The sequence below is a fragment of the Euphorbia lathyris genome, chromosome 3 (assembly GCF_963576675.1).
Source record: "Euphorbia lathyris chromosome 3, ddEupLath1.1, whole genome shotgun sequence".
In the NCBI taxonomy this organism is placed as follows: domain Eukaryota; kingdom Viridiplantae; phylum Streptophyta; class Magnoliopsida; order Malpighiales; family Euphorbiaceae; genus Euphorbia; species Euphorbia lathyris.
Genome location: NC_088912.1, coordinates 63,210,823 through 63,271,798, shown reverse-complemented (window position 1 = coordinate 63,271,798; position 60,976 = coordinate 63,210,823). Strand labels below are relative to the sequence as shown.

General features: G+C 36.8%; 6 protein-coding genes across 7 annotated transcripts; 3 read left to right on the top strand and 3 right to left on the bottom strand.

The window, feature by feature from the left end:
- Positions 1–541: 541 nt before the first annotated feature.
- On the bottom strand, positions 542–4,276 carry LOC136223407 (receptor-like protein kinase). 2 transcript variants are annotated; one of them, XM_066011373.1, is made up of 3 exons: positions 4,115–4,276; positions 1,091–3,956; positions 542–984 (listed from the first exon to the last, which is right to left on the bottom strand). In XM_066011373.1, exons 1-3 carry the CDS (start codon positions 4,205–4,207, stop codon positions 650–652), a joined length of 3,294 nt encoding a protein of 1,097 aa, XP_065867445.1. In that variant the 5' UTR covers positions 4,208–4,276; the 3' UTR covers positions 542–649. The 2 variants fall into 2 exon arrangements, with proteins under 2 accessions (XP_065867445.1, XP_065867443.1); XM_066011371.1 differs by having other exon boundaries at positions 1,091–4,248.
- Positions 4,277–18,008: 13,732 nt separating this feature from the next.
- Positions 18,009–29,718, top strand: LOC136222700 (wall-associated receptor kinase-like 8). The gene is made up of 6 exons (XM_066010431.1): positions 18,009–18,837; positions 18,920–19,030; positions 19,104–20,133; positions 26,375–26,609; positions 26,699–27,012; positions 29,637–29,718. Exons 1-6 carry the CDS (start codon positions 18,009–18,011, stop codon positions 29,716–29,718), a joined length of 2,601 nt encoding a protein of 866 aa, XP_065866503.1.
- LOC136223419 (uncharacterized) lies at positions 20,630–23,266 on the bottom strand. Its single transcript, XM_066011385.1, has 2 exons — positions 22,906–23,266; positions 20,630–21,163 (listed from the first exon to the last, which is right to left on the bottom strand). The coding sequence occupies exon 2, from the start codon at positions 21,133–21,135 to the stop codon at positions 20,863–20,865; it is 273 nt and encodes a 90-aa protein (XP_065867457.1). The 5' UTR covers positions 21,136–21,163; positions 22,906–23,266; the 3' UTR covers positions 20,630–20,862.
- On the top strand, positions 29,434–33,391 carry LOC136222238 (uncharacterized). The gene is made up of 7 exons (XM_066009790.1): positions 29,434–29,636; positions 29,911–30,127; positions 30,359–30,598; positions 30,735–30,846; positions 30,979–31,153; positions 32,397–32,637; positions 32,934–33,391. The coding sequence occupies exons 2-7, from the start codon at positions 29,944–29,946 to the stop codon at positions 33,218–33,220; spliced, it is 1,239 nt and encodes a 412-aa protein (XP_065865862.1). The 5' UTR covers positions 29,434–29,636; positions 29,911–29,943; the 3' UTR covers positions 33,221–33,391.
- Positions 33,392–33,708: 317 nt separating this feature from the next.
- LOC136221990 (pentatricopeptide repeat-containing protein At1g20230-like) lies at positions 33,709–36,088 on the bottom strand. The gene has a single exon (XM_066009464.1). The coding sequence runs from the start codon at positions 36,006–36,008 to the stop codon at positions 33,942–33,944; it is 2,067 nt and encodes a 688-aa protein (XP_065865536.1). The 5' UTR covers positions 36,009–36,088; the 3' UTR covers positions 33,709–33,941.
- Positions 36,089–41,977: 5,889 nt separating this feature from the next.
- LOC136222699 (uncharacterized) lies at positions 41,978–56,942 on the top strand. Its single transcript, XM_066010430.1, has 4 exons — positions 41,978–42,036; positions 55,497–55,633; positions 56,009–56,093; positions 56,709–56,942. Exons 2-4 carry the CDS (start codon positions 55,566–55,568, stop codon positions 56,940–56,942), a joined length of 387 nt encoding a protein of 128 aa, XP_065866502.1. The 5' UTR covers positions 41,978–42,036; positions 55,497–55,565.
- Positions 56,943–60,976: the final 4,034 nt, after the last annotated feature.

Here is a 60,976-nt window from a genome sequence, read left to right as displayed (position 1 = left end):
ATACAGAGTAAAGTTTTAAAATACAGGACTACTTTTTGCAAATGGATCAAATCACATTATATCTTTTTTTTACCTTACATTTTTCTAGACAAAGTGGATTTTCAATCCAGACAAAAAAAAAAATGATACTCTCTATCTCAATCCAATTATTTAGTTAATATTTTAACTAAATGATTTTATTACTCTCATATTAATTGTATCACTGATTATGAATCACTTAAATAATAATATATTTAGTAAAAATTAATAAATGTGTATGAAATAAATCAAAACGGCATGCATTAAAAAAACAATTCTCTAAAAAGTAATTTGTTTTGAAAGGAAGGGAGTAACATCCATGCCAAGAAAAATATAAAAGCCTCAAGACTAGGAAACTCGACATATGAATATGATGATGCTAATTTATTCCCAAGGGTGATTCCTAGTGGTAGCTAAAGGTTGATGTGAGTTATTTATATTTTTATGTTGATGTGAGTAGTAATAAGAAAGGATTTCAATGCATCCAATTTATATATATCTATAAATAAAGACACTCCACAGAGGCAATAAGAGAGAAAATTACTATACATAAAAAAAATTGGAAAACAGTAATTAAAGTGTGTATCCCAAAAAGATTGATTATAAAGAAGACCTATAGGAGGAGCAATAATCATATTGATGGCCTCAAGTCTATCAATTGGTTGACAACATCTCTCATTGTAGGTCTATTGTTTGGCTTCTTATCACTACATTTCAATGCAATTTGGAGCATCCCAATTACCTCTTCTGCAATTTCTGAAGCTACACTTTCATCCATTAAGCTTGAATCTATAATCGACCCGATTTCTTGACTCCTACCCCAAACAGACCTACTCCATCCAACAATATCCATGTCCTCCATCAATGTTATATCCAGCGGATTCTTTCTGCTAATTAGTTCCAGCAAAACTACCCCATAACTATATACATCTGATTCTTTTCCTCTCGTTGTCATAAACGCGTGTTCTGTCAAGGCCACAGTAGTACACTTCATATTAGAAAAACATAACCATGTATACTATATACAATAAATAAGAAACTAAACATTGTTAAATTCAGGAAAGCCAATCACCTGGTGCGATATATCCCACTGTACCAGCAAGTGAAACAGATGCTGTTGAACCATATGACTGATCAAGAAGCCTGGCAATACCAAAGTCTGAAATGTGAGGCTCCATGTCCATGTCCAATAGTATATTTTGCGGTTTGATGTCTCTGTGCACTATAGGAGGATCACAATCATAGTGGAGATAGGCCAATCCGTGTGCAATTCCAACTGCTATCTTATATCGAACATCCCATTCCAGATTATATGGCGGATTTGTTGCTCGAAGAACATCATGAAGACTCCCATTTTCCATGTACTTGTATAAGATTAGTCCATAATCATTTCTGAACCAGAATTTTTCCACCTTGATTAGATTCCGATGCCTGACCTTCTCCACGGTCTGAATTTCTCTTACCATACTTCTATGTCCATCTTTCTCCTCTGCAAATACAAGTTTCTTCACTGCAAAAACATTTGCTGGACCCAATTCAGCCTTGAAAACAACTCCATGGGCTCCTCTTCCTACAATATACCTGTCGTTTAGATTCTCAGTGGCCTCTAATATTCGGTTAAGTAGGGGATCATCCTCCTCTTGAGTAGAATTATCCACTTCCTGCTGTTTTCCTTTTCTGCAAAGTATAAAAAAGCAAGCCAATCCCGAAAGCAGACAGACACCTAAAGAGGATCCAAGTGCAATCAATGCAATTTCCGTCTTGCTAAGCACTTCACCACAGTTGGAAGTAAGGTCGCAGGCTCTGAAATTTCTGTATGCAGTGCAATTCAAGCCACTTGACATAGGACAATTAACACAGAGTCCAGGATTGCCCAAGAACGATGATGGAGATTCATTCAACAATTTCATTAGTTTTTCCGGTATTTCTCCAGTGAATAGGTTGTACGAAATGTTAACTTCCAACAGTGACTGCATATCATCAAGAGCATCAAGTCTTCCAGTCAGATTATTGCTAGAGATATCTAGACTTTGTAGCATGGTCAATCGCGCAAGTTGAGAAATAGAACCGGTCAAGCCATTATTTCTGAGGCTTAACCCATATTGCAGATGACTCAGCTCACCCAATGAAGATGGAATCTCTCCTTCCAGCATGTTTCCACCCATTTGTAAAAGAGTAAGCTGTTTGAGTTCTGGCAAAAATGATGGAATGCCGCCTGTAAAATGGTTGTCTTCTAAAATTAAAGTAGTTAAACTAGTCCAATTCGCAAAAGTTGATGGAATTGAACAGTTTAACGAATTGGACCCAACATCAAAGGTGCTCAATTTCTTCCAGGTGGATAACTGGGGTGGCAAACAACCTTGCAAACGGTTATGTGCTAGAATCATTACGGTAAGATTTTGAAGATTTCCAAGCTCTGGAGGTATAGAACCTGTAAGCTTATTAATGGACAAATCGATGGAAGTGATATTGGTGCAGTTCCCCAAGCTCAAAGGAATGCTTCCAGTGATGTTATTTTCAGTGATATTTATGTATGAAAGATTCGGATTCGCTGGAATTTCTGGAAGAACTCCAGATATATTATTTTTCCTAAGGATCAGTCTCCATAAAGTTGGACAGTTGCCTACGTCAGATGGTATGCTACCTTGCAAGTTGTTTTCACCCAAATTCAGAACCCTTAACCGTTTCCTAAAACATAGATTCGGGGGAATTCGGCCAATAAACTTGTTATTCATCAATTCCACTATCTCCAAGCTGCTGTTAATTCCTAAACTTTGAGGTATGCCTCCAACAAACTGGTTGTTATACAACATGATGCTCTCCGATTTCTGGAGGTGTGTCAACTCTAAAGGTAATTCACCTGAAAGATTATTACTATACAAAAAAACATGTTGAAGACTCGGAAGTTTCCAAATACTCATTGGAACTTCACCATTCAAGTTATTCTCAAATAGTTGAAGATTCTGCAGTTCCGTCAGCATTCCCAATTCCTTGGGAATTTCCCCCTCAAGTTGGTTTCTGTACAACAACAATTCCAGCAATGACTTACAATTCCCAAGTTCAGGGGGAATTCTTCCAGATAAACTATTTTCAGTTAGGTAAAGATATTGGAGGTTTGCTAACAAACCAAAGGAAGAAGGGATAGTGCCTGTTAGTTCGGTATGCACAATGGTTAACTCGGTCAAGCTACTACAGTTTCCGAGACCTGGTGGAAGGCCTCCAGTAAAGTTATTGTATGAGAAAACTACATTTTCTAAATTCTTGCAATTTCCCAAACCAAAACGAACATTACCCACAAGATTGTTTCTGCTGACATCTAACACGATAAGATTATCAAGAATATTTAGATTCGGAGGCAAAGAACCAGCTAATTGGTTGTCATTCAAAGCCAGTTCTTCCAATTTACTGCAATTTCCAATAGAATCAGGAATTGTTCCTGATAATTGGTTGCTATCCAGCCATAAAACCAAAAGGTCGCTCGAGTTCCCAACATTAGTAGGAATTGGACCAGTGAATTCGTTATGGTCCAAGTATATTGTCTCTAAGTGAGGAATATGGAAAAGCCAGTCAGGAATTTGTCCATTCAGAGAATTCTGATAAAGACTAAACAGCTTTAAATGTTGCAGGTTTTTGAGGGTAGAAGGTATTTCTCCAGTGAAGCTGTTTTGAGAAAGATCTAAGTGTATTAGGCGTGTGCAATTACCAAGCTCTGATGGAATGGGACCTGAGAAGTTATTATTGAACAAAAAAAGAGTGCGCAAATAAGGCAATTTAGCAAATTGTGGTCCCAATTGACCAGAAATGGCATAACCAGTGAGATTCAAAGAGATGACATTTAGGGTGGTGGAGTTGCATTGAATTCCAAGCCATGAACAAGGAGTGGAATCAGAAGCATTCCAGGTGGAAGATATGGAAGAAGGGACAGAATTCCATTTCATCTGAAGTGACAACAAAGCCAAGCCATCAGGGTTCAAAGAATTAACAAAGAAAAGCATGGAAAAAGGTAGGAAGAAAAGGAATATGAAAATAAGATTGATCTCCATCCAATACTCTAGAAACAAGAAAGTGAAAAAGGCAGAGGAAAGTAGGTACTTACCTGGTGAAAGTGAATAAAAATGGAAGAGAGGTCATCTATGGAGTCTGGTATGGTAGAGAGCATAAAAAGGAAAGCGTTGAGGAAGAAGAGCATCCATATTCAATTGCCAACTTGAAGTTTAACTTTATTGACTCAACTCAGGGCTGACTACTCCATCTAACTTTGGATGTTGGAAGAGTACCTACCATTACCACTACCAATACCATTTTACAAAATCAAAGTTTTCCATTTTTCTTTCTAAATAAAATAAAGGAAAAAAACAAATTTGCTTAATATATGTATATATGAGTTCGTTCCGCATGTGAAATTTCCAATTATGTTTTTTTTAGGTAATTAATTTATGGGAAAAGTACAAAAATAAACCTTGTGGTTTTGGTCATTTTTAATTATATACTACGTGGTTTAAAAGTTTACAAACTGGTACCTTGAGGTTGATTCCGTTAGCAAACATGGTCTAAAATGACCAACGGTGTTAAAAAAGATGAGGTGGCAGTCAAAGTCAAAAAATCTAAAGGGTATTTTTGTCCATTCATTTATTTTATATTTTATAATTTCTTATATTTTTAAAATTTTAAAGCTCACCCAATACACAATACATCTCACATCTCTTCTTTCTCTCCCATCTCTCACCTCGTCTCTCCCAAACCTCTCCTTTTTCTGGTCACATGCTGCTACTTCCGGCGGTTAAGATCGATCTCGCTAATACTGCTGGTGGATTGGTAACTCGTGCTGCTGTTACTCACCGTTGAATCTGCTCGTTTGATTGGATGTTGGACATCGTCATCGGCTACTTGATCGTCTTCTTCGTATTCATTTCTAATTGAGGAGTGGACTGGTGTCGGGATCGGGGCGACGAGTGAGTCTAACTCGACGGAGTTGTGTGGTTGAGAAATATATTGCGAAACTCATCTTCGAGTCTAGCCATGACGATCTCGATGGTGGAGGAGTTGACTTTGTCTTGATTGTCGGCGATGGAAGTGGAAGACATGGTCTTTTGAAGTTCATCTACTGCTTTTAAGTACCGATCCACTTCATCTCTGTCGCCTTCAAAGATCATCCTCTCTCTAGCTTCTTCCGACACCGGTGACCAGAGAATTATCTTTGGTGCATCTACGAGAACCACCGCAACATCGCTGCAGTCGTAGTTCTCCGTTGGTTCCATGATTGGATACAACTGTTAACTTTACAATTAAAAAGAAAACAACTTTCTGATGATGAGCGAATTAAAAACAACATAAGCGAATTTTTGTTTCAAATTTCAACTAATTCAAGAGGAAAATCTTAAAATTTTGTTTCAGATGATGAGAAAAATTTTCCTTTTCTTTTTTAAAAGGGAAAAGGAATAGTAGAGGTGAAAAAATGGAGAATCTAGGAAAAGTGGTGGTGGTGGTCGGGGGTGGCGGCGGAGGAGGATGTGGTGGTGTTGAAGTGGAGAGATTTGGAAATGGAGTCACCGTTAATGTAGAAGACGATAAAGACGTAGGAGAGAGAGAGGAGTGGTGAGGTGTCAGTTGGTTAGTGGGTAAAGTTTAGAATTTTAAAAATATAATAAATTATAAATTATAAAATAAATGAATTGATAAAAATACCCTTTAGATTTTTTGACTTTGACTGTCAGCTCATCTTTTTTAACACCGTTAGTCATTTTAGACCTTGTTTGCTAACGGAATCAACCTCAAGGTACCAGTTTGTAAACTTTTAAACCACGTAGTATATGATTGAAAATGGCCAAAACCACAAGGTTTATTTTTGTACTTTTCCCTTAATTTATTAGTCCCTATATTTTGACAAAACATAATGTTTAGTCCCTATGTTTTTAAAAACACACGGTAAGGTCTCTACTCTTTTTCTTGGTGAACTATTTAGTCCTTCCGTCCGTTTGTTAGATTTTTTACCGTTTATGAATTCGGAAATGACTAAATTACCCTTTACTATTTATCAGTCAAAAGCAATTCACACCTCAATGTCTTTCTCTAACAACTCGCGCTCACAAAAAATAGAGAAAAGATTGAATTCCTAACCCATAATCGAATCACTCATGCTCACTCTTCCTGTTTGAATTGAAGGTAGAAATCGACTCAAATCTCTCTCGCGTACTCTTCTTGTTCGAATTGAAAGTGGAAATCCTCTTACTCTCAATGGTGAGTTTAATTTCCTCCATATTCTCAACTCATGTTAGGGACTAAACAGTTCACCGAAAAAAATATTAGGGACTAAACAGTTCATCAAGAAAAATATTAGGGACCTTATCGTGTGTTTTTGAAAATACAGGGACTAAACAGTATGTTTTGTCAAAATATAGGGACTAATAAATTAATTACCCTTTTTATTTTAAATGACCTAATATATCCCGCTTCTTAAGTTGTCCAAAAACTACCACTGATACTAAATTGTAAAGCGTTGTAATTAATTTTTAAATAAAAAAATATTCAACATAATATTAGATCAGAAATAAAAGATTTCTAAAATACTAGTTGCTACATCTAACTAATCTACTGATACATTAACAAAATGATAAAAATAACTTCTCCAAATCATAAATATTAATCTATTTGAGGGATTATTTGTTCCAAATAAACAAGTTGAGGGGTTAGTTGTAATATTTTAAAGTTGAGGGATTATTAATCTACTTGAACTTAACTTATATTAGGCATAAAGACTTATTTCACTCTTGTTCGTATTCAAAATTTTGTTATTTGTCTCTTGTATTATCATTTGCAAGGTTGTAAAAAATGTTAGACGCTAGTCGGGTGACAGAGACTCCGAAAATTAACCGGGGATGGATCAGATTTATACTTTTGTATTTTTTACTTGTTAATCAATTAATTGTTATATAAATTTAATTAAAATATGTATTATACTATCTAAAATTAATAATATAAATTATTTAATATAGAAAAACACGTAAACATTTCAATAACAATGAAACAATTCAAAAGTGAATTATAATCAAACAAAAATAAATTCACAATAAAAAAAAAAAATTTGTTCATCGTCACTTAGACGGTGTCTAGACGGAGCCCAAACAACTAAAAATCGTCTAGGGGCCAAAAAACGCCTAGAGGAATTAATCGGAGAAAATCGGGACAGATTCTCGATTTCGAGCGCCTAGACAATCTTGGTTTTGAACATGATCATTCCGTAACATTTCCTCCCAGTGATATCCCCATAAGTGACTTTTAACCAATTTTAGATGAAAATTTTATCTGATTTGTTAATTCTTCTTACATAATACAATTTTTTACACGTAACACGTACACATAACAATTGTTTTTTTTTATATAAATTTTATAAGTGGATAAATAAATAAAAAACAATCCCTTATTTATCCGCATATCACGTGTTAAAAATTCATACAAAAAATTTAACAAATCATATAATTTTTCATTCTAAATATTGCATGTGAAACTTAGAAGACAGATGTTACTAATACCATATGGACAAATCACAAAATTTTGGAACATTATATTATTAAAAGGTTAAAGCCATATTATTAAGCAGAAATTATCACGTGGTTATCAATCTTTCCAGTTCCACAATTTTTATTTCAGCATATTAGGTTATTTTATATAACTTTTTATCATTTATTTCTTTTAGGTCTAATACACAAATAACCCTTTGAACTTATCCAAATATTGCAACTACCCCCGAACTTTCAATTGTAACAACTTACCCTCAAACTTGTCCAATTGTAAAACAAAACCCAAAATTGCTGACATGGACTGCAATTGAAGAAACACGTGAAATACAAAAGCTACAACGCTCGTGGAGTGTGATAATCAGATCTTTGGCGTGATACGAATCTGGAGAAACGTTTTTACGGTTGCTTCAAGTACGGGGTAAAAAATTTCCAATTTGGGGTTATGTTTTACAATTGGACAAGTTTAAGGGGTGAGTTGTTACAATTGGACAAGTTTAAGGGGTGAGTTGTTACAATTGAAAGTTGGAGAGGACAACTGCAACATTTGGACAAGTTCAGGAGGTTATTTGTGTATTAGGCCTTTCTTTTATTGTATTTAGCAACTTTATCATATTGGAATCGGATCAGGAACTGTTTCGGTCTCCAGTTTGAATCATATTGAATTTATTAATTTTGAAAAATCGGTGTCAACCCAAGACCCGACGATCTAACCGCAATTCGGAGTGAGCCGGTTTTTACCTTTTGAAAAAATTCATAAAAACAAAAGGTAAAAAAACTCGTTATTTTTTAATCTTAAGAATCTTATTACTTTCATAATTGATAAACTTTTTTCTTTCTACCTAAATACTAGGATATCCCCGTCTCCTCTACTGCCAGTGTTAGGATGTTGAGGGTGTAATATGGTGGCCTTATAAGTAATAAAAGCCCACGTGCATTATTCATATACTGTGTTCCTTTCTGTATGTTGTTGCTTACTGTTATATGTGACTGGTCTGGATTGTTTGTGTGTTGTTACTGTGATGCTTGTCCCTTTTATCTAATTGATATATGGTGCGTTTCTAACCCGTACCCGTGCCCATTGCAGATATTGTAAGGTGTGACTCTTGGTTGGCTTAGCTTTCGAGGAAGAAGCAAGCGCCACACGGTGTCAAGTAGTTGACCTCGTGACGCTTTGAAATACTAATAGTTTAATGCGGAAATTGTTATAATCAGATTGAAACATGGTGACGATGAATCCATAGAGCTTATTAGGTTACAGTTTAAATAATAATAATTTCACTTTCTAACTGGTTTATAATTTTAAATAACTATATATTATTTATTTATTACATTATCCGGTCCAACTAACTCGAGTCATTTGATTGAATCAAATGATTATATCCAACTACAAATCCAGTTTGATGTCTGATCTGATTCTTACAACATTATATTCAGCTTAACTTTAAGGGAGTCAAGACAGCGTCATAGAACTACAAGAGGGGCCATATTTATTAGTTATATTAAAAAAAATTAGATATTAATATATTTGTCGGAATTGGATATTATGAAAAAATATATCAAATTGTTAGAATATGTTCGTAGTATTACTAATTTCAACTTTGTCATATGTGGATTGGATGTGCCATATCAGAGAAATTAATTCCCAATTGATTTTGACGGTTAAAGTTATGAGTTACGATTTTAATCATTTTATGAATTTTTTTTTTGACACTCATCCATTCATGTTAGGACATGCATCTAAACAGTAAATGTTTGTGTCAACGGGTTATATTTTAAAAAATAGAGCCACAAATGCCAAAAACATTTAGAAAGATTCGAAATAAATTGTAAATGTTTATTCATGATGAATTACAAGGGATGGAATTGAAATTTGGTTTTTTAAAAAAAATTGAACTCATTCCTGCTACGGTATGCGAAGGAAAATGCAGTGTTTCGAATCTACTCTGAAAAAAATCATAAAATAAATTTTGAGAGAATCTATAAAAGAATATAACAATATCTTCTCAAAATAAAATAGATAAAATATTGGCGTCTCTTTTGGGTGGATTGGGAGTGTGAAATTTTAGGGGAGAAGGTGGATTTTGGCATTGGTGGTTAAAGTGTAATTGAATTAATGATCCGTGGAGACAATTATATCATATGTTCCTATTGAATCCGAAATAATTGCATCCAATTCTGTTAGAGAATAAGAATAGTTAAGGGAGTTATATTGTAATTAGCCTTAGGGCTTTTCCTAATTGTATAAATAGCTGATATTTTATCAGCAACATATATACGAAATCTCTTTCTTCTTCTTTTTCTCTCTTTCACTTTTATGGTATCAGAGCAACAATGGCAGATCCTTTGATGCTCATCACTAAGATTTCTCATGACTAGAAAACGTAAATCGTATGTTGATGCGTTGAATTCCAGTCAGAATATAAGAGAAGAAGATTTCAGTGAATCTGAAGGGAGACCTGAAAGTAGCGATTCCAATAACAATCGCAATTCAGATTCTAGAGAAGGAGAAGGCGATTCAACAATGAATTCAAACTCGAATTCATCAACTGTCAACAATAGCAATGATAATCCCGGACTTGTTATTGTCAACACGATTTTGAATGGATCTAATTACATACCATGGCGGAGATCGATGTTGCTCGCTCTGAGCGCCAAACGCAAGTCAAATCATATTCTTCAAGATGAAGAACCAGCAGATAAGACCTCAGATGCATACAAGAAGTGGAAATGGGAGAACGATCTTGTTTTTTCCTGGATTATAAATGCGATGTCCATAGATTTAGCCGACGTGTTCTTGTACGCACCAACAGCCAGAAAATTATGGATGGAACTGGAGGAACGATATGGCGAGAGTAATGGACCATTGATTTTTCAATTGCGTCAAGAGATCTGTAGCTTGAATCAAGGAGGTATGTCTCTGATTTCTTCAATAAAATGAAACGAATGTGGGATGAATATACTATTGTGAAGCCTCCAATTGCTTGTTCTTGTGAGGCAAGGAAATTAGTACAGGAACAGGTCCAGGAGGAACAACTTATGCAATTTTTATCTGGATTAAATTCAGAGTTTGATCATGTGAGAGATCAAATATTGTTGATGGATCATCTACCTCTAGTCAATAGAGCTTATTCGATGCTTATACGTATCGAAAAGCAGAGAAATCCTAATTCCATTGCTTCTATTCAGAATGATTTTGTGAATTTAACAACTGGAAGTCGAAATTTCAGTAATCAAAAAACTGGAAATGCCAATCGTAATAATAATGGCGGCAATTACGGTAATCGGGGTAATAATGCTAATTCCTCGATGAAAAGCAAGGAGGATAAATTTTGTTCTTATTGCAGGAAAGGAGGACATGAGAAGAGTGAGTGTTTCCGTATTAAAGGATATCCTGATTGGTTTAAAGGAAAAAGAGTTACAGGTCCAGCTCCAGTTAACCATCAGGCACATATGTCTCATGAGCAACAAGAGTTTTCTCCTGTAGATGATTTTGAAGAAGGTGAAGGAAGTTCTGCTAAGAAAGAATCTGTACAAGAACTAGTGCAGAGAGAAGTACAGAGGATACTCAAAGGGAAAACAACACAAGACTATCTTCCACAAGAGTTTTCAGCATTTGCAGGGGCATGTGCAGGTAACAGTTCTTGCTCAAGTTCTCTTAGCATTGATGAATGGATAATTGATTCAGGAGCAACAACTCATATGACATATAATGCTGGTTTATTGAGGAATATGATCAAATTAGATGTCCCTAAGAGAGTATTTTTACCAACTGGTGAGGCTCAAATAGTCAGTCATCAAGGAGAAGTATTATTTGCTGATAATTTCAAATTATTGAATGTGCTTTATGTTCCCAAATTCAAATACAATTTGATGTTAGTTAGTAAGCTGCTACAAGATCAAGGCATCTCAGTATGTTTTTGGACTACATATTGTATCTTGCAGGGCCGGAATTTTAATCAACGATTAACAGTTGGAAGATTGAAGAGAGGGTTGTATTATCTTGCTAAAGATTCCTTTCATATGAATGTAATTCAACAAGTTGTAAGCCAAACTGATTTGTCTTTATCTGTTATAGACAATAATGCTGATGTCGAATTATGGCATAAACGTTTGGGGCATATCTCACATGAGAAATTATCACATGTTTTCAATTTGCCTAAGAGTTCTATTATTAGTTTTGCTGATTGTGATATCTGCTTAAGAGCTAAACAAATTAGAAATTCTTTTGGATTAAGTTCCATTAAGACCTTGCAAGTGTTTGATCTGATTCATATTGATTGTTGGGGGCCTTACAAACAAACATCTGTTAGTGGTGATAGATATATGTTGACTATAGTTGATGATTTTTCCCGTGTGATATGGACTATTTTATTTAAACACAAAGATCAAGTGTCAAGCTTACTAGATGGTTTTATCACAATGGTAAATACTCAGTTTCATACTAAAGTCAAGACAGTTAAAAGTGATAATGGGACTGAATTTGTTGGGCATTCAACACAGTTAGTGTTTGCAAAACATGGCATCACGCATCAGAAAACTTGTGTGTACACACCTCAGCAGAATGGGGTGGTGGAAAGGCGGCATAGAAGTCTGACTACTGTGGCGAGGGCTTTACTCAAGCAAGGAGGATTGTATGTCAAATTTTGGGGAGAAGCTATGTTATATGCTACCACACTTCTCAATATCTATCCAACTAAGGTATTGCAGTGGAAATCTCCTCATTTCTTATTATATAGAAAAGAACCAAGTTTGACAAATTTGAAGATTTTTGGTTGCCAAGGATATGTGTTGAACAACAATCCTCAGAGAGGGAAATTTGATGACCGGTCAGAACAGTGTATCTATGTTGGGTTATCAACTAGACAAAAAGGATGGAAGATGTATAACATGGCAACTCACCGTTTGTGTGTGTCCAGGGATGTTCATTTCAATGAGCATATTTTTTCCTTATTTGTCTAACACTATTGTTTCAATACATGACAGGCCCTTAACATCACCAATGTTGTTTCAGTCTTCCCTTAATAATGATCAAGGGATTACTGATATTGAAGCAAGCACCTCTTCACAACCTTCACAACCTCCTGACCCTCTTCATAGTGCTCAAAATGATGATTATTCAGCAGAAAATACACCACAAATGCCTTCATCAGCAATTACCAGAATTGATTCACCGACAACTAATCACAATATGCCAGTTGTTGCAAATGAAATTCCAGCAAGAAGATCTACCAGGGTCACTCAAAAACCTTCGTGGTTACAAGATTTTGTTGTCAATCAAGTAATTCATGATGACAATATTATTCAGTATAACAGTCATTATCAAGCTTCTTTGGTATCTATGAGTAAAGAGCATGAACCAAGAAGTTATAAAGAAGCAAAAGGGCAACCTCAATGGGAGAAAGCTATGGCAGAAGAGATTGCAACCTTGGAGAAAAACAAAACCTGGACAATGGTGCAATTGCCGCCTGGTAAACGTACAATTACTTCCAGGTGGATTTTTAAGATTAAATATGCTCTTGATGGACCGGTTGCTCGATACAAAGCAAGATTAGTTGCTCGAGGTTATGATCAGCAAATTGGTGTAGATTATCATGATAGCTATTCTCCTGTCACTAAAATCACAACAGTAAGGGTGTTTCTTGCGGTGACAACTACAAATGGTTGGCCAATACAGCAGATTGACATCAACAACGCGTATTTGCATGGTTCTATTGAAGAAGAACTATATATGCAACCACCAGAGGGGTATATCAATTCTAATTGTAACCTTGTTTGCAGGCTTGATAAGTCCTTGTATGGCTTGAAGCAAGCCGGGAGACAATGGAACAAAGCTTTTTCCGAAAAGCTTTTACAGTTGGGATTTGTAAAGTATGTTCATGATTATTGCTTGTTTACCAAACAAACTGAAGATGGGAATTTTTTGGCACTTATAGTATATGTGGATGATGTGTTAATCACTGGCACTTCCATGATGCTAATTGAAGAAGTTAAAAAAGCTTTGGATGCAAGTTTTACTATAAAGGATATGGGGGAGGCTAAATTTTTCCTTGGTGTTGAATTGGCCAGGTCTGATAGAGGGTTGTTTATTTCACAGTCTAAATATATAAGGGATTTGATCAAGGATGCTGGTTTGAGTGAAGCTCACAGTGTTGATAATCCTTTTCCTACAGGGTTAAAGTTAGATGAAGAATCTCCTGCCTATGAAAAACCAGAAAGCTATAGAAGATTAGTTGGGAGATTGTTTAGGCTTTGCCAGGCCTGATATAGCTTTTGCTACACAACAATTGAGCCAGTTCATGAGTATTCCTACTTGTATCCAAATGGAGGCAGCCAAGCATGTCGTGAAATATTTGAAGGGCACTGTTACGGTGGGTTTGTATTACACAGACAATTCTGATTTATCTCAGATGAGAGGCTATTGTGATTCAGATTGGGGTAGGTGTTCAGTTACTAGACGATCGATGACAGGTTATTGTGTGTTTGTTGGAGATTGCCTTGTGTCTTGGAAATCAAAGAAACAAGGGCCAGTTAGCAAAAGTGCTGCAGAAGCAGAATATAGAGCTATGTCAGTTACATCTTGTGAATTGAAATTGTTGACATATTTGTTGGCTGAATTTCATATTGCACCTCAATTACCAATCACATTGTTTTGTGACAGTCAAGCTGCTATATATATATAGCAGCCAATCCTGTTTTCCACGAGAAGATGAAGCACGTGGAAATTGACTGTCATTTTGTTCGACAATATATGGAAGCAGGATTTCTATATACTCAGTATATTACTTTGGCTAATCAGCTTGCTGATTTATTCACAAACCTCTTACAGGAGCTCAGATGGCTTCAGCTTTGAATCAAATGCATTTGTATCAAAGTGTTGATGTTTCATCTTCTTTTACTGCAAATGGAAATAAACCCAGTAACAACACAGTTGTGAAAGGCAAGATGAAAAGTATTTCATCTTGAGGAGGGGGTGTTAGAGAATAAGAATAGTTAAGGGAGTTATATTGTAATTAGCCTTAGGGCTTTTCCTAATTGTATAAATAGCTGATATTTTATCAGCAACATATATACGAAATCTCTTTCTTCTTCTTTTTCTCTCTTTCACTTTTAAATTCCATAAAAAATCTTAATTGAAACATTATCTGAGAAGTCGTTATAAGGACTGCTTAACAATGAAACAGTTAGACTCAATGAATTTCTGCAATTACAACAAAGAAAAGAATGGATAAAGTGAGTAGAAATGAATATGGATATAGAAGGATGTCTTGGCAGACATTGTTATCAATATTCTTAGATACTTTTTAGTGCTTTTGGTCAAAAGCTAAATTTACATGAAATCTAGAATGTAATCAGCTCAGTGTGGCATTCATTCCTCTAACTCATGAAGTCTCTTGGTTTTAGAAGGAGGGTTACTACGAATTCATTTAAAAAGACTAATGTTGCCCCTAATTATATATAATATGCAATCGAACCTTCTGCCTAATTCGGTGCAGCAGGAGGTGGATAAATTGAATCGCAGGTTCTTATGGGGAACAAAAATTACACCTTATCCCTTAGGAGGATGTCTGCAAACCGAAACAGAATGGTGGAACTGGCATTTGGAAGTCTCTACTCTGGGTTAGAGTGAAATGTTGTTCTTATTTGTGGAAGAGTTCCATGAATTACTCACTTGGGAATACAAAACATATTAAATATTGGACTGAAACAGAGATTGTTGTTCGTTGAATCTGAGATTTGGTATTTGGTTGAAGATAATGGCAAACTTTTGTTTTTGGGATAATGCCATTCGAGGTACTGATAGAACTGAAGTTTTTGTTGGTTGGTTAAAACCAAGAGCTAGCCTAGGTGCTCTTCTTAACTCAATTCAGACGCCTCTCGTCTTTTGCTGGCTAAGGAGTGTAATATTCGATTAATCAGAAGGTTATCCATTGCATTAACTCTAAGGGGGAGATTACAGGTGTCGTTGTAGATATCCGTAGTTAGTTATATTTACCATGGGAAGAATCATTACTGTGGACTCTTTTGCTACTAAGGCTCATAGGATGAATTTTGGTTTTTTCAACCACCGGTTACGTATGTATGTCGTTGCAGCTCATCTTGAATGCACTTAAGTGCTAGGGATTATCAGGGTAATATTACTGTGTGTTGTGCTCGGTGGTCCTCTGCTTGCTGGTCAGTTGTGTTTGCTGGAGCTTTAGACATAAAGAGGTTCTAAGCTGGATTAAGAATGATGGATTATGGATGCTTTTGGTTGCTATAGTCGTCATGTATCAGAGTTTGGGGCTGCTATCCAAGCCTGTCCTCATATTACTGTGGGTATTAGGAGTTCCAATATCATAAAAGCAAGCCAATAAGAATAAGGATGTCGATGCTCTAGCTAAAGGCTCCTTCTTATTTATCCACTTTAGCTCCTCCTTTTCTGAGAATTGTATTTGAGTCTGACGCTAATCGCTTTTTTGCTTTTAATACAATCGTTTTTCCTTTTAAAAAAAACAGGACAAGTATAGTTCCTATTTCAAAAATCACTTGATAATAGGGTTGTAATTGAGTCGAGTTTTGACATGTTCATGCTCGGCTCGTCATAAAATAGACAAGCTCAATCTCAATATTTTGTTAGTGAACTGCTCACCAGCTATTTACGAGCTTATTAATGAGTTGTTCGCAAGCTTATTAACGAGTTTGTTCATGAGCTTTGCTCCCGAGCAATTCGTTAATTAGTTCATTAACTTCGATCACAAATAACTCATTAATTATATTGATTTGAAATTTATTTAATTAAAAACTACATAGATTTGTAATCTACGAAACTAAAATTTTACACAAAACTATTTTATTTTATATTTTTTCCTTTATAGAAATATTATTATTAAAACAATAATCAAGTCAAGTTTGCTTATAAGAGTGTTCATAAACATTATAATCGACTTGCTCATGAGATTGTTTATAAACATATAATCAAATCTGTTCGCAAGCTTTTAAATCGAGATTCACCATGTTTTAGCTCGACTCGTATAAAATCGAACCAAATGCGAAAACTCGAATTATAGCCATGCTTACTAAATGTGAATTGGCGTGGAGGGCATCGTTACTCCTTATCAGTGGTATTTATTAAAAGTAGTGGAAGCATTGTTTTCAGTCTAGCCGGCCGTGATTTGATTTGTTAATTACATGCCTAGTGGTATTGGTTTATGACTATGACACCAAAATTAAACAATTAATTCATATTCTAATTATATTCTGGAATGACCATATTTTAATAATTATTTTTATAGAGTGAAAGCGTGTATTATTTCGTACTCATATTCTCACCTCTTTCATTCATTCATTCATTTCCTAATAATAAAAAATATCCATACTTATAATACCATCTAACTTTAACTAAGCTTTTTCCTCAAAACAAACTTTAACAGGTTTTTATATAAAATAAAATAATTGTTTTATCAGAAAACATAAAAATAAAACAAGTAGCAGGTAGTAGTAATAGAAGAAGGCTTAATATGACTCACTACACTTTATCCTCTTTAAATTGATAGAGTATTTTATCAGCTCGTAAACTTATTTAAAGTAATCTATTGATAATTTGATTTATTTGAAATTGACATAGTAGCTCATTGAAATATTTGCTTAAATTGACAGACATTTCAATTTGTCAAAATCCTCTCTTATCCTTCCACGGAATTCAGGAGGTTAATTAATCATATAACAAGTTTAGGACTAATAAAACAGCATGTAAGCTGAAAGAGTCAATCGGTTTTTTTAGTCAACTGCGGAAAGCTCCTATGGGGTGTTTGGTATTCTATTGGATAGGGATAAGGATAAATGGTTGGGATAAGGATAAAAATATGATAGTCCAAAATTATTATTCAATAGGGATAAGGATACAATAATACATTTTACTATTTTAACATTATTTAAACTACATAACATTAATTTGAGGGATAAAATAGACTTTTCCATCCTATTAAAATAGTAGGAGCTTATCCCATCTCCTTATCTCGTGTTTTTTATCCCTATCCCACCTCATCTATCCCTTCTAACAAACACCCCGCTAGTGTATTAAGATTTTTTTTTTTTTTTGTCAACCACATGTATCCTCATTAAAATAATTTTGATCCGCATTTAGTGATACTTAAGATTTCTCACTCTTTCTTATGGATATATTCAGAGGAAATTGAATCGTAAAATCACTTTCACAAACTCAACCTAATCTACAACCCGTAAATTGTGTGAAGTTGTATCAAGACTAGAAAGAAATTCAAAAAATTGAAAGCATGTTGAAAATTTCGTAGTGAACAAGGAGATAAAACAAATTTGGCCTGCCGGCATTCAATCCTACAAAACTAAAAAATAATTTGTGGGTAGTATATACAGTCACATTTTCTTTTTAAAAGATTGATGATTCCATGATAGTTATTCTCAACATCGTATATATATGGTTAAATGTATTTATCAAGCATATAGAATACAATAAAAATGAGAATGAGAATGGGAATGGGAATTTTAGTCCCTTTGTTTGTACTAGTCCAAGTATCAGCATTGCAGAGTTGCCAACGTGAATGTGGGAACGTAGAAATCCAGTATCCATTTGGAATCGGATCAAATTGTTCTTTGAACGAATGGTTTAAGGTTAGCTGCGACAAAAGCAGCACCAACAGAAGCAGACCTCTTCTCTCTGTAATCAACCTTGAAATCATGCGTATCAGCTACGGAAACAGCAAGATCCGAGTTAAGACTCCAATTATATCCTCTAACTGTCTCGGAATTCACCCCGGACGGCCTGTCAATCTCACACAAACCTCTTTCACTATTGCATCATCCAATAAATTCACAGTTGTGGGGTGCAATAGTCGGGCTTTGCTAACTTCAGCAGAGCCTGATATTGTAGGGTGCGCACCAACATGCGACAAGAATCTTAGGCCGGAGGGACGAGATCCTCCTTGCTCCGGTAACATATGCTGCCAAACTTCAATTCCTCATTTTCTTCAAGTATTTAAACCCAGGTTTGATGATGATGATCAGAAGCAAGATGAGAGTTGCAAGCTTGCTTTTATATCAGACAAGAAGTGGTTGGGGAGTAACGTGACAAGTACTTCTTCTATCGTTGGAAAATGGAAATATGTTCCAATGAGTTTGGATTGGAAGATCGATGCTTCATTGTCTAATATTGGAATTAATAAGAAAACAACAAGAGTTGGTGATATAAGATACTATAATGGCTATAATTTCCCTTATCCAAACAACACTCGCTTGTTGTGCAGACAAGGCTACGCTGGAAATCCTTATCTCTTTCATGGCTGCAAAGGTACCACTTTTATAAATTCAAATTCTATCTTATTTGATGTTGTTAGCCGATGGAGCAATGGTTAATTGGGTACATTTTGTAGATGTTGATGAATGCATGAACCCTAAAATACGAAGTCTATGCAGTGGAACATGCGTGAATACTCTAGGCTCATACACATGCCAACCCAGCAAATCTTGGATTATCATTTCAGGTAACAAAAGATTATGCATATAAACATAAAGATTATGCATATATAATTATTAGATCCTTGATTGTTTGTGCAGCTTTGAGCGTGGGTTTTGGAGCATTGAGCATGGTAATTATTGCATGGTGGTTGCGCAGATTTATCAAGAAAAGAAAAATCATCCAACAGAAGAAGAAATTCTTCAAGAAGAATGGAGGTTTATTGTTGCAACAGCATTTATGCTCAGATGAAAAAATCAAAATATTCACTTCAAAGGAATTACAGAGAGCAACAGATCATTTTAATGACAATAGAATCATTGGTCAAGGAGGCCAAGGCACTGTTTACAAAGGAATGTTGGCCGATGGAAGAATCGTTGCAGTCAAAAAATCCATCAAGCTAGATGAACCAAAACTCAATCAATTCATTAACGAGGTTGTAATTCTTTCACAAATTAGACACAGAAACATTGTAAAGCTACTCGGTTGCTGCTTGGAAACACAGGTTCCTATACTCGTCTATGAGTTCATTCCCAATGGAACCCTTTACGACTTTCTCCATTACCAAACTCAAGACTTCCAACTATCTTGGAAACCGCGGCTGGACATTGCAATACAAGTTTCGGGGGCCCTTTCCTACTTGCATTCAGCTGCATCTATTCCGATTTATCACCGAGACATTAAGTCCAGAAACATACTATTGGATGAAAAATACAGAGCAAAAGTATCAGATTTTGGTGTTTCTAGGCTCATTTCTATTGATCAGACACATTTGATGACTGATGTACAAGGCACTTTTGGATACCTAGATCCTGAATATTTTCAATCTAACAGGTTTACAGAGAAAAGCGATGTTTATAGCTTCGGAGTTGTTCTTGTTGAGCTTTTGACTGGACAAGAACCGATATCTACTTCGAAATCGGGAGGATGTACTGGTTTAGCAGCAAGTTTCATTGTTTCAATGGAACAAGGGAAACTCGATCACCTACTTGATCCTCGAATTATTGGCAACAGTTGTAAAGATGTAGAACAAGTTAAAGCAGTTGCTAATCTTGCAATAAGATGTTTGAACTTGAATGGGAAGCTACGACCAACAATGAAGGAAGTGACTGTGGAGTTGGAAGGGCTTCGATTGTCTGATAAACAAAATAATCAAGAAATTAATGAACCCAACATTTGGGATTTTGACTTCATTAGTTTCTCAAGCTCTTTGGGATTTTGATTTTTTACTTCAATAGTTTCTCTACCTCTGATGATGATACTGTCAAAAAAAATTGTTGGTTATTGTATTTCAGCTTGATTTTGTATAAACAAGGACGGATTTAGAGGAGTGGGGAAAATTTTCAATTAAACACTCATACATGTGTACAGAGGAAAAGTACAAATCATTTCGGATCCCCCAACTTTTTTTCAATTTTGTACTAAAAATTTGGTTATAATAAATTTTGTTTCTGTCTATTTATGCCCTTATAATTTATTTTATTTACAGCTTTTTTTCTTGCATCTATTAAATCAAGGATTCAATGTCCACTGTAATAAAAATCCAGATACTTAATCTGTATTATTACCAAAATTCAAATGCTTAATACAACAAAATAAAAATTCTAAAACACAAAAGAAAAAATGAGAACAAAAATCAATAGCTTAATAACAGTTTTTGTCAATAAAAAAAAAAAGAAAGAAAAAAATAGTTTACTCACATGAAAAAAAGGCACCTACAATTGATTTTAACACTGTGAGTAATGTGATTTAACATTCCCCTTGTAGAATGGATACAAATCATGTATACAGTAAAAATATCAACCTTAACCATTCACTCAAAATGATAAAGGGTCAGGAAAGCACTACCAGCCCGTTTGCTCAAAACTTCATTTTCCCTCGGACTGAAGACTTTGCCATCTCTAAGCGACATATAGCTTTCTGTTTCCCTTGTAATCCAGAACATGATCCAGTTTCCCCCAAAGTAATGGCAAAGTACAGATAGATAGTGCATAAGAAAACCAAAAGAACCAACGCTGTTAAGAGGAAGCGATGCCTTTGAACGAGTACTGACCAACTACCCAACTCATCTCGAGGGAATGGTTTGCGGAATGATGGTGACCTCCGATGAGGAGAAGGTAAGTCAAGAACCATGCTGTTAAACTGAACCACCTAGGCTGACCTGAAAAGTTAAGCCATTTTGTGTTCATGATGACAAATTAAATAACACTCTTAAAACAAATTTTAAAGGGAAAAAATACCAATCAGCCATACAAGGTTACTGTTATTTGTTAAATGCAAGTGATGCAAGCTTGTTTATCTCATGGAAATACTGAAAACTTAATCACAGCATCTACAAGTGATTTTCACTAAAACAAGCCAGTAAACCAACCACTTGATTTTCAAACCGTGAGAACAAAGACAGAATTGAAAACAAACACTTTATGAAAGCATCAGCCACATAACTGCAATATAAATGAAATCATATAACCAAAAGTGCTAAACAATTATTCTCACAAGCTACTAGCAAGAGTTAAAAAAGACATACATCATCATTCATGGTAATGAGAGATGCCACATAAAACAAGGACTAATCTCCTAAAAGTTAAAGCACATGAAAAGTGAGAATACAATGAAACTTAAGTTAATTTAGCTGTTACGATTTATAATCTAACTACATAGACAAGAAGAAAAAGGAAAGGAGCCCTCATCAAGACATTCCTGGTAAATGCTTCAACCGAAACAAGTTGCTTATGCAGGGACCCCTTAAGAATCTTCAAAGATGAACTACTGAAATACAAAGGTCAATGTGAAGAACCACTAAGGTCAATGTAAAGAACCAAAATTGATCAATCGTCAATGTTGAGTAACTTTCAAAGAGTAGAACATAAAAACAAGTGCATATACTAGCCAAAAGCTGAATGAGGTACAGATATTCAGGTCATGTATCAAATGGTAACCATTGACTTAATTTCAAGAGTTCTGAAGCTGATATGTACCATAAAAGGGAAGCAAAAAAGGAGAGGGTGCTGGAAAGAGCATAAAACTCATAGTAATAAATTCGTTTCCAATGTTTCACTTTCAATCTAATCAATGTTCATGAATCTCTTAAAGATCTTGAACAGATAACCCAGAGAATATGGATAACTTAGGTAATTACAAGACGAATAATTTAGAATACAACTTATGGCCCAGGAAAAAACAATTTTTGACTTTGGGGGTTTGGGATTTTCAACTTCCTTCTCTTATATTTGATCTATTTAAAGTTGAAGTCTTTGCTTTCCTTCAAAAATAAGGATAGCAGTAAATTCCTGATGCATCTCAACAGTAAGGAACATATTAAAAGAAAAGATCAACTCAATCACAGGTATGATTAACACAAGATTTAAACGTTTGACAAACAAATACAAAACAGAATACACTCTGACCCCTTTTACTAGGAAAAAGGTTCAAAACTGAAGTTCCAATTGTTCGAGCTGTAGAAAGGAAATAAAAGACATAGGGGTAATTTTACTAGACCAAATCACATACATGTCCATGCATCATTCTGAAACCACGAAAATTAACATTGATCCCTCTAATTCCGCATTCTGCCAAATCCAACAACATTATCCTATGGTATGAAACTCACTGGACAAAGGAATCCAAAAACCAAAATAATTAGCTTCCTGGGTTCTTAAATAATGGCCAAAAAGCTAAGATGTTGACCTTTCAGCTTACCCATTTCCTGATTTTAGATCCATTTAGTCTCCCAAGTACACACAACAAAATCTTCGATTCCACTAAAAAATCTAACAAGAACGCATCAAACACCTCCATAATCAAAACCCAAAATGAAAATAAGCATCATATGGACATCAACATCAAGACACATAAAGAATAACCGGATTAATCTCAGATCTGAAGAAAAAATGAGAGACTTACAGCGAGAGAAAGGACAGAAGGTAATTTCTGGAATAATAAACCTTCTATCTCAATGAAGATTTCTCCGTATGCATCGGCTTTGAAATGAAAGTGACGGCGAGGCAAATCATACACGCTAATACAACAGCTCGACAAACAGAAAACGGGAAAAGTATTGAGAAATCGAGATTAGCAAAACACTAAAAATGTCAAAGATGAAAAGAAAAGAAAAGAAAAAGAAGAGAAAAGAATGCTTGAGACGGAGAGTTATCGAAGTATCAACGTGATTGGAGGAGATAATTGAACATTTATCGGAGTTTTTATTTGACCTCTGGAAGCATCAAACGCCGTCGAATTTTAGGATCGGAAAAGGCTAAGTTCGCGTAATTTTATGCACTTCACATATAGGAATATGCCTATTTTCATCTAAAGATTATATTACGAGTTAAGGTGAAAAAAAAAATATACCTTACAAATGAACAATTTTATATTTAACGTTTAAAATAATACAATTGTATCCGGTTAAAAGTAATTTTATATAATTTGATCAATAATTTATCAAAATCTTTTGTTACCATTTGTCATGGGGCCGATTCGAAGGTCTATCCAATGCCCCGTGTGGTGCCGAGGTTTCCCCGAGTCTCGGTCAGCCAACACCATCTGAAGGGGTCTATCCCTTTTTAACCGTAGGCATCTTGTCAATTCATATATCCGTAATTCGTCTCGGAGGGGTTTATCGTGGTTAAACCTCGATATATACATATAACTCGCATTATGGGCCCACCCAAAGTGTCCGTCGGGAATCCACCCGAACGGAGACATCTGTCTCCCTTCCCGAAGGTCGGATGCCCGACTCTCCTAGTCCCTAGTGGACTAGGATGGATCACTTAAACCAGTCCCGACAACTGGCCCAGGGGTTGGCGGAGATCCGACGCCTGAGACCTTGTCCCCCCTATAGTGTTTCTTACGCCGAGTCCACGCCCACTGCCAGTGGACACTCATATGTTCCATTCACCACTCGCCGATATTTTCCCCCAGTCGACATAGTCGACGGGTCCGTCCTTCCCGCCGCTGCCGCAACTCCTCACTGATGGCTTGGTCTTCCACAATTCTGCCACCAACCTTTCCCGATGCCTTTCTTGCAACAATGTCAACGCCTTGGACCAAGCCACGGGCTGAGATTTGCCTACGGCCAAATCTCTGCCTGTGACATTCTCCCCCACTTGGATTATCAACGTCCTCGTTGATGGATTTGAAAGGAGAACTTCACTTCACCCAGAACAACAACTAAGCCACTCCTAACTTAGAACTCAGCTTGATACTGCAGAAAAAACCGATCTGATTTCAACTACCATCCCGCATCTTGCCAAATCTTCAACTGAAAAAGAACTCTACCCGCTGCACTTGAAAGATTTCACTTCCGCAATAACAGCAAAAGAAAATTTATCGAAGTTTGAAAAATGTGAAAAATTTCTTCTACTGTTCCTAATATCCTTTATCAGAGTATTTCATATCTTATACGATTATATACTTATATTCATGATCCATATAAGGATTATACTTATATTAATGGCCCTTACGGGTCCATTCCCCCTCCCCCACTTGGGGTATCGTTGTCCCCATCGATAGGGGAGAAAGGGGCTTGGAACACCGATGACAAACCCGAATACCAACACTACTGAGTTCACACTCCTTGCTGTATCCTTAGATATTTGCAAGGCTCAGTGAATGCAGATCTATGGTATCCCAACACTACTGAGTTCACACTCCTTGGATACACTGATGCTAACTATGGACGAGACAAGCTGGAACGAAAAAGTACCTCAGGAGGATGTCACTTTCTCGGGAACAGTCTTATGTCTTGGTTCAGCAAGAAGCAGTCATTAGTAGCCTTGTCAACCACTGAAGCTGGGTACATTGCTCCTAGAAGTTGTGTTGCTCAAGTCCTCTGGATTAAGCAACAACTGGATGACTATGGAGTAAAGACAAAAACCATTAAGGTCAAGTGTGACAACAAGAGCGCTATTGACCTGTCCAAAAATCCAATTCAACACAGCAGGATGAAGCATGTCAGCATAAGACATCACTTCATCAGAGATCATGTACTCAAGGGTGAGATCAAGCTGACCTACATTCCAATTGATGATCAGCTCACTGGTATCTTCACGAAGCCACTGGCTCGTGAGCAATTCTGCGTGTTGAGAGAAGCAATAGGTATGTTCAATCATCTCCAATAACTCTAAGTATAAACTGTGCTGAGTAATAAACTATCTTGCATGCTGTGCATTAATACTGAGTAGATAACCTATCCTCTAGGGTTAGCATGCTTACTAGGATGACATCATCATCATAACTCTAGATACCATGCGTCGTAAATAGCATTAATGTCAGAATTAAGGCCTCTGAGTGGTTCAAATTCTGACCGTTGAACTCTGACCTCTCACCTTCCTCATTTCCGGCTATAAATAGAGAGAAAATCCTTCCCATTTCTCCTTACGCTTGAAAATTTTCTCATTCTCTCTTTCTCTCTCAACTCTCATCGCTTTTCTGGAAAACTGCAAGAACACCAAGAACACTATGTCTTCTCATAATGAAGAAACTTCATCTAGTGGCTCTGAGTTCTATGAGGGTAGAGCCTCTGACATCAACCCCTCATCTCTTGAGGAAGAACAAGTTGATTATGGATCCTCTCCTGAACCACAAACGAACCCCGGACATAACGAACAACTTGGAACTGAAACCCAGGACATTAACCAACCAGAAACACAGCAAACTGGTGATGCTGAGCATGAGCCTGGAGCTCAAACTGAGTAAACTCAGCACCACACTAAGCAGCCTGCTGAGTCATCTCAACCTAAACCGAAAAAGGCTAGAAAAGAACCCAGACAATGAACGTTCTATACTGCGTATGAAAGTCTGAAGAAAATCGATGAACCACAAATCCACATCTCTAGATTTTTCTCCCCAGACTTTATAAACTTAGCTCAGCCTTTCTTCAAGTGGATAGCTGACCTAAACTGGGAAACTCTCTTTGGTCTTCCTGGAATCACCTATCCAGCTCTTGTCGAGGAATTTTATAGAAACTTAATGTTGCTGATGACAACTGCGACTTTATGGTCAGCACCGTTAAGGGCACTAAGCTCACTATCACGCCTAAATATCTAGCTGACCTATTGAAGCTAAAGGAGGAAGGAACTGAGCTCTGCAAGGTTGGAGATGAGAAAGATGTAGATTATGACAAGGAGTATTACAAGCCCAAGGGCTTCACTAGTGAAGTCTCAGAAACCTCCCTCTCTCAACCTCAGCGCCAAGCCCACTACATGATCACAAATTACCTCTTCCCAAAACTCAACTCCACCACCTCTGCCTCAAACTTCGAGCAGTGCATAATCTGGCACATGCTGGAGAAGAAGCCGTTGAACATGCCAGTCTTCCTGGTCGGTGCGTTCCAACGCAGTACAGTGAAGCTCAGACTGGGTTCACTGATCACAGCTATTCTTGAGGACCACAAGATAAATCTTGAAAAAGAAGATGCTGAGGTTGGAACGGAGATCACAACTGAGTGTCTCCAAACTCTGGCACACAGCAGACCACAAGTGCCTAAGGGCAAGAAGACTGAGGCCACTGAGGGCACTGAAGCTGCCAAGCCCATCAAGGGAAAGAAACGCAAGGCTGAAGAGCCCAAATCTCCTGAGCCCAAGTCCCCCAAGGACGTCACTAAAATGGTCAGAGTCACCAAAACGACTTTGAGCCCACGGCTGCTAAGACGCCATAAAAATGAGCTTCTACTGATGAACCTTTAGAGGATGAGCAGCCTCTAAAGAAGAAACCGACTATAAGGGTCAAGGCATTGACACCTCATTCGCTGGCTGTTGCTGTACCTGAGGATTCTCACTTCCTCAAATCACAAGGGATGGCTACGGAGGTCACTCCCATTTCCACATCTGCTCTGGGTCAACAAGCCCCTGCTGTACACTCCATTCCATCCACCACTGATCAGCATGATGAACCAATCCACACCGAGGAGGAACCTGCTCAACAAAACCAATCTCCTCCTCCTCAATCATCAGCTTCTATCCCTTCTTCCTCTTCAAAACACAAACACCATCAGTCAAGCCGAGAAAAGAGGTACAAAAAGAAGAGCAACAAACCCAAAGTTCACTTCGTTGATGAGGAAACGAATGCTGACATCACCTCTATTGACCCATCCACCATCATTTGGAATTTTAGATCTCTTTATTTCTTACGCTGTTTAATACTTAGAAGTGATAAAGCTCACTCAAATCAATTTCACAATTCGGGATTACTATAATTCTCTGGCACGTCCGCATTTTTCATAAAAAGTCAAAGAGTAATTTACCATTGTTTTTGTTTCAAATATGAGAAATATAAATCTTAATTTTTTTGGACGTCGAATTGACGTTTCTATCTTACTTGCAGATTTGCTCTGTTGGGCTGTGGCCCAACGTTTTAGCGGCCAAATCTATAATTTATGGTGCAGCGCTATTCTTCATATGGTTTGGGTTATCTGGCGGATCCGCAACGATGCCACTTTCTCGGATACGACTCCTTGCATTCATTCGGCTTTGCGCCTGTTGTGGTTGCAAATTCGTCGGACGGATCTCATATCGTCTGGCACTGTCTGGAACTCCACGGTGGAGCTGCAGGTTTTAGAGACTCTTAATATATTGCCTCGTCGTACATCAGCTCCTCGAATTCTGCCTATTCATTGGTCTGCGCCTCCGCGTGGTTGGATTAAGGCCAATTCTGATGCATCGGTTACCCTAGTGAATTCTAGCTGCGGGGGTGTTTTCACAAATCATTCTGGCCACGCGGTTGGCTCTTTTGCTTTCCTTTCATCTTGGCGTTTGGTGCATGTTGCGGAGCTTTATGCTGTCCTTTACGCGATCCGCGCGGCTTTCAACCTAGGTTGGCGACGCCTTTGGTTGGAGAGTGATTCCAGGTACATGGTTGCTCTTCTTCGTGACACGGGTATCACGGTTCCTCGAGAATTACGTTAGGATTGGATTGAGTGTCGACATATGATTTCTAGAATGCATTTTGTGGTTTCGCACGTCTATCGTGAAGGGAATCAGGTTGTTGACGCCTTGACAAACTTTGGTAGGAATAGTTCTGGTGCTATGTGGTGGGACTCTTTTCAGATTTTTTGTTCTAGTTTTCTTTGGGACAATTTTAACGGCCGAGCCATGTATCGGCTCGCTTAGTTTGTTGGTTGTTTCTTTCACTCTATTGACTTTTTGTGACTTTTTTTTATCTTTTAATACATTCGGGTTTGGGTTTGGAGGTTTAGGTGATGCCAATCTTTTTGGGATTTCTGGGTCTTCTTCCTTTGTCCCCCATTTTCAATCAAAAAAAAAAATCTTAATTTTCTTTTATAATTTTTTTGGCATAATACATCAAGAGCTCCCTCGACTTCTCCTAAAAGGTTGATTGATCCCCTAAATTTATAAAGTGTCTATATAGTCCATTGAACTTGCTTAAAATAATCTATTTGCCATTTGGATTTGTTTAAAGTGATATATTGACTCTCTGAACTTGCTTACAATGAACCATTTGGTCTATGAACTTGTTTAAAGTGATATACATTTCAATTTGTTTAAACTTGTAAAAAAATTCAAAACTTAAAAAATAAAGGTCTAATTCGTGATTCTAAATCTTTAAAGCAAATTAACTTTCTAGTTTTATATCTTTATGGCATTTTTATAGATTTAGGGACTTAATCATGATACTTTAAATAAATTTATAGGATTAGTGAGATACTATATAAGTTCAGGAACCCATTAAGCTTTTTGAACAAATTCAAACAACAACTAGTATATTAAGCCTAATTTTTTTTAGTGATTGCATCAGTGACGGAACCAGGACCTCGGATGACCCGGGGTTCAAACATATCAGTAAAAAAAAATTAAAACGGCAAAAAAAATATCGAAATTAACCGTGCGTTTGACGGTAAATTTAGCCTCCAATGCATTAAAACTATAAAAATGTTATCATTTTTTTAGAAACTAGCATTGAACTAATAAAAAATTAAACATGTTTATTTTGTTTAATGGTAAAGACATAATAAAAATGAATATTAAGTATGTTTACTTTGTTTTATAATGGGAAAGACAAATTAAAAATAAATTCAAAAGTGTTATCAAAATAAAAATAAAGAGTCCATTTAAATTAATTAATATTGGTAACATGTTTTTATAATTATTGAAAAATAAAATTAAAATAAATAAATAAAATTTAAAAGGAATTGAGGTTGTACTGGGGGCAAGCCTTTACCGTTGCTTCAAGGCTCGCCCCTGGATTGCATGATGTATAAATATATATATATATATATATATTTATATAGTTTGTCCCGGACAGATACTTCTCCTAAAACTTTTTTTTTTTTTTGATAGTAGATACTTCTCCTAAAACTTGAACTAAAGATCAATCTTAATTGATAAAGAAAAAAGAATTATTTGACCGCGGCATTATCCTGATCGCACATATAATAGGCCCCACGAGCGAAATCGACGGCAGGAATCCACGAATTGCAAGAAAAAGCACGAGAATGGCATAGTCCCGCTTCGGGTTGGAATTGGACAAACAAAACAATAGGAGTCTTTCTTGACTGGGAAAGCAAACTCCTCCAACCTCCACTTTTCCTTTATCAAATCTCTTCTTGAATATTGAGGAATTTCCTCTCTTTCTGCGATCAAACTTCTTACTCTTTTCTCCGCTTTCTAATCTACCAGGTATGCTCCATTTTTTACAATTTATCCTCCTACACAAGGTTTTCATGATGATAATCCTTTCATCGATGATGGAGAATCTTAATTCGTGTTATTTTATGCTTATTCAATCGAAATTTGTAATTAATTGTCTAATAGTTTGGGTTGGTTTTGCGATCAGCTACGAACCGCTATATTGGTCTCTCTTTTTTTAATCGATTAAGCTAAATATTCAACTAGGGTTTTGATTTGAATCACGATAGCGAAGGTGTTGATTATAGTCATGTTCTGTATGTAGATTGGAAATTTGTTTCATTGATAACCAAAGAAGATGTGGGCGGCTTCTTGCCTTGCGTCCTGCTGTGCAGCATGCGCCTGTGATGCCTGCCGCACAGTGGTGTCAGGTATAAGCAGGCGGTCTGCCAGGATTGCGTACTGTGGTCTCTTTGCTCTGTCTCTTATTGTTTCCTGGATCCTTCGTGAAGTTGCTGCTCCTCTCATGGAGAAGCTTCCTTGTAAGTGTTTTCTATCATTAACAATAGTTTGTATTTGTATGTTCTGTTCTGTTATTTTGATTTGATTGGTTGTTTACTGTATTGAACAATTGATTGATCCTAATGGCATGCAATTAGGAATTAGATGAAGTTAAAGTAGCCAATCAGTTCTGACACTCATTCGAGAAATTCTAAGATCGTTGTAAAAGAAAAAGATGATTCTAAGTTTTATGATGTTGCATTTCAATGCAGGGATCAATCACTTCCAGAAAACACCAGATAGGGAGTGGTTTGAAACTGATGCAGTACTGCGTGTTAGCTTGGGGAATTTCTTGTTCTTCTCTATTTTGGCAATTTTAATGGTTGGTGTAAAGACTCAGAAGGATCCTCGTGATGGATTGCATCATGGTGGATGGATGATGAAAATTATCTGCTGGTTCATTTTGGTGATCTTTATGTTTTTCCTTCCAAATGAGATTGTCAGCTTCTATGGTAATCGTTTTTTCTCCATCTTGATACCATTCACATGGGCTATTTGATTTTTTTTATCATTTCATTATTCTATCTGCTTCTTTGCTGCATATCAATCAAAATTGGTCTACTTAATAGTTAACTTTTGTGCATACAGAGTCTGTATCCACATTTGGCGCAGGAATGTTCCTTCTTGTTCAAGTTGTGCTTCTGTTAGATTTTGTTCATGGATGGAATGACAAATGGGTTGGATATGATGAACAATTTTGGTTAGTTGACCATTCAAACCTGTCTTCTTTTTCCATTTGACTGATGCATTATATATATATATATATATATATATATATATATATATTCTCTCTTGAGATCTAACCAATGTGAGTTACGATTTATTCATACAGGTATGTTGCTCTTTTTGTTGTTTCACTTGTTTGTTATCTGGCAACATTTGTCTTTTCCGGATTTCTCTTCCATTGGTTCACACCATCTGGACAAGACTGTGGGCTAAACACATTCTTCATCATTATGACGCTGATTTTTGTGTTTATTTTTGCGATTGTTGCACTGCACCCTGCTGTAAGTTTGTACTTTTGCATTCTAGCATATTAAATAATTAAAATTTAAATTGTCAATATTCCTTATCTTTATACAGGGTAAATTACACCCATGGCTACTCAACTTTGTCCTTACTAACATTACGGCCACTCAACTTCAAAGTCTAACATAAAAGTCACCAAACTTTGCATTTATTAACATAAATAAAATCACTCAACTTTGCCTTTACTAACATTATGGCCATCACTTGTAAAAGTAAACGATCTCAAAATGGAAAATCCAAGAATTTAAGTTGTTTAGAACCATATTTACTATGTAACCACGTTTTTTAAAATTCCAAATCACAATTTTCGGAGCTTTTTCTCTTTACACAATGATTTTCTCTCTCCTAACTAAACCACACCTAAATGACCTCAAAATAAAAAAAAGTTCAAGAATTAAAGTTGCTTAGAATATCATTTCCATCAGCTCTACAGTTGGGGATTACCCGATATTGGAGTGGTTAAAGTTGAATGACTCTTACGTTAGTAATTGCGAAGTTGAGTGCTTTTATGTTAGGCTTTCAAGTTGCTTGGCCACAATGTTAGAAAGAACAAAGTTGAGTGCCGTAGGTGTAATTTACCCTATTTATATATATGGAATGGGTGTATCCATAAGCAGAGAATGGTTATTTGTGGCCCATTTGTTCGTAGCTTGTAATATTTATTTCATACTGAGGCACTATTCCACATCTGCAAAAGCAGTAGGCTAAAGTTCGTTCTTCAGTAGAAAATGCTTTGGAAACTAAGTATTGCTTAATGTATATTTCATTGATGACCATTAAGAGCGTTGATGGCTTTTATTAATATTACAATATGATACTTAATGATTTCTTTGACACAACCACACGCATCATGATCTTCCCAACGGGCATCATGGGTTGATCAGAAATACAATTTCATTATACAGATAGTTTTCTTACAAATTCATGTCTCCTTAATGACGACTATGAGGACCTCCAAGGGCTGTATAATAAATCACACTTATCTCTTACACCATATTTAGAATTTGAGTTTATCATGTTGATGACAGTAATTTTCATTGTGATGTTATGATGCATTTGTTTTCTTTTATTTTCCCTTGTACAAGTTCTACAGTTTCTATTCCATGATTCTCTCCATCTCTACTATAAGAAAAAGTGCATAATAGTGCATCTTTTATTTCTGTGTATGATAAATTTTGTGATTTTGTATCCCATTATTAATCTATAGAAGGCTGTAATCAGGTGAGTGGAAGCATTCTGCCAGCTTCTGTCATTTCCTTCTACTGCATGTACCTATGTTACAGCGGACTTTCTAGTGAACCAAGAGAATATGAATGCAATGGTCTGCACAAACATTCACAAGCTGTTTCCACCGGTAGCCTTTCCATTGGCCTGATTACAACTGTTCTGTCTGTTGTATATTCTGCCGTACGAGCTGGTTCCTCTACAACACTTTTGTCCCCACCAAGCTCACCCCGTGCAGGTAAAATCTTGGGAAGAAGATGGATGAATATCCAAAAAAATTATATGCGACCCATTTCCATGATATGCTGCAAAAATACGTACAAATTTGTTTAACTAAAATCTTGTTGGCCTTGCTCACAATATCTGCTAACAAGATTATGGAGATCTAAGAGTAACATTTTAAACAAGATGAAGAATTTAAATTGCGGAAAAAGCAACAGATGACTATGTGGTTCTTTTGACGTGAATTTTCTATTATGAGTTAATCAAAACTTCATACACGTTTATAACTTTTATTTATTGGTGGACGTGTAGGGAAACCCTTACTGCCATTGGAAAACAAGACAGAGGCGGACCATGAAGAGGAGAAAGCTAAGCCAGTCACATATTCATATGCCTTCTTCCACATAATATTTTCTCTTGCTAGTATGTATTCAGCAATGCTTTTGACTGGGTGGTCGACCTCGGTTGGGGAGAGTGGAAAGTTGGTCGATGTGGGGTGGCCTTCCGTGTGGGTTCGTATTGTTACTGGCTGGGCAACTGCAGCTCTCTACCTTTGGTCTCTGGTTGCACCTATTTTCTTTCCAGAGAGGGAATTCTGATCCAGAGTTTTCTCTGGGGATAAAGTTGTTGCAGGTTTTCCAACTTACTATGTATATGTGATGTAATGAAAATTTCTCCTTGGATGCTTCTCTCTAAGATGTACTGTCTGTGAGACATTGTAATATATTACTTAGCCCCTCGGGAATTGGAGTGGTAAAAAAATTGTGTTAGCTCTCTCTTTAAGTTTTTTTTTTTTTTTTGCATGGGATGTATAATTATAATATGGTCACAACAAGATTTTTCACATAGCAAAAATTGGGAACCAAAATAAATCAAATGGAAACTATCCGAACTGCCTGTTAATCGGAAAAAAAAATCATAATTTGGTCCTTGTATTTGTTTAAAATTCTTCAATAAGTTCCTTTACTTTGATTTGGATTTACCTATTTCATTTATTGGGTAATTCAGCCATGAGTAAAATTTTATAAATGAAGCAGGAATTAGATATCATAGTAGAGGGCTTATGGAAGAAATTTAGTCAAGTACATAGAACTGAAATATAGCTTTTGCAGCTGTTAATATATTGAGAGAGAGCAAGAAAAATGATCTGACTCCACCATAAAAAGAAAATTGGATGATCATGTCCTGTTCTTTTAAATATCTGAAGCTACATCCCTTAGCCAAATCATTCCCATAAGGTTGTTTGATCTATCTATGGTGCTGCAATTTGGTGGCAGTTTGTTTTCCACATGGTTGTTTGGAAGCATCAGCATTTAAATATCACCAAAAATCACGACAGGAGCAATATCCATCCTTGAAATGGTGAAATCTAAAGCAATCTCTGACAACAATTTTCATGTCAACTACTTTGGCTATAAACTTAATCACATTATGGCAGTCACCACATATTCTCAAATTCTTGAACACCCGAATCGATGATTTCCCACTCGAATTTAGTATCCCAAAAGCAACTGCCAGCCTTTCACTATGGTTACAGAGACTTTCTTCTCCTTCCTGTCTGTCTACATTCTGCAGAACAAAATCAGTGTTGGGCTGATATCCGGCTGATCTCATTTTCTCTTCCATAACATTCAAAAACTCATACATCTCATCACTCTGTTTATTACTCTTCTCTCCAGCAGCAAATGAATATGTTCTATTTTTCACTTGTACCCAACTTCGCCCTGGTGTCTTTGTAATTCCTTTGTCTTTCATCACTTTTCTAGTTTCAGAAGCTTCAACCCACATTTTAGCACTAACCAAAATGTTGAAGTATAAAGCATAGTTCCCAGAGTTGTCCGGTTCAATCTCAAACAGCCGACTTGCTGCTATTTTCCCTAACTCCACGTTCTTGTACACTCTACAACCACCAAGCAATGCACCCCAGGCAGCTGCACTTGGTTCTATAGGCATTTTTTGTATGAACTCATATGCCTGTATCAGTCTACCAGCTCGGCTTAGTACATCAACCATGCATGAGTAATGATCTCTGTCAGGCCTAATTGAATGTTCACAACTCATGGAATTGAAAATGTGAATGCCTTGATCAACCAGCTGAGAATGGCTACAGCCAGATAAGACACCGATGAATGTAACAGAATTGGGCTTAACCCCGCTGTGTAACATTTGGTGGAAGAGCGTCAATGCTTCTTCTCCATTTCCGTGCATTGAATTAGCAAAGATCATGGTGTTCCAAGTAACCATATCCTTTTTTGGCATTGAATAGAAGACTGCTCTTGCAAGTTCCAATTCACCACACTTAGCATACAGCAAAAGGAGAGCTGTTGCAATTGTTATGTCCTCAACAAACCAATGCCTAAGCGCATAACCATGGATCTGTTTGCCACAGTTTATGCTTTCCATATTTGTACAAGCAGGTAAGGCACTAACAATTGTGATTTGATTGGGTTTGAAGCCTGAATTCTTCATTTTATGGAACATAGTCAATGCCAGTTCGTTTCGGGCGTTGTGCACACAACCACTGATTACAGCATTCCATGAAGCATGATTGAATTGGATACCGTTTCTCCTCATTTGATAAAACAAAGCAAGAGCTTCATCACATTCCTTATTCAAGAAGTGTGCAGTTAATATTGCATTCCACGATACAATGTCTCGGCTATGCCTAGGCAGGCTATCGAATACAAGCCTAGCTTGTTTAAGGCTTAAACAAGTAGCATACATATTTACAAGTGCGCTATTCACAAATACATTTCCTTCAATTGCGTTCCTCAAACTGAACCCATGAATTTCTCTTCCACATTTCAAATCCTTCAAAATTCCACAAGCAGGTAAAGTCGAAGACAATGTCAATGAGTTAGGCCTCACCCCATTCAAACTCATATCCCTCACAGCCAATAGACCTTCTCTAGACATACCACAACTGACATAACAAGAAGCCATTGAAGTCCAAGAAACCACATCTTTAACCACCATATCATCAAAAACACGTCTTGCTCCATCAATAAACTTACATTTTCCATACATATCAATCAAAGCATTACCCAACAAAAGATGTTTATTGAACCCAAATCGAATCGCATCACTATGTATTTCCTTGGCTTGGGAAAGATCAGCAGATACAGCACACGCCTTAGCTAATGATAGTAAAACCAATTCATCTGGATGTATTTTGCGTGCCAGCAATGTTCTGTAAATTTCTAGGGCTTCCTTAGGGAAGCCATGCTGAACGTGAGTTGAAATGAAAATGGTCCATGAACGCAGGTCTGGTTCGGGAATTTTATCGAACAAATAGCGCGCACGTTGTAAGTCACCGGAGTGCAAACATGTTTTGATCAGTGCGAGGGTCCGGTGAAGTGGGCGATATGTGTTTGGCCTTGATATCATGTGATTTTTGAGGATAAATCACTATAGAATATGACTCTTTGCCAGGTAGAGCACATCAACTCTTCAATAAGCATAGAGTGCACCATATGTCTCATATCCCATACTGTTGTGTCACTTAAATAATCTATTTATAATATTACTTTCTGCTACACAAACCATTTCTTCGTAAGGTGTCTTCTATGTTTTTACTTTGTTTTTTCTAATATTGGATGAACTTACTTTGTGAAAGTTCATCACCATCCAATGATAGAAAAAATAAAGTAATGCTTACTTTGTTATTACTTTATCAAAAGCAAAGTAAGTATAGCCTAATCCTCTTCGTAATATTACTTTTTGCCTATTTAGATTTTTTTTATGACCTCTATATATATATATATATATATATATATATATATATAGGGGTGAGATCCAGTGTGACAAGGGGTTAAGGTGTGACAATGAGCTTATTGTGTGACATAACAAAACTACGTAGTTTTGATGATAATTGAAAAGGGCAAGGTGGTAAATTTGTAAATAAAAGGAAAGAGATGATAGAGAAAATTGTTTTATTTCTTTTCTTTAAAATACATTTTCCCGACATCTCTAACATCGTTTTTCAAAAATTTTTATACTATTAGACTCGTCTAAATTAGACGGTCATTTTAAGATCCCTGAAGCTCAAGTAAAAAAAATTCCGGTGAACGGAATCCATGTGGACGTTTTCCGGTGAGAAAAAAGTGCCCAAAAAATTCTCAAAACAATCCAGAAAAGGTAAAACATTATTCTAAGAAACTTTAATTCTTGGGTCGAAATGGGATTTCTTACGGTTTAGTCCCAATAAATTTTTTTTCTTAATTTTATCCATTTTACATGCTTCAACAATTTGTTGGGTCAAAAGTGTAAGGAATCTCACTTTGAGCCAAGAATTAAAGTTTCTTAAAATGATGTTTTAAATGTTTTGGAATTTTTTAATAATTTTCTGGGCACGTTTTTTTGTCCTACCTACATTGTTCCAAATCAGTGTATCATTTGTTCCAACATAATACTTATATTGTTCCAACAGAAAATTGTTTTATTTCTTTTCTTTGAAATACATTTTTCCCATATTTCTAACCTCGTTTTTCAAAAAAATTTATACTATTAGACTCGTCTAAATTAGACGGTCATTTTAAGATCCCTGAAGTTCAAGCAAAAAAAATTCCCGCGAACGGAATCCGGGTGGACGTTTTCTGACGAGAATAAAAGTGCCCAGAAAATTCTCAAAAAATTTCAGAAAATGTAAAACATTATTCTAAGAAATTTTCATTCTTGGGTCGAAGCGGGATTTCTTACGGTTTAATCCCAATAAAACTTGTTCCTTAATTTTATCCATTTTACATGCTTCAACAATTTATTGGGTCAAAACTATAAGGAATCTCGCTTTGAGCCAAGAATTAAAGTTTCTTAAAATAATGTTTTACATGTTTTGAAATTTTTTGATAATTTTCTAGGCACGTTTTCTGTCCTACTTACATTATTCCAAATCAGTGTACCATTTGTTCCAACATAATACTTATATTATTCCAACAGAAAAATGTTTTATTTCTTTTCTTTATAATACATTTTTCCGATATTTCTAACCTTGTTTTTCGAAAAATTTTATACTATTAGACTCGTCTAAATTAGACGGTCATTTTAAGATCCCTGAAGCTCAAGTAAAAAAAATTCGGGTGAACGGAATCCGGGTGGGCGTTTTCTGGCGAGAAAAAAGTATCCAGAAAATTCTCAAAAAATTCCAAAAAATGTAACAAAAATTATTCTAAGAACCTTTAATTCTTGGGACGAAGCAAGATTTCTTACGGTTTTGACCCAATAAATTATTGAAAGATGTAAAATGGATAAAATTAAGGAAAAAGTTTTATTGGGACTAAACCGTAAGAAATTCTACTTCGACTCAAGAATTAAAGTTTCTCCAAATAATGTTTTACATTTTCTGGAATTGTTTGAGAATTTTCTGGGCAATTTCAGGTTTTTTTTTATCGGAAAACGCCTATCTAATCGCCAGATTCCGTTGATTTGGGACTAAACCGTAAGGAATCTCATTTTGAGTCAAGAATTAAAGTTTCTCAGAATAATGTTTTACATTTTTTAGAATTATTTGAGAATTTTCTGGACATTTTTTCTCACAGAAAAATAGATCGCCGGATTCCATTCACCGGAAATTTTTTTACCCGAGCTTCTGGGATCTTAAAATGACCGTCTAATTAAGACGAGTCCAACGGTATAAAATTTTTTGAAAAACATGGTTGGAAAAGTTGGAAAAATGCATTTTAAAGAAAAAAAAAATAAAACAATTTTCTCTTTACTTTTATTTATAAATTTGCCACATCCTTTTGATTAATTACAAAATTGGTCCTTGTCACACAATAAGACTTGTCGCACCATAAGCAATGTGTCACACCTGATTTCTCCTATATATATATATATATATAACACTTAGAAATTTATTACTCTTTTTTCTTTCTCTCTTCCGTTTTACTTTGCATTTTTCGTAAAATACGAAACCTGCGAAGATAATACTGTTGGAATTCAGTGTCCTAAATACAATTATTTTGGATATTAATATTAATGAATAAATTGTTTATTTGGTCATTTCTTTAATCAGATATATAGCATTAATATGTAACTATATATAAAGGCACAAATCTTTCGCAAAGGAAGTAATCCTAAGTTTATTCAAGTAGTTATAAAGTGTTCATACAAGCATGAAGTGAGACTATACTTTATAATAGACTGATAGACTTAAAGTAAACCCAAGTCAAGTAATATGTTATAGGGATTGGCATATTGCTGTTGAGACTTACATGTAACAGTGTTTTCTGTCGAGACAGAAAGCTGATCTCACAAGCTTTAGATATTCTGATATCTAGACAGTTACATGGATCTGATGAAGGAGTTCATTAGGATTGGGACCCGACTTGAGATAACAGAATGGAGTGATTTATCTAATGTGTCAACTGTTTATCTCATCGGTATTAGTAGGTATAACTAATTCTCAGACTCAAACATTCATTAATTAGTAATTCTGGATTGCGGAGTCTGATACTTTGATTCTGTGCGAGCACGATCCAATATGTGAGAGCCTAGGGTGTGTGAGAGCAGGGTTGGGTATCATGCGAAGTAATTACAGAATGGTTAATGTCAGATTGAGCATTCGTCACTCCCGATAAATGGGAGATATATCCAAAGGGCCGCTTGTGGTGAATTGACTGAAATCCTTGCAAGGTGATACAGTTAAGAGTAGAAATAAACATTTCACTTAACTTATCTTTCAGAGTGAATTCAACCTGTACAAGTAAAACCGGACTCTTCGTTATATGTAACCTTGACACGTTCCATGGTTATAAGGAATTGACCGAAAGGATATAGTTGATGAAGGATCGTATTATACTGTACCTAATACAGAAATGTTAATGTTAGTTATCAACCTGACTTCTTAATTGCTCTGGGAGAATATCATAGGTTCTGCTAGTAACAGCTCTCGACGGTATTCCGTTATATATATGTTGGAATTAATCGTGATGAATAATTTCAAATGATATATACGGCTAGTGGCACTACAACAAATGAGCACTTGTGCCACGAATCATGCCACGAGAATGTAAAATCCGTGGCATATTTTTAGTTAGCCACGGGAAAAATGGATTCCACCATAAACTTTTGATCACTTGATGTATTTATGCCACGGTTAAGTTTATTCCGTGGCAAACATATACTTGTGCCACGAATCTTGCCACGGTATTTTTTTTTGTGGCTGAACTTGTTTATGCCACGAAAAAAGTATAAGCGTGGCATAAACTTACTAATGCCACGAGTAATTTATTTGGTGGCAAACAATAATTTATTATGTAGCAAAATTTTCACTTACTATTCTCACTATTTTATTTAACAATAATATTAATAATACATTTAATTCTCACTATTAACTTTAAATAATTACCCTAAAAAATTTGGAGTACCGTCAAATTGTCCTTCCCCCAATTGTTAAGTTACCGCCCTCTTCACCAAATAATCCCTCCAAAAAGTTTTCCCAATTTGAAAATCAAATTTCAAAAGCTTAGACAAAACCCTTATTCCAAAAAGCTCAAGGCAATTTCACAAAAATTAGACACATGTAATGTTTATGCTTATGAATGTATGCTTTTAATGATGCGTAATGGTGATATGTCTTGCGACTCTAATTTCAGTGAGAATTTTCACAAATTTGAACTAAAATAACCTAAATGCCTTAATTGAACTAAAATAATGTGATATGAATTATAAATGGGATAAGGTACCAAAATAGGCCTAAGGTTTTTGGGGAAGTACCAATTTAGGCTTAACGTTCAAAATAGTACCAATATAGGCTTAACGTTTACAATATAATATCAATTTAGGCTTAACGTTTACAATATAGCATCAATTTAGGCCTCACGTACAAAATAGCATCAATATAGGCTTTACGTTTATAAAATAATACGAATTTAAGCTTAACGTTTACAAAGTATATCTAATTTAAGCTAAACGTCACAATTAAATTAACCATATTATATTTTTTTTCTATTAACCTTATATGTTATCTTTTTATTTAGTTCTATTTTCTTATTTATTATAATACAATTAATTAGTTTTCTTGACCATTAAAATCTTATATTTGTTTTTCATCAACCATTCCATGACTCCGAAATTCCATGGCTCGTGTAATATATCCAAACTAAGAGTAATTGAATATCCATAATATTTCGAACACTGAGAAATATTGTGGATATTCAATTACTTTTAGTTTGCATATATTATATGAGCAATGAAATTTAGTAGTCATGATATCGTTTATGAAAAACAAATATAAGATTTTAATGGGGAAGAAAACTAATTAATTGTATTATAATAAATAAGAAAGTAGAACTAAATAAAAAAATAACATATAAAGTTAATAGGGAAAGAATATAATATGATTAATTTAATTATGACGTTTAGCTTAAATTGTATATATTTTGTAAAACGTTAAACTTAAATTCATATTATTTTGTAAACGTTAAGGCTATATTGGTGCAATTTTGTACGTTAAGCCTAAATTGATGCTATATTGTAAATGTTAAGCCTAAATTGATATTATGTCGTAAACGTTAAGCTTATATTGGTGCTATTTTGAACGTTGAGCCTAAATTAGTACTTCCTCAAAAACCTTAGACCTATTTTGGTACGTTATCCCATTATAAATTAACTAACTAAATTATTTATCAATTATTAAAGGGAATGGGTTAAATTGAAGCTTAGATAAGTAGAAGGGTGGCAGTTGTGATAGGAAAATGGCATAATTGAATTTAACTTTAAAAGGTTGGGTCAGTGTGCATAGGATTGAATAATTAGGGGGTTCAATTCGGAATAATAAAGAAACAGTGAGATAAGCTCTCACATTACGGATTAGGGTTGAATTCTAACCCCCATTCACACCGCCTCCTTTCTCTTATCTCTCAAATTTCTGCCGTTAACAAGAAGAAAAGCAGCAGTCATCCGACCGGCCGCCGTTCTTCACCGCGCCTGCGTCGTCGTCCCTCCGCCAAGTCCGCTTCGTCATTCCCCGCTCGCCCCTTCACCATTCACCTCGGTCCACCGCGGCGGCAGCTCCACCGACGACAGGGGTAGCCGGAGATGAGCGGATCCGTGTCTCGGAGTCTCCGTAACTGTCAGGTACCAGTTCCGTGATGTTTTGTGTATAAACTTTACTCGTTTTTTTTTGTTGTTTCTTACGCCCTAACGTCGTTTCTTTGCATTTTACGGTTGTAAAATAGGCCACAAAGTTTGAATGGTGAAGGGACGAGCGGGGAATGACGAAGCGGATGACGACGCAGGCGCGGTGAAGAACCGCAAATGGGTGATTTGGTGCGTCTTTCGTCTCTTCCTTTTATTCTTTTTATTGGATGATTTATGGAATATTCAAACAGGTTTTCCTCCAAAGCACCTTTGCTGCAGTGGCATGTTTGGTTTTATGGATATGGAAGATGTTATTTGCCTTTGCAGTATGATTAAGGTAGTTGCTGTGCATTACTATTGAGATTCCTATTACAATGACTTTGCTTCTTAATTTCTATGGAACACAAGTTCTTAAAGGATTCATATGTGCTTGGTCCTTTTTTTAGTTTCACCTTTTATTTCTCTAACTAATGTCTATTGTGGATCTGGTATAATGTCAAGTAACCATTTAATCCAAAAGCCAAAGAAAAGGGAAAAAAAGAACATACATTTACATGAAAAGATAATTGATATTAAGAAATAAGATGCAATGGATCTAAATCATTATAGAACTTTTCTATTTCTGGTTATTTTATATGTTATTGGGCTTATGCCTTGACAGTATTGTAATCAATTGTTTCTTAATGGTATTAGCATTAACAATTCCTATTGATTAGAGTAGAAATTTCTTGGTGTTCATTTGCTGGAGATGTTATAGTTATTTGATTGATCTCCATGTTCTTCTTATCAATCATCTGGTTTTCCCTTGCTGGCTTATTGTCCTACATATTATTTTTCTGTATCATATTCATCTATTAACATTTTTAGCTAAATATTATATGAGTTTCCCCTTGGAGTTAACAATTTTATCTTGGTTAATTTGTGCAATATGGTGTACTACTGAGGTAAGAAGGAATATGTTGTTTCTGTTAAAATCAATAATATCATATGCCATTAATGATTGAATAACAGAGAACTGCAAATATGTGTATAAACCAAGGAATATGAAAATATTTTTAAAATTTGCCTCATCTGTCATTTGTTACCTTAGTCAAGATTTTAAAAGACTCAATTCGTGAAAACAGTGTGGTTGTGACTCAATTCAGTGGCTGGTATCTACCTGCAGGGTTAGTCTCGTCGAACTCAACATGTACTGACTCTTCTAAAGTTTGAGTTCGTTTATTGAAAACTCTGTATGCTTTGCTGTTTGTTGAGTAGCCTAAAAAGATAGCCTCATCAGCTTTTGAGTCAAACTTTGCTAAGCTATCTTTGGTATTCAAAATAAAACATTTACAGCCAAAGGCCCGAAAGTATCCAATGTTGGGCTTTCGTCCTTTCCAAAGTTCATAGGGGGTTTTATTTAATATAGGTCTAACTAGAGCCCTATTAAGAATATAGCACGCTGTGTTAACAGCCTCTCCCCAAAAGTACTTTGGAAGCCTATGCTCATCCAGCATTGTCCTGGCTATTTCAACCAGAGTTCTGTTCTTCCTTTCAACAACCCCATTTTGTTGAGGTGTTCTAGGAGCAGAGAAATTATGGTCAATGCCGCTGGCTTCACAGAATTCAACAAACTTTTGGTTTTTGAATTCTCCACCATTATCACTTCGGATGTGAGCCAATTTTAGGTCTTTATCATTTTCAATTTTTCTAACCAAATTTGAAAATGTCTCAAAGGTCTCATCCTTGCTACTCGGCAAGATGACCCAAGTGTACCGAGAGAAGTCATCTACAATGACCAAGGAAAATCTTCTTCCACCTAGACTCAACGGCTGGACTGGACCGAAGAGATCCAAGTGTAGTAACTCTAACGGACGCTTAGTTGAGACAATGTTTTTGCTGTGAAAAGATTGTTTGGTTTGTTTTCCAGCTTGGCAAGCATGGCATAATTGATCTTTTTCAAATTTAAGTTTAGGCAGTCCCTCAACCAATTGCTTTCTTGCTAATTTGGCCAGGAGGTCCATGCTTACATGACCAAGTCTCATGTGCCATAGCCAGAAATTTTCTTCCTTTGATACTAAGCATACAGTTTTTGAAAACTTTTTCTCTAAGTCTAGCATAAAGACATTATCTATGCGAGGGGCAGTTAAAATTAACTCATTTGATTTACCCTCGTATATTTTACATCCAGTAGCATCAAATATAACTATACTGAGCTAGCCTATATCTATTTCTTTCTCTTTTGTTTGGACTGACTAGACTCATGCTGTGTTCTCGCTTGTTCTTTCTCCCCCGTTTTGTCAGCATCGGGAGGAGGAATCCTAAAGGCGTCGGTTAAGACGGCTCTGGTAAGTTCTGTGGACAGCGCTTTAAGTCTATCGGCGCTTTCATTGACACCATCAAAGATAGCCACTCCATTATCTGAGACCTCTGAGGGTATATTAAGCTCAGCAGCGCTGATCATGCTGACTGTGAAGGCTTGAGATTTGCCTATCCAGGTAAGTGCATCAGTCAGACCAGCAACGACTTGATGGAATGTCTTGAGTAAGGAGGTGTCATAGTATTGACGCTGAATATTGCTGTGACGTATGTGGTTGAAGGTTTGTCTGGTGATAGACAGCATTTCATTTTGCTTCATAGCGTCAGTATCCATTTCTTGCTTGTTCAGATTCAGCAATCGAATGGCCTCACCAATTTGCTCTACTGAGCACTGAGAATAGGAGACCATTTGCTCATTGGTTTTGATTTGCTCGGTGTGAAGCTGAGCAAAGAGCATTTTAACTTCATCAGAAGTAGCATAGCGTGTGTTCGCAGCTGAAAAAGTCTGAACTTATTTTTGAAGAGCGTTGAGATATTGAACTGTTGTCAGCTGGATCTCAGCCAGCTTTGCGATGGAATCCTGCTTAGCTTGCTGTGCTTGAAAGGTAATGATGAGACTCAGCAAGTCCTTGAATCCCTTCACTTCGTTGAGAAGCTGAGTTACTTGGGAGAGCTGAGTAGTCTCAACAGTAGAGGACCCAGCAGCAGGAGGAGTAGTTTGTTGAAGGTCTTTGATCAATGTCTGCACTGAGTCGATGATTCGTTTACCAGACTCAGTGACATTTATGTAACTTTGAGAGCCTTCATTAAGTTGTCCAGTGACATCAGTATGACCGGTTGGAAGAGGATTAAGTGGGATGACCTGGTCAGTGACTGGAGTTGTGTTTTCAATCTGCACTTGGTTAGATTGGGAAAGAGTTTGATCGGCAGAGATGTTGAGTGGAGAGGAAGTAATCCGGATGATGTCGGTGCTAACTGAGACAGGAATGTTCTGAGTCAGCACAATGCTTGGATTGACAGCATCGACGGGAATTGATTCCACTTGACTCGTAGAATTTGCGGAAGCATTCAAGTTAACATGTTCCTTTAGTGAAGAAACAGAGGCTTGCTTTTCTAGAGAAGCCGGTGGAGTAGAGGATGGTTGCTTTCTGAAAAATTTCAGCTTCAGTTTAGAAGGATCTTGGGTTGGCTTTTGAATGACAAAGTCAGGAAGGGTTGGTTGTTGAACAGGAATGTCACTGACTGTCTTCTGACTTGCCTTAACCAATCTTCTTCTGCGAGGAGGAGGGTCAGCTTGAATAGACTCTCCTGAGTGAGATGGAGAAGTTTCTTCTTGATCAGCTTCTTGATCAGCATTAAGCTGGTCAGCTTGTTCTTGTACTTGATCAACATTGTGTTGGTCATGTTCTTGTTCTTCTCCAGCAGCCAACTCAGTATTGGCTTGCTCAGCTTCAATTTCACTAGCTGTCTCCTCGGAGTCAGAATCATCACTGTTTTCTTCGCCCTGTTCCTCATCTTCTTCATCCTCCCTATCCAATTCTTCCTCAACTTGTGCAATGAACTGATCGTCCAAATGCACCTCATCTTCTTGATGCTCAGTTACAGTTCCTAGACACTGTGTGTAGTGAGAGTCACCAGGAACAATGACGTCAGTAGGGATTGCGTCAATTGGAGTCAGTGAAAAAGATTTCTGCTTCTTTTGAGGTTGCTCATCAGCATCTGGTCTTTCCTCAATTTCAGGCTCATCTTGCCTGCTCCTTTTCTCAGCTGACTTAGGTCTCTTTGCCTTAGGCTTAGCCTTCTTTGAAGGAGTCTCAACAGCTTTCCTCTTACGGGCAGCTGGAGCCTTTGTCCTTCTTCTTTGCTTTGGAGCTGTTTCCTCAGCTTGTTGTTCACCAGCAGCAGCAGTTTTAGCTTTCTTTAGGGGCTGATTGAACTTCAAAGCCCTCAGCGAAGCAGCTGTGATTTCAGATCCTTTAGCTTTAACTTCATCAGTTAGGTCTATTTGATGATCAATGAGGATCCTGGTGATGAGCGAGCCCAGCCTTAGAGTTCTAGTGCTTCGTAGGAACCCAGCAATCAGGAATACTGTCATGTTGATCGGTTTGTATGTCAGCATATGCCATATGAAGCATTGCTCAAAGTTCGTTGCTGAGGTGGTGCAGTTGATCTTAGGATAAATGAAGTAGGTCAGTAAATAGTGAGCCATCTTTTGGTGCTGACCCATAGAGGAACTGGAGACTTCTCCTGAGTGGCCTTCAGGTTTACAGAAGGTGACTTCGTATCCAGTACCGTCATGATCTCCAGATCTTCTCAGCTTTGCTCCTTCATTTTTCAACTTCAGCAAGTTTGCCAGATAGTTAGGGTTTATGAAAATGGTCTTTTCTCTTACCACAGTTGCCAGATAGTCCTGGTTGTCATCAGCAACACGGAGATTGTGGTAGAACTCCCTTACTAGGTCAGGATAGGTGTGATCTCTAATTAGGGGTGAGCAAAAAAACCGGTAACCGATTACCGAACCGATAACCGAGCCGAAATCTTAGTTTGGTTCGGTTATTTTAATATTCTGGTTCGGTTCGGTTTTAATTTTAGCTTAATTTGGTAATCGGTTATCGGTTCGGTTATTGAAAAAAAAAATATCGGTGTAACCGATAACCGACCGAACTTAATATATAAATATAAAAAATATAATTTTATCTTTATATATATATAAATAAAAAGTTCAACCCTAAAAAATACATTTTTATCTTTGTATATACATATTTTGGTTTGATAGCCTTCAATTTATTCAATTGTAACTTTTGTACAAAAAAACTAATTAAATAAAAATGTACAAAAATTTAAATATTTCGAGTTTTCGGTTAGTCGGTCGGTAACCGAACCGAATCGAAAATTTTCGGTTAAATCAAATTCGGTTACCAAACTTATTCAGTTCGGTTCGGTTATGAAAATAGAGCCAATTTCGGTTCGGTTAACCGACGGTTCGGTTCGGTTAGTAATCGAACCGAACCGATGCTCACCCCTATCTCTAATGGAGAACAGCTCGGTCCATCCATTTTGCGATATCCATTCGCAGAAGGGTTGCTCGGAAGTCACGAAGGACTCAGAGACCCATCGTGAGAATTCCACTTTCCATTCGCTAATGTTATCAAAAACCTTGGTATAGGTTCTGGTTTTGGTCGGTTTTCCTTTGGAGGAGGTAGCTTGCCCAGTTTTTCCTTTACTCGACGTAGTGACCTTGGTAGTTTCAGGCACAGAAGTTTGCCTGGTGGGTTCATCGAACCTGGTCTTAGGGTGACCGGCACCGGAGATGTTGACGGAAACTTTAGTCATAGTTTCAGAACAAGTTTGGGAAGCTTTGAGAGTTTTTAGAGAGAAAGCTTTGCCTTAGAATTTGGTAGGTGTAAAGAAAATAAAGAATGTGGATTTACCCATTATTTATAGCGGTGAAGAGTGGATCTTATCGAATCCATGTGTCAGTTTTGCCTTAGGATTGTCAATCGACAAAGATCCTGGCTTTTATGACACATTCGGCGTATACATCATCCTAGGTGGCTATACGCGTGCTTTTGCATTTAATGCAACGGATCTAACACTCAGCGTTTAGAATACTAAGCGTTTTGGATTCTGAGTGGTCAGTAGTATATGAAAGGATGATTTCTCAGTTTAAGATAACTACTCGGTGTGCATATTGACTCAGTATTGATGTGTATTTTGTGTTAAGTACTCAGCATAACAATCACTCAGCATGCATTTGCATAAATCATTCAGCATAAATATACATTTTAGAACAGGAATTTACTGAAGAGGATTAAACATACCAATGGCTTCTCTCAGTATGCTGAACTGTTCACGAGCCAGTGGCTTTGTGAAGATATCCGCAAGCTGCTCATCCGTTGGGACGTAGGTCAGCTTTATCTCACCTTTGAGTACATGGTCTCTAATGAAGTGATGCCTTATGCTGACATGCTTCATTCTGCTGTGTTGAATTGGGTTCTTTGATAGATCAATTGCACTTTTGTTGTCGCATTTGACCTCAATTATCTTTGTTTGAACACCATAGTCTTCAGGCTGTTGCTTAATCCATAGGACTTGAGCAACACAGTGACCAGCAGCAATGTACTCAGCTTCAGTGGTAGACAAGGCTACTGACGCATGTTTCTTGCTGAACCAAGATACAAGACAGCTTCCTAAGAAATGACATCCTCTAGAGGTGCTTTTCCGTTCTAGCTTGTCTCGACCATAGTCAGCGTCAGTGATCCAACGAGTGTAAAGCCATGAGTGTTGGGATACCATAAACCTACGTTCACTGAGCTTTGCAAGTATCTAAGGATTCTTTTTACAGCTATGTAATGAGATTCCTTAGGGTTAGATTGATATCTAGCACAGTAGCATACTGAGAACTGAATGTCCGGTCTACTGGTTGTTAAGTAAAGTAGAGAGCCTATCATACCTCGATACAATTTGCTGTCTACTGACTTACCATTCTCGTCAACGCAGAGGACAGTGTCAGTGCCCATAGGAGTGGATATTGGCTTGCAATTTTCCAAGTCATATTTCTTTAATATCTCCTTGGCATATTTAGCTTGACTGATGAAGATGCCATTCTTTCCTTGTTTTATTTGAAGTCCGAGGAAGAAGTTGAGTTCTCCCATCATCGACATTTCAAACTCAGTCTGCATTTGTTTGCTAAATTCCTTGCACATTAATTCGTTAGTTGCACCAAATATTATATCATCAACATAAATTTGAGCCAGCAGGGTATCTTTACCCTTTCTCTTAATGAATAAGGTTGTATCAGCTTTGCCCCTGACATACTTTCTAGTCAGCAGGAAACTGGTCAGCCTCTCATACCAAGCACGTGGTGCTTGCTTGAGGCCGTACAGAGCCTTTTTGAGTTTATAAATGTGGTTTGGGAATTTTGGATCCTCAAACCCTGGAGGTTGATTAACATAAACTTCCTCGTTTATAACTCCATTAAGAAATGCACTCTTAACATCCATTTGGAATAATTTAAAGTTCATATAAGATGCATATGCACATAAGATCCTAATAGCTTCTAGCCTTGCCACTGGGGCAAAGGTCTCACCGTAGTCAATACCTTCTTGCTGACTGTAGCCCTGAGCTACAAGCCTTGCTTTGTTCCTGACTACATTTCCTTGCTCATCCAGTTTGTTGCGGAAGACCCATCTTGTTCCAATGGTCTTATGACTCATTGGATGTGGCACTAGCTCCCATACATCGTTTCTTCTGAATTGGTCGAGTTCCTCTTGCATTGCGCTCATCTAGAATTCATCTTCCTCAGCATCAGTGAAGTTCTTAGGTTCCTGAACTGAGACGAAGGCTACATTGCTGAGGTACCTCCTGAGTTGATTCCTCGTCATCAGGGTATTCCCAGCAGATTCAAGGATTGCACTCTCTGAGTGCCCTCTTGGAATCCTTATCTCTTTAGGTAGATTGATGTCTTGTGCTGTCTATGTTTCAACAATCTCTGCAGAAGTAGACTGGTCAGTGAAAACAATCTTAGGTTCACTCTTACTCTTGGTCAGCCTTTTAGTGAATGACTCAACAGCTGGTTCTTGGTCAGCGGTTACTGAGTGTGGATCATCCTCGGTCAGTGGCTGGTATCTACCTGCAGGGTTAGTCTCATCGAACTCAACATGTACTGACTCTTCTAAAGTTTGAGTTCATTTATTGAAAACTCTGTATGCTTTGCTGTTTGTTGAGTAGCCTAAAAAGATAGCCTCGTCAGCTTTTGAGTCAAACTTTGCTAAGATATCTTTGGTATTCAAAATAAAACATTTACAACCAAAGGCACGAAAGTATCCAATGTTGGGCTTTCGTCCTTTCCAAAGTTCATAGGGGGTTTTCTTTAATATAGGTCTAACTAGAGCCCTATTAAGAATATAGCACGCTGTGTTAACAGCCTCTCCCCAAAAGTACTTTGGAAGCCTATGCTCATCCAGCATTGTCCTGGCTATTTCAACCAGAGTTCTGTTCTTCCTTTCAACAACCCTATTTTGTTGAGGTGTTCTAGGAGCAGAGAAATTGTGGTCAATGCCGCTGGCTTCACAGAATTCAACAAACTTTTGGTTTTTGAATTCTCCACCATTATCACTTCGGATGTGAGCCAATTTTAGGTCTTTATCATTTTCAATTTTTCTAACTAAATTTGAAAATGTCTCAAAGGTCTCATCCTTGCTACTCAGCAAGATGACCCAAGTGTACCGAGAGAAGTCATCTACAATGACCAAGGAAAATCTTCTTCCACCCAGACTCAGCGGCTGGACTGGACCGAAGAGATCCAAGTGTAGTAACTCTAACGGACGCTTAGTTGAGACAATGTTTTTGCTGTGAAAAGATTGTTTGGTTTGTTTTCCAGCTTGGCAAGCGTGGCATAATTGATCTTTTTCAAATTTAAGTTCAGGCAGTCCCTCAACCAATTGCTTTCTTGCTAATTTGGCCAGGAGGTCCATGCTTACATAAGTCTCCTGTGCCATAGCCAGAAATTTTCTTCCTTTGATACTAAGCATACAGTTTTTGAAAACTTTTTCTCTAAGTCTAGCATAAAGACATTATCTATGCGAGGGGCAGTTAAAATTAACTCATTTGATTTACCCTCGTATATTTTACATCTAGTAGCATCAAATATAACTTTTCTCCCATTGTCACATAGCTGAGCTACGCTGAGTAAGTTATATTTGAGTCCGCTGACTAGGGAGACAGATTCAATAGTAGGATTACCTCCAATGGTTCCTGACCCTACTATCTTACCCTTTTTGTTGTCTCCAAAACTTAAGCTTCCTCCTCGTTTACGCTCAAATGTGATGAATTGAGTTTCATCACCAGTCATATGCCTCGAGCATGCGCTGTCAATATACCACATCTTTGACTTCTCATCACACCTCAGGCTTACCTGCATTGTAACTAGTTGCTTTTAGGTACCCAATTCTTTTTGGGTCCTGGCTTGTTAGGTTTAACAGGTAAAGCATCATATTTTATTTTATGGCGGCATACTTTGACAGTATGGCCATTCTTTCCACAGAAGTCACAGCTGACCTTCTGTTTAGGTTGTCTCACTGACTGGTCAGCACCCCAGTGCTGAGCATGCCAGCACACCTTTGTGGTGTGACCTTTCTTCCCACATAAGTCACACTGGACATTCCGCTGGGGATTCCATCTCTGCTAAGTACCTTGGTACTGAGTTCTCAGAGGAATGTTTCTTTTATTTGGAACCTTTAATTGGTTCTGGATAGTTGTGACGTCCTTTCTCAGTTTCTTCGAAACTAATTGGACTTCAGAGACAGACTCATGTATGATCTTCATGTTGTCATGCAAAGTTGAGTTGTCCTGAAGAAGGTATCTGAGGTCACTCAGCTTGACCTCTTCAACCTCGTCACAGCGCCTGCTGAGTGCTCTAATTTTCTTATTACACTTTTTGACAAGTGTATAGAGATCATTCAGGGCATTACCCATTTCGTTTCTGAGCTGGGAAAGTGGTATTACCTCATTTGATTGCTCCTCATCGTCAGATGCAACGGAGGGGTCGGCATGCTCAGAGGCGCACGGCTCAGCAAGTTCGTCAGCCATGAAGCATATCTTCGCTGACTCGGTGGCCTCATCTTCTGTTGATGAAGACTCATCACTGTCGCTCCATGTAGCCACCATTGCCTTTTTGCCGTTCTTCTTATCTTTCCTCAGCGTGGGGCAACTTGACTTTATGTGGCCAGTTTGATGACATTCAAAGCATGTAATGGGCTTTGAGTTGTCTTTCTTGTATTTGCTGTCGCTAGACTCAGCTTTATACTTATCAAACTTTCTGTAAGGCTTCTTAGAATATTTGTCATTTTTCCTAAACAGCCTTTTCATCTTCCTTGTGAACATAGCCATCTCTTCATCATCTGTTGAGCTCCCATCAGTGGAGTCAGCTTTCATGACAAGAGATTTATGCTTCTTGTCTTCAGACTTTTCCTTCACCTCGAAGTTTTTCATTGATATCTCATGGGTCAGCAATGAGCCGATGAGTTCGTCATATTTGTAGGTGGTTAAGTCCTGAGCTTCCTCAACAGCGGTCTTCTTTGCTTGCCAGTCTTTAGGAAGACTCCTGAGTATCTTTTTGACTTGTTCTTCCTCAGTGAAGATCTTCCCAAGTCTCTTGAGCTCATTTATGATGTTGGTAAACCTTGCATTCATGTCAGATATGCCCTCATCATTGTTCATCTCGAACAGCTCGTACAGTCTCATCTGCTGGTTCACCTTGGACTCCTTTACTTTATTGGTTCCTTCGTAGGTGACCTCCAGCTTCTTCCAGATCTCTTGCACCGACTCACAACCTGAAATTTTATTATATTCTGCAGCATCGAGCGCACAGTGAAGCATATTAATAGCCGAAGCGTGATTTTGAAGCTTCTTGAGATCATCCTCTGTCCATTTGGCCTCAGCTTTTACAACTGTTTGGCCAGCCACAACTTCCACAGGTACAAATGGGCCTTGCACTATAGATAGCCAGGCACTCATATTTGTAGCCTGAATGAAATTTTTCATCCTATTCTTCCAGAAGGTATAGTTAGACCCGAAGAATAGGGGAGGCCGAGTGATGGACAGCCCCTCAGGTAGGGATGTAAACGGGGCGAGGCGGGGCGGGGCGGGGATTTGGTTTCCCATCCCCGTCCCCGCCAACTAAACGGGGACAAAAACTGTCCCCGTCCTTGCCCCACGTGGATCCCCGCGGGTACGGGGAATCCCCGTTTACCCATTTAGTACAAAATTATCATAGTTTTAATCATAGTTTTACTACCAAATTGTACCAGGAAGGTAAAGAAAAATAATGTATAATGAATAATCTCGGTTATTAATCATAGTTTTACTACCAAATCTGTTATATGTATAATGTATATAGAACATCATAGCACAGATTAAAATAGAACATCACTAAGAGTAAAAGAACATCACATATTCACAGATTAAAATAACATCACAGATTAAAATAGAACATCACTAAGAGTAATATTAAGTGTAAAAGAAACAAACCTTGCAAGGTCGGGGTGGCGGTGCGAGGTCGGGGTGGCGCCGTGCGATGCGCAAGGTGGAGGTTGGAGGCGGTGATGGAGTCGTGTTTTTAGGATGGTGCGAGGTCGGGGTGGTGGTGGGTAAGAGAGATCGGGGTGGTGCGAGGTCGGGGTGGCGTCGTGCGGTGCGAGGTCAGGGTGGAGGTTGGCGGCGGTGATGGAGTCCTGTTTTTAGGATGAAGAAGAGAAGATAATTGGTGGGGTAGGGTAAGAGAGAAAGCAGGAGATAAGAAGAATCGTGTTAAGTTAAATTTTGAAAAAAAATTATAATATTTAAATTTTTTACTATGTTTTAATTAATTAGAGAATAGTTGATAAGAAATAGAATTGGTTCAGACGGTTAAAACGTTTGGTTGTGTATTAACTGATCAGAGGTTCGATTCTCCTCTTTCACATTTTAAGTATATATTTTTGAATTTCATATTTAAACGGGGATTAAATGGGGAATCCCCGTCGGGGCTTCATGGGTACGGGTACGGGGATCCCCGCGTGGCGGGGATGCCATTTCCCGTACCCGCCCTGTACCCACCTACGGGGACTATATTGGTCCCCGTCCCCATCCCTGTTAATAAACGGGGCGAGGAATACCCGTACCCGTCGGGGCCCCGAATTCAGTTGCATCCCTACCCTCAGGCAATATCTAAGGGGGGTTAGGAACTATTTAAACTTTTTGTAATTTAGAGCAGACTTCTTTTCTTAAGAGAAAAGTTTTTAACAGCGACGCTGAGTAAACAGCAAGATACTGGCTTAGTCAACTGGTGACTAGGTCAGTTTCTTAACTTGAGTCAGGAGATAGCACTTAAAGTCTATTCCTGAGCTCAGATGTTTGATGCGCACAACTCAGCTTGACCTCTTTACTTGGTCAGTTTTTGGTTATTTAAGCAAGCAATATATATAAGGAGTTTAAGGTAAGAAATGCGTTACTCAGCAGATTTATCCAGGTTCGGCTTCTAAGCCTACGTCCTGTCCCCGGAACACGTTCCGAGCTTTCGAATCCTCTACTGAGCTCTTTAAAAGTAGAGCCTCAAACCTTTTACAATCTTAGCAACTGAGTATAACAAGAGTACCTTCCTCTATACCTCTACTCAATCCTAATCTCTCGCTGAGTACTATAACCGAGTACTCAGCCTCTCCTTTCTAATATCTAGAAATGATAAGTGTTTGTCCTAAACAATGATTGCTAAGACACCTTAGATGATTGAGTAATCACTCTAGACTTTTACACAAAAGATATGAAATTTAGTGTAAGATTGCTTTGCTTTTTGCTTGCAGAACTTGAGTAGAAATTTGGTCAGCGTAATGGCTTGATCAAGTTCTGTGTTGAATGAAGCTTCTGATGGCACTATTTATAGAGACGTCTGGACATCGGTCATTTCGAATTTCGAAATAACCGTTGGAGGGAAATGGCTTCCTGTCGTTGTCATCCTGTCTTGCTCAGAGCTCTCGGCCAATCAGATTTGAGTATCTTCTGTCCTCTGTCAGCTTTTGGTCAGCTCGGCAGAGTGTCTCTCCATTTATGATAATGTCAACTAGACAGCATACTGTGTCGTCTGAACTTTACCCAAAGTGGAAACACTTTGTCTGGAAGTTTTCCTTAGCCAGCTGCTGTCTTGTATGCTTTGTCGAATCAACTCAGCAGCTTCATTTCGAAGTTGTTCCCTGAAGGTCTTCTAGATCCTTCTTCCGGTGAGTTGCGTTTTGTCCATAACGACAATGTTTTGACATTCGCGGGCCGAGTTGTCTTGAATCGTTTGACTTGGGCTTTGACTCTTGTATTGGGCTTGGGCCTTTTAATCCTTATGTCTTATAAGCAATTTTTAACTCAACATTGAACAAACACATTAGTAGAACAAATCAAAGCATTTAAACTTAGTGTGTTTAGAATATTATACTTAAACAATTTTGTCAAATCAAAATTATGTGGAAAGGTGTTTCAACAGTTATGACTTTGCTTATTATTGTGTTGCTGTCATAGTGCATGTTGATCCCTTTGAGACAAATTACCTGGAACACTTGCACCAATCCTCGGTTCTTACCAGTTCTGTAAACGAAACTGGGTTACCACTTCTATTACAGAATATGTTTCCAGTTCTGAAAGAGGTTTGGTTTCAAGTTCGTCATTGTAACGAAAATCATAACCTTTTAGACAATTTAAATCATGTTTCTCAATTTCATGATAATGTTGCCAAGAGAATGCAAAGCTTAAAGAAGAAGCTTCTAATCTTCGACAAATGCTCACTGATTCGCAAAGTACTAGTCCTTTCATGCCCATCTCAGAGATGAATATCATGAAATTCTGATGCAAAACGACCAAAAATTATCGAGTAGAAAAAAAATATGGAATTCAGATATTGAAGCTACGATATGTAATTCAATGGTCTTTTCTTATGTTTATATTTGAACCTTTTTGCACTTTCATTTTGTTTTCTAGGTTCTTGGAGCTGCACTGTTTTATGCAAAAGTGGGGGACTCTTCTATGGTGTACAGATGAGACTATAATATGAGCCCAGATAGACATCTTGGATCAGCTCAAATTGATCGATTGCAACTAGACCTTCTCATAACAGAGTATGTAGAATTTTTTATACAAAATTGTCTTATGAAAGCCCCTTCACTATGATCTTACATGTGTAATCTGTCATTTATAGATTTTCAAGTTTGGATGTTAAGACAAGTACAAGTCTGATTCAACCATTAAATATGACTATTGAAATTTCAATTATTTAATTGTTGTTGTTGTAACTTTTGTTACCTTAATAAAGTGATTGGATACATAGTGGAGTTCAATTACCATGGTTGTTTCTTTAAACATGTAAAATTTCGATTATGCATTTTAAATTTGTCATTTAAACTCGCCCATTATTGCTTTATTTGTTGCTCCATGATAATTTACTAGTTTTAAAATCAATTATGCTTTATTAAATTTGGTTTGGACTTTTACAGGATGACTTTGATCTTAGGACCACTAGGCTCTTGCAAATCAACATTACTTTTAGCTCTTGCACGGAAACTTGAGAAGGAATTAAAGGTTAGTACTTCTCAATGCAATCTAATCATGTCAAATAGCACATACAACATACAACCTTCCTATATCTAGATAAAAAGTTGTTTGCATATATGTTGTTATATACTAAGTTGACCAATGGAATGTAAAGCCTTATCATTCATCATTTTATGTTATTGGTATGTAATGGCTTTATTACTATAGCTAGCAAGCACTAAACATAAATAAATAGGCTAAATATCTCATATTAGCTAATTATAAAGACATTTAACCATTTATCTGATGCAATTATCCTTCTATATGTAATTTTTAGAACAAATTTATGCTTACATTTATCCGTACACAAACAAAAATATCACAATAAAATAATTGGTTGCTCTCGAGACATTCCATCGAGCAAATTGAATAGATATAACATTGGTAACCCAGTTCTCTATACAGAACTGATTCCAGTTCTGTATAGAACTGGTAGTTCTGTTTCCATTCTAACTGGATACAGAATTAGAACCAGTGATGTTTACAGAAATGGAAACCAGTTTTGTAATGGAACTAGTAACCCAATTCTGTTTACAGAACTAGTTCCAGATGTCGGAATACATAGTTTGATTTATACATTTTTTTGTGCATGTAATGTTGCAGGAATTTGACTCCACATATGGTCCAGCATGGCTTTGCATAGTGGAAACAAGCTTTGGTTTTTATGTTACTCATTCAATAGGAGGCTTCTTGTATTTCTCAATTGACAAGTTTTACATCTTACTCTTTAGGACTACTTTTGAGCCTTTGGATCAAAGGTTATCCTTGCATTTCTATGTTATCGTTGTCGTTCATGTTCATGTTGTTTTTTACTTTAAAATGACAGAGTGCACGTAGGATTTTGTTAGTTGAGGAAACAAACTCTGTAGTTGAGGTAGCTGACTTGTAGGATTTTATATGAGTCATTTTTGTTGAGGTTGCTAACCTTTTAATTTATTTGGAATTAAAATATACTCTAATCTAGTGTAATATCCGTGGTTAAATTTAACTAGTCAGCCTGTAAGTGATTTGGTGGCATATGCAGTTATTGAATTGCGTTGGTAATATTAATATATATAAATATTGTCTTAACTTTGATTGTTGATTTTGTAACAGTTGGTGAATTAAACCATTTGGTTTCTTCAACTACGAGTGGGGTAACTCCAATCTTTGGAAGCTTGCTGCGAATCTCATTTTTTCTTATGATTTCTTCTATTATTATTTGTATGGTACTGATGGGGAAAAATTTATATTGGATACTCGTAGTTGATATCTTTTCCTGTTGGGATTTTTATTTGATGGATGATAGCTAGAAAGATTCATGTTTAATTAATAAATATTATTTTTGAGAAGATTGGTTGAAATTTGAGTCTTTGTTCACTTTCATATTGATTTTAATGAGCTTCATCCATTCAAAAGATCATATAATAATAATAATAAATTAAAAATAAATTACCACTGATTATGTTTTCCACGATGATGCTCGTGGCTAGGAAATCTTTACAGCCACAATGAATTTATTTTTGCCACAATTATGTTTGTGGCTAAACAAAATTTCTAGCTAGATGTTCTATTTTGCCATGGTTATGCTCGTGGCTAAACAAGATTTCTAGCCATAATTATTTTTCTTTTGCCACGGTTTTGCTCGTGGCTATGTTGGGTTGATTGCCACGGGTTGCTATTACTTGCCACATGTATTTTATTCTTGCCACGAGTTTATCCATGGCAAAATGATGTGATTAGCCACGGACGTTCCCGTGGCATAGGAACTCATTTATGCCACGACCATTATTTTTCCGTGGCAACTAGTTAGCCACGATCACTTGTGCCACGGAAGAATTTCTGTGGCTATGTAGTGTAGCCACGGAAATTTTAAACTTGTGCCACGATTTTAACCGTGGCACAAGTGCCCATTTGTTGTAGTGAGAGCCTAGGGTGTGTGAGAGCAGGGTTGGGTATCACGCGAAGTAATTACAGAATGGTTAATGTCAGATTGAGCATTCGTCACTCCTGATAAATGGGAGATATATCCAAAGGGCCGCTTGTGGTGAATTGACTGAAATCCTTGCAAGGTGATACAGTTAAGAGTAGAAATAAACATTTCACTTAACTTATCTTTCAGAGTGAATTCAACCTGTACAAGTAAAACCAGACTCTTCGTTATATGTAACCTTGACACGTTCCATGGTTATAAGGAATTGACCGAACGGATATAGTTGATGAAGGATCGTATTATACTGTACCTAATACAGAAAGGTTAATGTCAGTTATCAACCTGACTTCTTAATTGCTCTAGGGGAATATCATAGGTTCTGCTAGTAACAGCTCTCGACGGTATTCCGTTATATATATGTTGGAATTAATCGTGATGAATAATTTCAAATGATATATACGGCTAGTGGTAATAAAGAACCTAATGGGTCGCATATGGGACTTGGAATCGGAGGACGAAAATGTAATTAGTGGGACATACACATATGGGCCGAAATTTACATTAATTTAGGGATAAATTAATTTGATTAATAATTATAATTTGATTATGGTTATCAATTAAATTAAAAGATTATCTGATAATATTAATTAGAAGTTTTATATGATTAAAACTCTATTTAATTATCCCTAACATTAATTAATTATTAATTTGATTAATAATAATTATCTAGATACAATTAGTTATTATTTAGATAATAGTAAAGTGTTTATTTAATTATCTAATTAGGAATCCTATTCCGAATAAGATTCCAATTATTTAATTACCTAACACAACTGGGATTAGGGTTAAGAAAAGTCTATAAATAGACTCCCCTAACCCCTAAATTTCGATATACACATAAACTAGAAGAGGAGGAATCGTTTCGTTTTTCGTCTCGGCTAATTACTTTATTTCTTACTCCCTCTTTGATCTCGTATCGATTTCTGTTAGAGGCAATCATTGCGATTGCTATTCATTGAAGGTTGATTACTGATTATCTTTTGGTTTTGTGTTGAATCAAACGTTCGTGGTTCACGGGTTGATAATAACAAGTTGTGGGCACTTCGTTTGCAACGGTAGATAGTTCATCAATAAAGGTATTATTATCTATCCCTCTTTATATGAAATAACAATTAACAAATCTTGGAAAATGGAAATAGATAAAATAGATAAAATTTTATTATTCCGCTATGCCTAGGCTTGTCTATTTTCCTACAAATACTACTTAAAAACATAAAATTTACTTCGCATTTTTCGCAATCTGCGAAACCTACGAAGGTAAATACTACTTAAGAACATGAAATTTACTTCGCATTTTTCACAATTGTGAAGCCAGCGAAGGTAGTACTATTTCGCAAAATGACTTTCTTTTTTGCAGTTTTCGCAAAATGCAAAGTAAAAGTCATGTTCTTAAATAGTATTATCTTCGCAAGCTTCGCAAATTGCGAAAAATGCGGAGTGATATATAACATTAAAATCATAACAACAAGAGTGCAACAATAATTCTAACATTAAAATCATAACATTATTAAAATTTACAAAAAGATTGCAATAATAATTCAAACCCTAAACCCCAAGAATTTGCTTCCATAACAGAATGATTAGCAAAATGTTATCGAAGCACAGTTTCTCCCTAGTGTGCTTCCAGGACATTTGGGAGAGAGTGTGATTCCAGAGCATTTGCTAAGAAGTTCAGAAGTAAAAGGAAGTTTAGAAGCAGAAGGAACTAGAACATTGGAGTGCTTCCATGCTTTACATAAATAAGAAAAACAACGACGTCATACAGAGTCAATGACCTTTGAGATGATAATGGTGATTTTTTTCAGAAGCAAGAAAAATCGGCAGGTTCACCATCTTCATCGCATCCCAATCACCCCTCACTGTGATTGATGCCTTTGTATTCAAGATAAACAGATCACTGTGATTGATGCTTTTGTATCCAACCTTCATAAAAATTAAGTAATTTTAAGGAATAATGATAGAAACGCTTCGCAGAAAGAGATCTGTGAAGTCTGCGAAGCAAAAGACAATTGAAAATGATGATTTTTACTTCGCAAAATGAGTTTGCGTCACATTTTGCGAAGCACGTGAAGAGAAAAATCACCTGGAAATGATGATTTTGCTTCGCAGACTTCGCTCATTCTCTTTATGTGAAGCAAAATCATCCTTTTCTAGGTGATTTTTTGTTCGCATACTTCGCAAAAGGTGACGAAAACTCATTTTGCAAAGTATTTTCTGGAAAAAGATGAGGATGAAACGGTAGATACTTACCTTATTTCCTGTTGGTGTGCCCTAATTCATAGGCATTGGTCCTGTAATACGTATTAGACATTTTTATATTGTTGAATACATAGTATGTGTGTTTTATGAATAAAGGCAATAATTCATGATGTTTATATCTTGTGCAATGAAACATGTATGAAGTATCCGTTGATTGATAATCATAAAATGTCGGAGGACTATTCTATTCGTGGGAACGAATATAACTAAAGGTCTATGTATCCAGTATCTATGTAGTTGTGTAGGAAGCACTACTACAACACTTGTATAGTCAGATATGGACGCAGGCACGCATTGATGTAGCTCAATGTGGGACTGAACCGATCCGCTCTAGAAAGATTCATGGTGGACGTGTCATTGATCTTTCTAAGTTTAGAACTCTATTATCTCCCGACCTATTTCACTATAGTAAATAACGTGGGATGTTGTTCACTTTGATATACGTCGTACAGGTCCGTAATAGGATGCCAAATACGGGTATGTTGCGTGGATCGTTGAACACATTATTGCGAATAGATGGATTGATGAGATTATCACTCACCTAACGGTGAGCCGATATCACTGGCCACTTGATAAGTGGAACTGAAGAAGTGTGTGGCCACACCTTGATACGTAGTTTACTTATCTGATTCATCAGTTC

Coding starts and splice junctions, on each gene's coding strand:
- LOC136223407 (XM_066011371.1), bottom strand. CDS start 4,061: ATGGAGATCAATCTTATTTTCATATTCCTTTTCTTCCTACCTTTTTCC. Junction 985..1,090: donor AGTGGGATATATCGCACCAG/GTGATTGGCTTT, acceptor TGGCCTTGACAG/AACACGCGTTTATGACAACG.
- LOC136222700 (XM_066010431.1), top strand. CDS start 18,009: ATGAGAATGAGAATGGGAATGGGAATTTTAGTCCCTTTGTTTGTACTA. Junction 18,838..18,919: donor TCTCTTTCATGGCTGCAAAG/GTACCACTTTTA, acceptor TACATTTTGTAG/ATGTTGATGAATGCATGAAC. Junction 19,031..19,103: donor ATCTTGGATTATCATTTCAG/GTAACAAAAGAT, acceptor TTGTTTGTGCAG/CTTTGAGCGTGGGTTTTGGA.
- LOC136223419 (XM_066011385.1), bottom strand. CDS start 21,135: ATGGTTCTTGACTTACCTTCTCCTCATCGGAGGTCACCATCATTCCGC.
- LOC136222238 (XM_066009790.1), top strand. CDS start 29,944: ATGTGGGCGGCTTCTTGCCTTGCGTCCTGCTGTGCAGCATGCGCCTGT. Junction 30,128..30,358: donor TCTCATGGAGAAGCTTCCTT/GTAAGTGTTTTC, acceptor ATTTCAATGCAG/GGATCAATCACTTCCAGAAA. Junction 32,638..32,933: donor ACCAAGCTCACCCCGTGCAG/GTAAAATCTTGG, acceptor GTGGACGTGTAG/GGAAACCCTTACTGCCATTG.
- LOC136221990 (XM_066009464.1), bottom strand. CDS start 36,008: ATGATATCAAGGCCAAACACATATCGCCCACTTCACCGGACCCTCGCA.
- LOC136222699 (XM_066010430.1), top strand. CDS start 55,566: ATGAGCCCAGATAGACATCTTGGATCAGCTCAAATTGATCGATTGCAA. Junction 55,634..56,008: donor CTAGACCTTCTCATAACAGA/GTATGTAGAATT, acceptor GGACTTTTACAG/GATGACTTTGATCTTAGGAC. Junction 56,094..56,708: donor AACTTGAGAAGGAATTAAAG/GTTAGTACTTCT, acceptor GTAATGTTGCAG/GAATTTGACTCCACATATGG.